This window comes from Coffea arabica, chromosome 10c, assembly GCF_036785885.1.
Source record: "Coffea arabica cultivar ET-39 chromosome 10c, Coffea Arabica ET-39 HiFi, whole genome shotgun sequence".
NCBI lineage: Eukaryota > Viridiplantae > Streptophyta > Magnoliopsida > Gentianales > Rubiaceae > Coffea > Coffea arabica.
In genome coordinates this window covers 18,472,467-18,544,555 of record NC_092329.1, presented here as the reverse complement: position 1 = coordinate 18,544,555, position 72,089 = coordinate 18,472,467, and the positions used below count along the sequence as shown (strand labels likewise).

At 37.0% G+C, this 72,089-nt stretch overlaps 1 long non-coding RNA gene across 1 annotated transcript; it reads left to right on the top strand.

Annotated features, from left to right (window-relative positions):
* Positions 1-16,432: 16,432 nt before the first annotated feature.
* LOC140016110 (uncharacterized) lies at positions 16,433-19,029 on the top strand. Its single transcript, XR_011822450.1, has 3 exons — positions 16,433-16,471; positions 18,267-18,343; positions 19,015-19,029. It is a non-coding gene; the product is annotated as an uncharacterized lncRNA (long non-coding RNA).
* Positions 19,030-72,089: the final 53,060 nt, after the last annotated feature.

Here is a 72,089-nt window from a genome sequence, read left to right as displayed (position 1 = left end):
TCCTGAATGTGTTTGTGAATATTCAGGAATTACTTGAATGTTATAGCTTTACCTCTCGTACCAGCTTTATTGCTACTTGAATTACCTACTTGCATGATTTTCTTGGCCTCACGAGCATCTGCTCACCCCGTTAGACTTGCTTTCTTTAACAGGAGCTGAAATGGAAGGAATTTGGAGAAGCTTACTTGATGGCTCATTTGATTAGAATTTTGAATGTATTTGTTTAGACAAAATTTGGGATTTGTATATTTTGGAAATGTAAGGTATTTTTGGTAGTTTTTGATGTAAGACTTGAACATTTAGTAAGGAATTGACCTTTCTCTATATCTTCGACTTCTAGTATCGACTGGTTATTTTAAGTTTGACTTAAATTTGTACCAAATTCGGGCGAGAGCTAGGCAGGCGTCTCGCGGACACCCTCGGGTTCGCCCTTGGGAGAAATGGGTCATCACAGGGTGGGAGGTACCTCTCATGTCGACTCAAAACCATAATTGGAAAAGTGAAATTCTACGGACTTGATTACCTAATTGGGTGACGGAATGTCATCACAAGGAAGTATTGGATTGAACTTTGGCAAAACAAATAGGAATTAGCTCATGAGAGGTCCTATATCGTACTCAAGGGTATTTTATTTTAAATTGTGAATCACCTTAATATTATAGCTTTCATTCTTGCATAAGTGCTACTGTTATTTGTATTATTTCTATTGCATGTTTTCTTGGCCTCACGAGCATCCGCTCACCCCGTTAGACTTGCTTTCTTTAACAGGAGTTGAAATAGAAGGAATTATGGAGAGGTCAACTTGATGGCCTTTTATTAGAATTTTCAATGTATTTGTTTAGACAACTTTTGAAAACTGTATATTTTGGGATTGTAAGATATTTTGGTAACTTATGATGTAAGACTTGATCGATTATTAAGAAATTGACTTTTCTTTATATTTTCGTCTTTTAGTACTAATTGGTTATTCTTAGATTTGAATTAAATTTGTACTGAGTCCTGGCGAGAGTTTGGCAGGCATCCCGTAGATATCCTTGGGTTCGCCCTTGGGAGAAGTAGAGGTGTCACACACCATCTACTAGTCCATAGAAGACCGTAGGTCGTGTATTCAAGGATTACTTTATTTACGAGGGCTATCAGGTTTATATAGAGGATGAAGCATTGAAACGAGCCACAAGATTTTATCCACCGCGAATAAACCCAAAAATGTCTAGCCAAAACATTAAAGAAAGACGATGTTTGGGAGGCAACCCAAGACTCTTTGTTTTAGTTTTCTCATATTTCTAGAGTTTTTCTTAAGTGTTATTTGCATTTAGTAATTTATTGCTTTTGTTGCAAGAAGCTGGCAGTTAGACGTGCCTACGCCAAGTGGTCATGCCTAAGAAAGAAGGTTTTAATTTGGCAGACGGAAGACTACCTAGTAGTTAGACGTGCTTATGCCAAGTGATCACGCCTAAGGAAGGCAATTCGCACCTGAAGGCAGAAGACTCTCCATTAGTTAAAAATGCCCACACCAGGTGGTCACGCTTAAGGGACTCAATTTTCGAAAATTGCCAGAAAACTCTCTAGTAGTTAGGCGTGCCCACGTCATATGGTCACGCTTAAAGAACTTAATTTTCGAGAGTTGATCAGAAGACTCGAGGGCAGTTAGGCGTGTCCACGTCTAACACGGTGGTTCTAAAAAAAAAAAATTCTCTCTCTCTTCTCTCTTTCTTTCTTTCCTTTTCTTTTTCCTTTTCCTTTTCTTTTTCCATTTTCTTTTTCTCTTTCCCTTTCTTTCTTATTTCTTTCTCTCTTTTCTTTTTCTCTCCCTTTCCTTTTTATTCCTTTCTTTTCTTTTCTAGCCGCAAGACCGCAACCAAAGGACCTCAAATTCCATCGCCACCGTTGCGCTATTTATCATGGGTCGTCAGTTCCTGATTATCGCTGTTCATCGCGCGTAATTCTTTCCCATCCATCGTGAGCCACCCGACATCCTTAGCTGTCGATCATAGCCTTCATCTTTATCAGTTTTGTCATCAAGCTCTACATGTCTTTTGCCTCTCACCTACAGTTGTGCCACAACCCCCCTTTGATGATCAGGGAAGTTTCGTTGTCCCTTTTTGCTTTGTATTTTATTCTTTATTGGTTACATTGGGAACAATATAAGATTTAGGTATGGAGGGAAGAGTAAATTGGTATTTTATTGAAAAAGTACAACTGTAGGCCTTTTGTTGGAATTTTTTTTTTTTGACTTTGTCGAATTTTATCCAATTTTTGCCTATCTTTGTGCATATTTGTTAGTTAGATGTCTCAAATTTTTCTATTGATAAGATTTTACACTCTAAAGTATTAACTATGACATGGTTAAATTTAAGGATATCTCTTTGGTGAATATTTGAGATTTTGCGACTTTTGCACTTTTTGGTTAACTTCTCTAAATATTATAAATATTTGTCTAGCATTTTTTTTGTGCAAATTGGTTCAGCTATTAATCTTAACTCTCCATATTTAAGAAATGAAACTGGTTTGTGTGATTTTTAATTGTAATTTAGTACTTATTTATGAATAGTATCCGGCTATACTCTGCTAATATCGTTCCTAATAACCGGAGGTTTTCACCACAAGTGTCGATTTTCGCGTCAAAAAATGACGATAACTATGAGTTTGTGGCCCTTTAGCGATAAAAGCTGAGTAACCGAGCTCCTTCATTTGGCCAATGTCGGAGTTCACGTCAAAACACTTAAATGGCCAAATACTAAATATTTCCCATGAAGAAAAAAAAACAATCAAATGTGAGGATATTTTAGAAAAAAAAATGTGCTAATAGTGAAAAATATGAAAGTGTTTTGAATGAAATGTTAGCCTGCTGATCGATGAATTTTAATGTTGAGATTCTGCTTAATAGTCGAACCATTTGCTTATGGATGTTGGTTGAATATTTTACATTCTTAAATTAGTTAGTCATAAATTGAAAGAGTCCTTGATCTTGAAAACTAACTGGAGAGATATTTCTTGCAAATTGCCACTAATACTTAACATGTGTTTTAATTGTATCTTGGCAATAGAAGATTAAATCAATAGTTATTGTTTGATTTTGATTACTTGATTTGCTGTTCTCATCCTTGAGGACAAGCATGGTTTAGGTGTAGGGGAAATTGATAGGTTGCATTTTTGTCACTAATTCTATGATTATTTTTCTCTTTTATTTTACCAAATATTGTATTAATTGATAGATTTTACTTATATTTGGTATATTTGGTACTAATTGTTGGAAGGTGGAGCAAAAAGTGATAAAAAGGTGATTTTTCAAGAGTTTCCCAATTCAAAGTAAAGTCTACATGGATTATTAGCGGATGATTAGGAAGAAGCTTATTTGGTTTCAAAAAGATAAAAATTAGGAAAAGGATAGGATAGGCGGCCCGTGTGATTAATACTCGAAAGAGTCAACAATTACCATGACTAGAAACTTGGTTTTCGTTTGACTAGTAGTAGTTTTCTTAAACAATTCCTTAGTTTTCGAAATTAGTGGCGGCAGACTAGCAGTTAATAAGTCACTTAGGTTTTCCTTTCTTTTAGGGGGCAGAACCGTGACTCTTGGGAGAGGACGGCCGCTTCGCCCCTCAATTCGCCTTGCTTTCTTTTGTTTTAGAGGAAAAATCAGTTGCAGCCGGATTCCATGGAGGCTGGCAGAATTTCTTCTAGGATGAGCCACTAATCTTCTTTCTAGTCAAGGGAAGAACTGAAGATTTGGTTCGGCAATTACTATGAGATCGAATTTATTATAACTACTTCTTCCATTTATTGGTATTTATATGTTTTATGCTTTTAATTGTTGTAGCCTTTGTGTATGATTGAATATTGCGCAATATTTAATTATTCACGTAGGTTATTTTGCTAGTTAGAGGTAGTTGGATCCGTAATTATTCAATTATCTCTGTCCCGGTAGCAACTGGCATAATTGGGTTTATGTCAGGAAAACATACGATCTAATTTAAACAAACCCTCATAGCGTGTTTGTTAGTTAGGAATAGGCTTTTCTAAATCTTAATGCAATCTATAAATTAAATTCTACGGTAGTACCTACGGTTGTTTTCGGGTTAGAGAAATAGTTAACGGTCGTACCTTAATTATTGAAAAATTAAGGAAAGACTGGTTGTTTATCGCGTGTATGATAGCTATAACCAATCTATTAATAAATATTGGAATTATTTGTGAATCGATGATCAGTGCATAAACCATTTTTGAAGTGTACCCTTGGTTAGAGTTTTCCCATTTATTTCTGTGAATTTAATTATTTTTCGCATTTGATTTATTTAGTTCATTAGCATTTAATCCTAAAACCCCACATTTATCTTGACTTGAATGGAAACAAATTTCTCTCCAATCCCTAAGGAGATGACCCTGCTTACTACTGTCTACTAGATAGTGAATTTAGTCAGATAATTAATTCTGGTATATCGGATTAAGCAAACTTTTGGAGAAACGAGTGAATCAAGTAACCCATTGCATACCTAGGATCCCTGTTCTAGTACTAGAATTGATTATTGACTGTTTTAGGTGGTAGTTAGGTTTTATTATTATTATTGTACAGGTTCGGCATCTATTAATTGTTGGCGCCGTTGCCAGGAACTGGTGCCTGATTAATTTATTTCTTTTTTAGTTCATTTTGTTTTCATTTTTTTATTTATCTTTTTTCTCTTATTTTTTTTATATATAGTTTTCGACTGCTAACATTCCGTATTTTGGTGATAAAATGGATTTTAGTCTAATGAAAGAAAATGAGACTTGTGCTTTTTCTGATGATTAGTTTTCAGATTCACTGAGTTTTTTTATAGAAAAAATGATTGCTGCAACCTGTGGAATTTGTTATGCCTTGGATCACTCAACCAGTATGTGTTCTCAATATCAAGATTACCTGAATACCTACATGAATAAGTTCGGAGGTTTTTCACCCCAATTTCAAACATGGTATGACCCTTATTCAAATGGGTATGATCAAGAATGGTGGAACAATTTCAACTTTAATTATACGTCAGAGCCAATCGATTTTCAACATTAATATCAACAGCAACAGCCATCATCCATGTCACGTATGTTTCTTGAAAAAATAATTGAATTAATAGCTACTAACACATATCAATTTCAACAGGAGACCCAAAGGTTGATTAAAGAGATGGGAGGTGGAAGATGGAAGGCGTGAATTAGCATCTACAATGAGCAAATTGATTGCTCGAGTTATGAAGAATTGCCCTCACAGATCAACATCGATTTTTGTGAGGACCCGTAAATCCTCTTAATAATTTTCCTAGGGTTATCCCCTTTAATGGCATGTTTTCTGCATTTTCTGGCTTAGGAATATTTTTTTGGTGGATTTTATGAGTAATTATAGTTTTTAGATGATTTTTCTAATATTGGAGAGTTTTTAGAAAATTAAGAATATATATTGGACGTGGGACCCACTAGTGCGAAAAGTTTGGAAAAATTCGGCCAATTAGGTTAAATTTCGGATACTGTGTAAAATTTATCGGGTGTTAAGAGATAAGTAGAGAGTGAGATTTGATTGATGTGAGAGGGAAAAGAAAGATAAGATTGCATTTAATGAGGTGACACTTGTCACCATTAGAGTGGACATGACTTAAGAAACACTAATCCAATTTTTGACTTTTTTGACCAAAGGATTAAATATCTCAAAAATCATTCAAAAATCACCATTTCTTCTCCTCCTTATGGCCGGCCCTCTCTAGCAAGAAGAAAGAAGAAACTCTTCAAGTTCTAGCTACTACTTGGTGCAAATCACCCAAAAACATTTGCTTACATCCATTTCTACTCCATAAAATCTTTCCTTTTAGTGATAGTGAGTGGTCTAGTGAAGTTGTTTTGAAGAGCTAAGGTGTCCACAATCCCTATCTCTCGTGTTACTTGGTAAGTGATACTAGAACACCCTACTACACCTAATGATGTTTATGTTATGCTTAGAAGTGGCTTGAGTGATGGAATATGTGATTTATTTTTTGATTTGAAGTGATTTGGTGAAATTTTCCATTTTATGATGAATTTTCTGGTTTAATATGAATGGGATGTTGTGGCCTTGTATGATGAATGGTAATGGTTTAAAATGACTCTAGTAGGTGTGAATTGTTGATAAATGCAATCAATTTTGGATTTGGATGGAAAATGGAAAGTTAGGGTTCATAAACCCCTAATTCTGTCTGATTTTGGATCATAGGGTTAGAGGCCGAATTGGACTTTGCTTAAAACATGAAAGTTGTAGGTATTGATGAGTTTGAAGTGCCTGCAAAATTTCAGGTCATTTGGATTAGTGTAGAGTGAGATATGCCGATTTTACTGTTGCTATTCTGGGTTGATCAGAATGCGAAAACTGCACTGGTAATTGGCCATTTTGACTGGAATTGCTTTGGATTTAGGTGTTGGTCCCTTCTGATGAAATGTAGCTGGATGTCTTAGTTACCATATGCCTTTGGAATTTCGGCATTTGGACCTGTATAGACTGAGTTATAGTAATTACAGCATTATGTGAATTGTAAACCTGTTTTTGGTGGTTCCGGTTTAGTATTTGGCATTTTTGACCTAGTTGGGCTAGGAACTGGATTGAGTGACCTTTTACATTGTTGTAGCCCTAGTTCTTAGCTTCGAAACGGTGGGTCTTGGAACCCCATCCGATAACCGTAGAGAATTTGGTGCCATTACCGCATAATAAGGGCAAAACAGTTTTTCTATTCGGGGCCAAGACTAATGCTATTTCTGATTTCTGGTTTGCTATCATGCTTATTTATGCATATGAAACTCTATTGGGGTTGTGTTCAGCATTGTTTTGTGACTCGTTATCGAGTCTCATTGTATTTGTTTGCTTGTTCTAGGAGGAAACGGTGGTGCACAACGTTCGTTTAACGACGGTGCATGAAACATCATTTTCTCACTTGGTGAGTGTACTACTCACTTAATTGTTACTATGTGGCTTTGCTAAATGTATATGTGATGCCTTGAAGGCTTACAAGGATATTGGAATTGATTAAGGTGAGGGTGTACTTGACCGCCCTCACCCCTTTTGATAGTATCACTGATTGGCTACCGTTTTACTGCATTACTGAACTTGATATATTGGTTGGTGAATTCCATTTCATGGAAACTGCTTTGGTGTCGTTTGGACGAATGTCCAATGGCCTTACTGTATTACTGAGCTCAACCCCGTTTGGTAGTCAATTGGATCGAGCCGGCGAGGGCTTGGTCGTGAAAATTGTCATGCCACGGGGACTGTACTGAGGAACCTTGTAGTAACGAGACTCTTGGTTCCGGTATACTCGAGTATTACCAAAACTACTAAAATGAAGTGCGGGCCCGGTTGGGGTATGTTAGGTGGAAGGATTGGAAGTAAAAGGTGGTCTACGGTTTGGTACTTTTAACATTGACGGAGAGTCAATGAGGTTGGATCAAGATTGCAAGCGTGGAAATGGGCTCTTGAGAGCCGACCGTATCCTTTTACCGTTTTGCTTCATTGCTTATTTGGGTACTTTAAGTGATCGGTTATGCTATATGCTATTGGTTGTTATTGTGTTAGTTGCTCACTGGGCTTTAGCTCATTCCGTGTCATTTGTTTTCCTAACAGGAAAATGAACACTTTTGGAAAAGGTTGTGATAGTTGGATGCAAGTTGAGCTCATGTATATGTATTTTGAATAGCTCCTTGAGGGTGAAAACCCTAATGCTTTGTTTCCACCAATGTTTGGTGTGTAAATGGCTACTTGTATATGCATGAACTAAACGGATATTTTGGTAGGCCGTTTGGCTTGTAAATGTTGATTTCCATTGTATATTTATGTATGGTTATTGTTTGGATGAATTTCGGAGTGACACGCTTTTCAAACGGAAAAGAAAAAAATTGGCGAGGATGAACAGTGCTGAATCCGGATTCTGACGTGATTTTACTGTTCATCTTCGGTTTCGATTTTCGGTTATTTTTATTTCGTGATTTTGACTTGTTTGCGCGCAATGGTATGTTCCGGAACGTAATAGAACGACGTAAACTGTACCGTTAGTCCTGGCGAGAGCTGGGCAGGCAGTCCGCTAACCCCTTTGGTTCGCCTTAGGGGAAGGTGGGGCTGTCACAGGTGGTATCAGAGCCACTTCGCGTGGTCTCTGCGCGGAGTGAGACTGGACCAAGTGGTGTTGTGGTCCTAATTTCATGAATATGTTTAAGTGCTCGTTTGAGCGTAAGTTATGAACCGGGCATGTGATAAGTGTACGAATCATTATCATGGGACTCGAGGAAGCTAGGTATGTATGTTGGGTAGGAATCTTTAATAAGGATGGTTTACTCTTGGGACCGGCCGGCTCGAGTTGTGAATTATCTTAGATGGGATTCTTGCGCCCGGATACGAAAGATATGAGGGCCTAGGTTAGAAAGGATTTGGTGAACTAGAAAGGCGATTCTATGGAACTTCGTGTGGTTTGTTCGGGTGTGGTTAAGCGTGATCGACCTTGATTAAGATATAAATATTTGGACGAAGCCCTAGAAAAGGGAAAAGCTTTTCGTGAGTTCTTTTGTACTTGTGACCTAGGTGTCTATAGTACTTTTGGAAGACCCTTTTGTTTCATGGAATGACTTCGTATGTACTTGACTGACTGTTCCATATAATTGCTTAACCTGGTTATGTGATCTATGTATACGTGTTATGTGTTTAAATGCTCTTCGCGGTAATTGTTTGAGTTACTTATTCCTGTTTCCTTGTTCCTGTCTGGTGCTACGGAAGGAAGGGTTAGGTGCCCTTTAACAGTGTATTTATTTGGTGACCTAGATTGACTTAGATTGATGGAAGGCACTCGGAGTGGTCGAGGCCGTGGACGCAGAACTAGACAACCTACACCGGTTAGGGGTACGGGGGAAACCTCTACTGGACCCAATCTGGAACCGCAAGTAAACCCTAATGTGCAAATAGCTGCTGCTATGCAGCAAATGACAGACTTGCTAGCACAAGTAGTGCAGCAACAAGCCCAGAACCCAAACCTTAACCCTGGAAACCCCGCAAACCCTGGCCATCATATCGAGAGCGAAGATAGAGCTCTCGAACGTTTTCAAAAGTTCGCTCCGCCAAAGTTTGTTGGGGGACCCGACCCGGACGTTGCCGAGAGGTGGCTTGAAAAGATGGTTGACATATTTGCAACCCTACACTACTCTGACGAACGGCAGGTGACTTTTGCCGTGTTCCAACTTGAGGGGGCAGCCCGTTCCTAGTGGAACGTAATTAGACAGAAATGGGAAAGGGAGCAGACACCCAGGACTTGGATGAATTTCATCAGAGAGTTCAATGCAAAGTTTTTCCCTCCTCTAGTTCAGGAGAGGAAGGAAGACGAGTTCATTCGACTCCGCCAAGGAGCTCAAACTGTGGCGGAATATGAGAGCCAATTCACCCGTCTATCCAAATTTGCGCCCGAACTCATCATGACCGAGCAACGAAGAATACGGCGATTTGTCCAGGGTCTGAATGTAGAAATCCAGAAGGACTTCGCGGCAGCCCAAATCAACGCCTTCGGCGAAGCAGTGGAGAAGGCACAACGAGTAGAGAATGCTAGGCTCCAGGTGAAAAACTTCCAGGCGAAAAAGAGAGGATTTCCTGGAAGTAGTTCGGGGCAAGGGGATGAAAGTACCCCTCCCAAGTTTGGACGAGGAACGGGAGGAGTAAGGATGCCGGGAGTGTCACAAGAGAGCCCGTCAAGAGAAGGCTCGATTTCTGTAGCACGCGGACCCTGCGGGTATTGCGGAAAATTAAACCACTCGGAGGACAATTGCTGGAGGAAAGGAGGAAAATGCTTGCTCTGTGGGAGTGCCGAACATCAAATTGCTAACTGTCCAGCTCGCCTGCGCGAGCGGCAAGGGACTCTGCCACCAACTACGACTAACCCTGCCCAACCGAAGGGGGACAAGGATGGATCGAAAGTGTCCTCTCGGGTGTACTCCTTAAAACAACATCAAGTCTTTGACCCCTTAGAGGACGTGGAAGGTAATAATTTACTGAACCTGGCCAGTGAAGGGGTACCGATCTGTTAGCTACGTATAGTGCTCAATTTAATCCCAGAGTAATCAATGATAAGGAATTTCGAGGACGAAATTCTTTTAAGGGGAGAGAGTGTGAGGACCCGTAAATCCTCTTAATAATTTTCCTAGGGTTATCCCCTTTAATGGCATGTTTTCTGCATTTTCTGGCTTAGGAATATTTTTTTGGTGATTTTATGAGTAATTATAGTTTTTAGATGATTTTTCTAATATTGGAGAGTTTTTAGAAAATTAAGAATATATATTGGACGTGGGACCCACTAGTGCGAAAAGTTTGGAAAAACTCGGCCAATTAGGTTAAATTTCGGATACGGTGTAAAATTTATCGGGTGTTAAGAGATAAGTAGAGAGTGAGATTTGATTGATGTGAGAGGGAAAGGAAAGATAAGATTGCATTTAATGAGGTGACACTTGTCACCATTAGAGTGGACATGACTTAAGAAACACTATTCCAATTTTTGACTTTTTTGACCAAAGGATTAAATATCTCAAAAATCATTCAAAAATCACCATTTCTTCTCCTCCTTATGGCCGGCCCTCTCTAGAAAGAAGAAAGAAGAAACTCTTCAAGTTCTAGCTACTACTTGGTGCAACTCACCCAAAAACATTTGCTTACATCCATTTCTACTCCATAAAATCTTTCCTTTTAGTGATAGTGAGTGGTCTAGTGAAGTTGTTTTGAAGAGCTAAGGTGTCCACAATCCCTATCTCTCTTGTTACTTGGTAAGTGATGCTAGAACACCCTACTACACCTAATGATGTTTATGTTATGCTTAGAAGTGGCTTGAGTGATGGAATATGTGATTTATTTTTTGATTTGAAGTGATTTGGTGAAGTTTTCCATTTTATGATGAATTTTCTGGTTTAATATGAATGGGATGTTGTGGCCTTGTATGATGAATGGTAATGGTTTAAAATGACTCTAGTAGGTGTGAATTGTTGATAAATGCAATCAATTTTGGATTTGGATGGAAAATGGAAAGTTAGGGTTCATAAACCCCTAATTCTGTCCGGTTTTGGATCATAGGGTTAGAGGCCGAATTGGACTTTGCTCAAAACATGAAAGTTGTAGGTATTGATGAGTTTGAAGTGCCTACAAAATTTCAGGTCATTTGGATTAGTTTAGAGTGAGATATGCCGATTTTACTGTTGCTATTCTGGGTTGATCAGAATGCGAAAACTGCACTTGTAATTGGCCATTTTGACTGGAATTGCTTTGGATTTAGGTGTTGGTGTCTTCTGATGAAATGTAGCTGGACGTCTTAGTTACCATATGCCTTTGGAATTTCGGCATTTGGACCTGTATAGACTGAGTTATAGTAATTACAGCATTATGTGAATTGTAAACCTGTTTTTGGTGGTTCCGGTTTAGTATTTGGCATTTTTGACCTAGTTGCGCTAGGAACTGGATTGATTGACCTTTTACATTGTTGTAGCCCTGGTTCTTAGCTTCGAAACGGTGGGTCTTGGAACCCCATCCGATAACCGTAGAGAATTTGGTGCCATTACCGCATAATAAGGGCAAAACAGTTTTTCTATTCGGGGCCAAGACTAATGCTATTTCTAATTTCTGGTTTGCTATCATGCTTATTTATGCATATGAAACTCTATTGGGGTTGAGTTCAGCATTGTTTTGTGACTCGTTATCGAGTCTCATTGTATTTGTTTGCTTGTTCTAGGAGGAAACGGTGGTGCACAACGTTCGTTTAACGACGGTGCATGAAACATCATTTTCTCACTTGGTGAGTGTACTACTCACTTAATTGTTACTATGTGGCTTTGCTAAATGTATATGTGATGCCTTGAAGGCTTACTTGGATATTGGAATTGATTAAGGTGAGGGTGTACTTGACCGCCCTCACCCCTTTTGATAGTATCACTGATTGGCTACCGTTTTACTGCATTACTGAACTTGATATATTGGTTGGTGAATTCCATTTCATGGAAACTGCTTTGGTGTCGTTTGGACGAATGTCCAACGGCCTTACTGTATTACTGAGCTCAACCCCGTTTGGTAGTCAATTGGATCGAGCCAGCGAGGGCTTGGTCGTGAAAATTGTCATGCCACGGGGACTGTACTGAGGAACCTTGTAGTAACGAGACTCTTGGTTCCGGTATACTCGAGTATTACCAAAACTACTAAAATGAAGTGCGGGCCCGGTTGGGGTATGTTAGGTGGAAGGATTGGAAGTAAAAGGTGGTCTACGGTTTGGTACTTTTAACATTGACGGAGAGTCAATGAGGTTGGATCAAGATTGCAAGCGTGGAAATGGGCTCTTGAGAGCCGACCGTATCCTTTTACCGTTTTGCTTCATTGCTTATTTGGGTACTTTAAGTGATCGGTTATGCTATATGCTATTGGTTGTTATTGTGTTAGTTGCTCACTGGGTTTTAGCTCATTCCGTGTCATTTGTTTTCCTTACAGGAAAATGAACACTTTTGGAAAAGGTTGTGATAGTTGGATGCAAGTTGAGCTCATGTATATGTATTTTGAATAGCTCCTTGAGGGTGAAAACCCTAAGTGCTTTGTTTCCACCAATGTTTGGTGTGTAAATGGCTACTTGTATATGCATGAACTAAACGGATATTTTGGTAGGCCGTTTGGCTTGTAAATGTTGATTTCCATTGTATATTTATGTATGGTTATTGTTTGGATGAATTTCGGAGTGACACGCTTTTCAAACGGAAAAGAAAAAAATTGGCGAGGATGAACAGTGCTGAATCCGGATTCTGACGTGATTTTACTGTTCATCTTCGGCTTCGATTTTCGGTTATTTTTATTTCGTGATTTTGACTTGTTTGCGCGCAATGGTATGTTCCGGAACGTAATAGAACGACGTAAACTGTACCGTTAGTCCTGGCGAGAGCTGGGCAGGCAGTCCGCTAACCCCTTTGGTTCGCCTTAGGGGAAGGTGGGGCTGTCACAGGTGGTATCAGAGCCACTTCGCGTGGTCTCTGCGCGGAGTGAGACTGGACCAAGTGGTGTTGTGGTCCTAATTTCATGAATATGTTTAAGTGCTCGTTTGAGCGTAAGTTATGAACCGGGCATGTGATAAGTGTACGAATCATTATCATGGGACTCGAGGAAGCTAGGTATGTATGTTGGGTAGGAATCTTTAATAAGGATGGTTTACTCTTGGGACCGGCCGGCTCGAGTTGTGAATTATCTTAGATGGGATTCTTGCGCCCGGATACGAAAGATATGAGGGCCTAGGTTAGAAAGGATTTGGTGAACTAGAAAGGCGATTCTATGGAACTTCGTGTGGTTTGTTCGGGTGTGGTTAAGCGTGATCGACCTTGATTAAGATATAAATATTTGGACGAAACCCTAGAAAAGGGAAAAGCTTTTCGTGAGTTCTTTTGTACTTGTGACCTAGGTGTCTATAGTACTTTTGGAAGACCCTTTTGTTTCATGGAATGACTTCGTATGTACTTGACTGACTGTTCCGTATAATTGCTTAACCTGGTTATGTGATCTATGTATACGTGTTATGTGTTTAAATGCTCTTCGCGGTAATTGTTTGAGTTACTTATTCCTGTTTCCTTGTTCCTGTCTGGTGCTACGGAAGGAAGGGTTAGGTGCCCTTTAACAGTGTATTTATTTGGTGACCTAGATTGACTTAGATTGATGGAAGGCACTCGGAGTGATCGAGGCCGTGGACGCAGAACTAGACAACCTACACCGGTTAGGGGTACGGGGGAAACCTCTACTGGACCCAATCTGGAACCGCAAGTAAACCCTAATGTGCAAATAGCTGCTGCTATGCAGCAAATGACAGACTTGCTAGCACAAGTAGTGCAGCAACAAGCCCAGAACCCAAACCTTAACCCTGGAAACCCCGGAAACCCTGGCCATCATATCGAGAGCGAAGATAGAGCTCTCGAACGTTTTCAAAAGTTCGCTCCGCCAAAGTTTGTTGGGGGACCCGACCCGGACGTTGCCGAGAGGTGGCTTGAAAAGATGGTTGACATATTTGCAACCCTACACTACTCTGACGAACGGCAGGTGACTTTTGCCGTGTTCCAACTTGAGGGGGCAGCCCGTTCCTAGTGGAACGTAATTAGACAGAAATGGGAAAGGGAGCAGACACCCAGGACTTGGATGAATTTCATCAGAGAGTTCAATGCAAAGTTTTTCCCTCCTCTAGTTCAGGAGAGGAAGGAAGACGAGTTCATTCGACTCCGCCAAGGAGCTCAAACTGTGGCGGAATATGAGAGCCAATTCACCCGTCTATCCAAATTTGCGCCCGAACTCATCATGACCGAGCAACGAAGAATACGGCGATTTGTCCAGGGTCTGAATGTAGAAATCCAGAAGGACTTCGCGGCAGCCCAAATCAACGCCTTCGGCGAAGCAGTGGAGAAGGCACAACGAGTAGAGAATGCTAGGCTCCAGGTGAAAAACTTCCAGGCGAAAAAGAGAGGATTTCCTGGAAGTAGTTCGGGGCAAGGGGATGAAAGTACCCCTCCCAAGTTTGGACGAGGAACGGGAGGAGTAAGGATGCCGGGAGTGTCACAAGAGAGCCCATCAAGAGAAGGCTCGGTTTCTGTAGCACGCGGACCCTGCGGGTATTGCGGAAAATTAAACCACTCGGAGGACAATTGCTGGAGGAAAGGAGGAAAATGCTTGCTCTGTGGGAGTGCCGAACATCAAATTGCTAACTGTCCAGCTCGCCTGCGCGAGTGGCAAGGGACTCTGCCACCAACTACGACTAACCCTGCCCAACCGAAGGGGGACAAGGATGGATCGAAAGTGTCCTCTCGGGTGTACTCCTTAAAACAACATCAAGTCTTTGACCCCTTAGAGGACGTGGAAGGTAATAATTTACTGAACCTGGCCAGTGAAGGGGTACCGATCTGTTAGCTACGTATAGTGCTCAATTTAATCCCAGAGTAATCAATGATAAGGAATTTCGAGGACGAAATTCTTTTAAGGGGGAGAGAGTGTGAGGACCCGTAAATCCTCTTAATAATTTTCCTAGGGTTATCCCCTTTAATGGCATGTTTTCTGCATTTTCTGGTTTAGGAATATTTTTTTGGTGATTTTATGAGTAATTATAGTTTTTAGATGATTTTTCTAATATTGGAGAGTTTTTAGAAAATTAAGAATATATATTGGACGTGGGACCCACTAGTGAGAAAAGTTTGGAAAAATTCGGCCAATTAGGTTAAATTTCGGATACTGTGTAAAATTTATCGGGTGTTAAGAGATAAGTAGAGAGTGAGATTTGATTGATGTGAGAGGGAAAAGAAAGATAAGATTGCATTTAATGAGGTGACACTTGTCACCATTAGAGTGGACATGACTTAAGAAACACTATTCCAATTTTTGACTTTTTTGACCAAAGGATTAAATATCTCAAAAATCATTCAAAAATCACCATTTCTTCTCCTCCTTATGGCCGGCCCTCTCTAGCAAGAAGAAAGAAGAAACTCTTCAAGTTCTAGCTACTACTTGGTGCAAATCACCCAAAAACATTTGCTTACATCCATTTCTACTCCATAAAATCTTTCCTTTTAGTGATAGTGAGTGGTCTAGTGAAGTTGTTTTGAAGAGCTAAGGTGTCCACAATCCCTGTGAGGACTCTCAAAAACTATTATTTTATGCCTAATTTATGGCTTAATAAATTATTTAATTGGATTTTATTTCCAAGGAATATTTTCTAGTCTTATTAGATCTAAATACATGGTAATATAACTTCGTTATATTTTTAAAATGATTCGTTTCGAAAATTAATTTCCTAGAGCGCGTTTAGTAAAAATAGTGAATAGTACTTGGAGATTTTATCCGCGTAGTAGCACGATAAGCTTGGAATATTGGAGACCTGTACTATGGTCCTAAAATAGGTGATCTTATGAATAAATATCCAAGTGATAGTTAGTAGTGCAATTGTTACAAGAATTTTTCGAAAGTTTCGCGTTATAGCGGTAAAATTGACGGTACGCGTTTTCACACGCGCGACTTCATTTGAGGGACTTTAGACCCTTATTTCGGGACAATTAAGAGTGAAGAATATTTACATGAATATATATGCATTAGAGGTTTAGTGCACTAGTGAACCAAACGCGCGAGAAAATCGAGCCGTAATCACACCAAACGGCCCCTAATGAGAGTTGACTTTTGGGTGATTTTGCACCACACATTGCACCTTCTCTTGGAAGCTAACTTAGATCAAACACACTCTCTCTTCTCTCTCCTCATGGCCGGCCAAAACACTCCCTCTCTCTAACTCCTTGTTCTAAAATTTCTGCACAACTAATCTCACCCAAAACCACCCGAAATCACCTCCAAATTTAACCAAACTTGCACCACACCTAGCTTGACACTTGAGGAGCATTTTGAGATGCAAAAGAAAGCTAAAACTCACGGTTTTTCTGGGGGCAAAAAGGACCGAAATTCTGCTTGAACATCAACCCCAAAGTAAGTGATGATCTACCCTTGAAAACTTGAAGATTGGAAGCTATCTTGCCTTGTTAAGTTCATGCATGCATTTGGTTAGCTTTTGTATGGTGTAAAAATGTGATTGTGGGCTCTTGGAATTCCCACACTTGGGTTGTTGTTGCTGATGTGATGATTGATGGTGATTATATTGTTGGTTTAGTGATTATAATGATGCATTAGTGGTGGGTAATTAATAGGAACTTCATTGGGTGTAAGAAGCTAAAATTTCCAATTTTGCCCCTGCCATGTTCGGCCATTTCCAGGCCAATTTTTAATGGTTTAATTGCTTGAATTGGATGTTTGTAGGATGTATTAGATGTGTGAAAAATTTCATTGAAAAATAATGAGGTTTGAATGGGCAAATGAATTTTGTTTTAGAAACCAGCAAATCTGGAAAACTGATTCGCGTATGCTCTGACCAGCAGTAGTATTTTGGCTATAACTCTGTCCTCCGATGTCGAAATCAGGTGCCGTCGGTGGCGTTTGAAACTAGACATTCCTAGCTTTAATTTGGTATATAATGCACGTTCTGATTCTTTGTGAGCAAGCCGAACCAAATGTTTTAATTTCGCTGTCCTGTTACTCTGTTCTTCTGGAATGAAGTGTTCAGGCAGCAACTTGATGCCCGAATTTGAACCAGATGGGTGCCGAATTTGGAAACGATTTCTTCTGTGATATTTTAAATCTATGAATGCATTTTCCAACGGCGTAAGCCATGCTCGATTTCGAGCTATAATGACTGAGTTGTGACTGAAGCAAGTGGACTGCTCTGTTTTGGAAAACCCTAATCTTTGGACTGGTTTGGAACCAAATCTTGGAGTGAACTTGTTAGTTGATGTTTTTGATATTAAACACTTACCAAAGATATCATGGATATATCTTAGACCCTTATTTCACAAATGAACCATGGTTGGATAACTTTCTTGGTTAAACGATTGGAAATTTGGAAAATGAAAGTCAAAGGCAGATTGCCTTAGGATTTTTCTTGAACTTTGGTTGACTAATTAACTACCTTGCCGAAGGTATTTTTCCCCGAAATTCGATAGAGAGATACTTTCCATATAGTATTGAAATAGTGCCAATTTTGGTGCCAATTCAAGTTCGTTTCGATACCTAGTTAAAATTCTAAAGTTGGGGGTTCAAATCTGGAAAATTCTCATCCAGTCTTGAATTTGCTCAACTTTGAGCTATCGTATCTTGGTACTCGAAACTCCGATTCTTGATCCGCTTGTTTTGTTATAAACTTCACTTGCAACACTAATTGAGCTGCAAATTTCAGAGGCCGGTTTGCAACGTGTGAATCGTGCCGAATTTTCAAAGTTGGCCGAAATCCAACTTAATTCTGCCATGAAAACCGACCCTGCGTCTTCAATCTCATTTTTGACCACTTTTCACTTCGATTCATGGAAACGTGTCTTCTAGGAACTTATAGTACTCTCTAAGAGGTTTTCAACGGTATAAAGTTTTCCAATTCTCGACTTATACCGAGCGAGTTATGATTTTTCAAAGATTCATCATAAAACTGGAAAATTTTCCAATTTCAAAGAAATAGAGTTTTTCAAAAACTCTTTATTCTTTTGATGTTCTTAAACGTTTTGCTTACGATTTTCATGATAAAAACTCAAATAATATTGTACCTAATAAAAGGCAAGTTGAACCTCGATTTACGTGTAATTGAGGTTCCTTTTTGCAAAATAATTCTTAGATTGTACTAGTGTACAATCTTTCTTGATAAGTGGGTTAATTGTATGATTATTCGCTATTAAATTGCCAGGCGCGCAAGGAGACCTTCAAGAGGATCTCACCGCGGACACTTGAACTTCCGGAAAATAATTCTTATTGAATTGCTCGGTGAGTGTCAAGTGTGTGAATTTTGATACTTGCTTATTTGTGGGATTTGTTGAAAGTTTTAAAAATAAGGGCGGGTGCGTACTTTATCGCACTCATTCTAATTTCAAATGAATGAATGAAATGTATTGAATGAATGAATGAAATGCAATGTTATGTCATGAATGCTTATGTCGTTGGAGTGAACCTCCTCGACTTTCAAATGAATGGGGGACGCCCAAACTCATAGGCCGTCCTTAGACTCGAGCCAGCAATGGGCTTGGTCGGGGATTTGGACGAGCCATGAGATACACATAAGCTCGACCTATTAAGAGGTCTTTCTTGGCATACTCGTTGAGTATCGCCCAAATATGGTCATTGTGGGCCCTTGGGGTGTACGGTGGACGGAGGAAAGTAAGTGGTGATCTACGGAAATGGAAATAGCGACCCGGTTGACAGGAGGGTCAATGCGGGAAGGTATACGAATGACAACGGCAGATCGAGTGGAACTTAGCTCCTGAGAGCTACTATATCCTTGAATTGTTTCTGATTACCTTTCATGTTTGATTGATTGATTATTGAAAAGACATGGCTTTATTTATTAAATTTGGGATTGTTATTTGACTAAGTGCTTGCATGTGTGTTCTTGGCCTCACGAGCGTTAGCTCACCCTATAGTTTTGTTTTCCTTAACAGGACCGACTCTTGGAGAAATATGGAGGAACCATCCGTTGTAATTTTGTTAAGACTTCTGTTATAAATTTTGACTAGGCCCTGGTTTGGGTTGTATTTTTGGAAATTGTAAACTTGAAAAGTTTGGGCCCTGATGTGTACTTTGAATTTAAGTCGTTTCATGATTACCCGATGTACTGGTTATACATTAAGTGACTTATTAAGCTTGAACGCTTCCGTATTATTGTATTCATGTTGCTCTCATCGAAGTGTTTAGTTCGGTTTGAATTTGGATGGAATTGCTTGAGTCATGGCGTGAGCTAGGCAGGCGTCCGCGGATACCCTTTGGTCCGCCTTAGGGAGATGTGGGGCGTCACAATCCCTATCTCTCTTGTTACTTGGTAAGTGATGCTAGAACACCCTACTACACCTAATGATGTTTATGTTATGCTTAGAAGTGGCTTGAGTGATGGAATATGTGATTTATTTTTTGATTTGAAGTGATTTGGTGAAGTTTTCCATTTTATGATGAATTTTCTGGTTTAATATGAATGGGATGTTGTGGCCTTGTATGATGAATGGTAATGGTTTAAAATGACTCTAGTAGGTGTGAATTGTTGATAAATGCAATCAATTTTGGATTTGGATGGAAAATGGAAAGTTAGGGTTCATAAACCCCTAATTCTGTCCGGTTTTGGATCATAGGGTTAGAGGCCGAATTGGACTTTGCTCAAAAGATGAAAGTTGTAGGTATTGATGAGTTTGAAGTGCCTACAAAATTTCAGGTCATTTGGATTAGTGTAGAGTGAGATATACCGATTTTACTCTTTCTGTTCTGGGTTGATCAGAATGCGAAAACTGCACTTGTAATTGGCCATTTTGACTGGAATTGCTTTGGATTTAGGTGTTGGTGTCTTCTGATGAAATTTAGCTGGATGTCTTAGCTACCATATGCCTTTGGAATTTTGGCATTTGGACCTGTATAGACTGAGTTATAGTAATTACAGCATTATGTGAATTGTAAACTTGTTTTTGGTGGTTCCGGTTTAGTATTTGGCATTTTTGACCAAGTTGGGCTAGGAACTGGATTGAGTGACCTTCTACATTGTTGTAGCCCTGGTTCTTAGCTTCGAAATGGTGGGTCTTGGAACCCCATCTGATAACCGTAGAGAATTTGGTGCCATTACCGCATAATAAGGGCAAAACAGTTTTTCTATTCGGGGCCAAGACTAATGCTATTTCTAATTTCTGGTTTGCTATCATGCTTATTTATGCATATGAAACTCTATTGGGGTTGTGTTCAGCATTGTTTTGTGACTCGTTATCGAGTCTCATTGTATTTGTTTGCTTGTTCTAGGAGGAAACGGTGGTGCACGACGTTCGTTTAACGACGGTGCATGAAACATCATTTTCTCACTTGGTGAGTATACTACTCACTTATTGTTACTATGTGGCTTTGCTAAATGTATATGTGATGCCTTGAAGGCTTACTTGGATATTGGAATTGATTAAGGTGAGGGTATACTTGACCGCCCTCACCCCTTTTGATAGTATCACTGATTGGCTACCGTTTTACTGCATTACTGAACTTGATATATTGGTTGGTGAATTCCATTTCATGGAAACTGCTTTGGTGTCGTTTGGACGAATGTCCAACGGCCTTACTGTATTACTGAGCTCAACCCCATTTGGTAGTCAATTGGATCGAGCCGGCGAGGGCTTGGTCGTGAAAATTGTCATGCCACGGGGACTGTACTGAGGAACCTTGTAGTAACGAGACTCTTGGTTCCGGTATACTCGAGTATTACCAAAACTACTGAAATGAAGTGCGGGCCCGGTTGGGGTATGTTAGGTGGAAGGATTGGAAGTAAAGGGTGGTGTACGGTTTGGTACTTTTAACATTGACGGAGAGTCAATGAGGTTGGATCAAGATTGCAAGCGTGGAAATGGGCTCTTGAGAGTCGACCGCATCCTTTTACCGTTTTGCTTCATTGCTTATTTGGGTACTTTAAGTGATCGGTTATGCTATATGCTATTGGTTGTTATTGTGTTAGTTGCTCACTGGACTTTAGCTCATTCCGTGTCATTTGTTTTCCTTACAGGAAAATGAACACTTTTGGAAAAGGTTGTGATAGTTGGATGCAAGTTGAGCTCATGTATATGTATTTTGAATAGCTCCTTGAGGGTGAAAACCCTAAGTGCTTTGTTTCCACCAATGTTTGGTGTGTAAATGGCTACTTGTATATGCATGAACTAAACGGATATTTTGGTAGGCCGTTTGGCTTGTAAATGTTGATTTCCATTGTATATTTATGTATGGTTATTGTTTGGATGAATTTCGGAGTGACACGCTTTTCAAACGGAAAAGGAAAAAAATTGGCGAGGATGAACAGTGCTGAATCCGGATTCTGACGTGATTTTACTGTTCATCTTCGGCTTCGATTTTCGGTTATTTTTATTTCGTGATTTTGACTTGTTTGCGCGCAATGGTATGTTCCGGAACGTAATAGAACGACGTAAACTGTACCGTTAGTCCTGGCGAGAGTTGGGCAGGCAGTCCGCTAACCCCTTTGGTTCGCCTTAGGGGAAGGTGGGGCTGTCACAATTTTAAAGAACATGAGGGTATACTTATCCTGACAAGTGACATGGAATTGCAAGAGTCTCAAGAAGAAAGATCTAAAGATGCAGTTGAAAAGAAAATTGAAGTACAACTATGGAACCCCAATATCAAATTGTTCAAGTGGATGAATCCTGTGAACAATCTCCAAATACAGTGACAACTCCTCTCTTCCTTAATCAATATTCTCCTGATTCTTATTCTTTAATTCCTGTTAGTGAGATTAATTTTATTATACCAGACGATTTTGAGTTTCATGATTGGAATAATTAAGAGTTGCGATGGCAAAATATCTCGAATCAATAAGTGCTCATGATGGAGGAGTGAGGGAAGAATTAAAGTCGTTACTTGTTTATTTGGCGCCATCTACTAGTCCATGGAAGATCGTAACTCGTGTACTCAAGAATTATTTTATTTACGAGAGCTATCAGGATTATATAGAGGATGAAACATTGAAACGAGCCACAAAATTTTATCCGCCGTAAATAAACATGAAAATGTGTAGCCAAAAACATTAAAGAAAAACGCTGCTTGGTAGGCAACCCAAGACCCTTTGTTTTAGTTTTCTCATGTTTCTGAAGTTTTTGTTAAGTGTTATTTGCGTTTAATAATTTATTGCTTTTGTTGCAGGAATCTGGCAATTAGACGTGCCCATGCCAAGTGGTCACGCCTAACAAAGGAGGTTTTAATTTGGCAGACAGAAGACCACCTAGTAGTTAGACATGCCCACGCCAAGTGGTCACGCCGAAGGAAGGCAATTCGCGTCTGAGGGCAGAGACTCTCCATTAGTTAAGCATGCCCACACCAGGTGGTCACGTTTAAGGAACTCAATTTTCAAAAATTGGTCAGAAAACTCTCTGGTAGTTAGGCGTGCCCACGTCATGTGGTCACGCTTAAACAACATAATTTTCGAGAGTTGGTCAGAAGACTCAAGGGTAGTTAGGCTTGCCCACGTCTAACACAGTGCTTCTAAAAATAAAAAAAAAAATTTCTTTCTCTCTCTTCTCTCTTTCTTTCTTTCTTTCTTTCCTTTTCTTTTTCCTTTTCCTTTTCTTTTTCCATTTTCTTTCTTTCTTTCTCTTTCTTTCTTATTTCTTTTTCTCTTTTCTTCTTCTCTTCCTTTCCTTTTTATTCCTTTCTTTTCTTTTCCAGCCGCAAGACCGCAACCAAAGAACCTCAAATTCCATTGCCACCATTGCGCTGTTCATCGTGGGTCGTTAGTTCCTGATTATCGCTGCTTATCACGCGTAATTCTTTCACATCCATCATGAGCCACCCGACATCCTTAGCTGTCGACCATAGCCTTCATCTTTATCAGTTTTACCATCAAGCTCTACATGTCTTTTGTCTCTTACCTACAACTGTGCCACAACCCCCCTTTGATGATCAGGGAAGTTTCGTTGTCCCTTTTTGCTTTGTTTTTTGTTTTTTATTGGTTACATTAGGGATAATGTAAGATTTAAGTGTGAGGACAATAGTATATTGGTATTTTATTGAAAAAGTGCAACTGTAGTCATTTTTGTTGAAATTTTTTTGATTGACTTTGTCAAATTTTATCCAATTTTTGCCTATCTTTGTGCATATTTGTTAGTTAGATGTCTCAAATTTTTCTATTGCTAAGATTTTACATTCTAATGTGTTAAGTATGACATGGTTAAATTTAAGGGTATCTCTTTGGTGAATATTTGAGATTTTGTAACTTTTGCACTTTTTGGTTAACTTCTCTAAATATTGTAAATATTTGTCAAGCATTTTTTTTGTGTAAATTGGTTCAGCTATTAATCTTAGCTCTCCATGTTTAAGAAATGAAGCTAGTTTGTGTGATTTTTAATTGTAATTTAGTACTTATTTATGAATAGTATCCGGCTATATTCCACTAATATCGTTGTCTAGTAATTGGAGGTCTTCACCACAAGTATCGATTTTTGCATCAAAAAACGACTATAACTATGAGTATGTGGTCCTTTAGCGATAAAAGCTGAGTAACCGGGCTCTTTCATTTTGCCAATGTCGGAGTTCGCGTCAAAACGCTTAAATGGCTAAAGACTAAACATTCCCGCTGAAGCAAAAAAATCAATCATGTGTGGAGATATTTTAGAAAAAAAAAAGTGTGCTAATAGTGAAAAATATGAAAGTGTTTTGAATGAATTGTTAGCCTGCTGATCGATGAATTTTAATGTTGAGATTTTGCTTAATAGTCGAACCATTTGCTTATGGATGCTGGTTGAATATTTTACACTCTTAAATTAGTTAATCATAAATTGAAAAAATCCTTGATCTTGAAATCTAGATTTGAGCAATAGCTATTGTTTGATTTTGATTGTTTGATTTGTTGTTCTCATGCTTGAGGACAAGCATAGTTTAGGTGTCGGAGAAATTGATAGGTTGCATTTTGTCACTAATTCTATGATTATTTTTCTCTTTTATTTTACCAAATATTGTATTAATTGATAGATTCTACTTATATTTGGTATTTGATACTAATTGTAGGAAGATGGAGCAAAAAGTGATAAAAAAAAGTGATTTTTCAAGAGTTTCCCAATTCAAAGTGGAGTCTACATGGATTATTGGCGGAAGATTAGGAGGAAGCCTATTTGGTTTCAAAAAGCTAAAAATTAGGAAAAGGATAGGATGGCCGGCCCGTGTGATTAATACTCAAAGGAGTCAACAATTACCATGACTGGAAACTTGGTTTTCATTTGACTAGTAGTAGTTTCCTTAAACAATTCCTTAGTTTTCGAAATTAGTGGCGGCAGACTTGTAGTTAATAAGTCACTTAGGTTTTCCTTTCTTTTAGGGGGGAGAACCGTGACTCCTGGGAGATGACGGCCGCTTGGCCCCTCAATTCGCCTTACTTTCATTAGTTTTAGAAGAAAAATCAATTGCAGCCAAATTCCATGGAGGCTAGCAAAATTTCTTCTAAGATGAGCCACTAATCTTTTTTTCTAGTCAAGGGGACAACTGAAGATTTGATTTGGCAATTACCGTAAAATCGAATTTATTTTAACTGGTTCCTCCATTTATTGGTATTTATATGTTTTTTACTTTTAATTGTTATAACCTTTGTGTTTGATTGAATAGTGCGCAATATTTAATTATTCACGTAGGCTACTTTGTTAGTTAGGGTAGTTGGATCCGTAATTATTCAATTGTCTCTGTCACGGTAGCAATAGGCGTAATTGGATTTATGTCAGGAAAACATACGATCTAATTTAAACAAACTCTCGTAGCATGTTTGTTAGTTAGGATTGGGCTTTTCTAAATCTTAATGCAATTTGGAAATTAAATCCTACGGTCATATCTAGGGTTGTTTCCAAGTTAGAAAAATAGTTAACGATCGTACTTTAACTATCGAAAAATTAAGGAAAGGCTGGTTGTTTATCACGTGTATAATAACTATAACCAATCTATTAATAAATGTTGGAATTATTTGTGAATCGATGATCAGTGTATGAACCATATTTGAAGTATACCCTTGGCTAGAGTTTTCCCATTTATTTCTGTGAATTAATTATTTTTCGCATTTGATTTATTTAGTTCATTAGCATTTAATCCTAAAACCCCCCATTTATCTTGACTCGAAAGGAAACAAATTTCTCTCCAGTCTCTGAGGAGACAACCCTGCTTGCCATTGTCTACTAGGTAGTGAATTTAGTCAGATAATTAATTCTGATACATCGGATTAAGCAAACTCTTCAGGAACTGCGCGAATCAAGTAATCCATTGCATACCTAGGGTCCCTGCTCCAATACTAGAATTGATTATTAACTGCTTTAAATCGTAGTTAGGTTTTATTATTATTATTGTACAGGTTCGGCACCTGTCAATTAATCAAAATATAATCAACTTTGATTGATCGCAAATAAAATAGAAGTCTCTCGGACCATCGTTTAAAGTTTTTACCACCAAAAGGTTGCAATTTTGACATATCAAGAACTCCAACATTAGCCACGACAATAATAAAACAAAGTACGGAAATCACTTTCAAGATTGTTGGAAAGAAGTACTTTGATTATCGAAATAAAAGTGCAAAGATATGGGATATTTGGTAACTATGATGAAAGGCGAGACGTAGGATACCCTACTACCCTCGAAAGTGATTTCGCCTCTCATAGGAATATGTCATGTAAATGGGTCACTAGGCAGTCACCCTCCAGGATACAATGGCTAACTTCGGTCATGTGCACTAGCAAGTTAAGGTTTTGAGTTCAATGGATTACTCAGTACCAAAGATTAAGAAGGAAAAAAGAAAAATGAGGTTCACTACTAAGGATGGCAACGGGGCGGAGTTGGTCCCCCGCCCCCCGCTCCCCTCGTCCCTCCCACTAGGGCACCCGCAGGGCTAAGAAAAATTTATTATATAATTTTATTATAGTTAAATTTTAGCAAATAATCAAGTACTAAAATATCAACACATCACCAAATTATTATTCATTATAATTTCACCATTGAAACTCATAAAAATAATCAAACAAAAGTTATTTGAATACAATTCAACATGATGGAATAAATACAACTAAAGTAGTCAAGTTTTCACTTTTGGCACAAATACAATCACTAATTCATTATTGTACTTGTGTTTTTTTTTTGAGAAAAAAGTGTTATTGTATTAAGTGTAATTAAGAATTTAGTATAAATATATTAAAAAATTTAGTATAACTAATTAATAATTTCTATTAGTAGACATATATAATTATTAATATAATTGATAATATCAATTATATTACATATACCAATAAACATTATATAAGATATGTAACTAATAATATCATTATCATAAGTTTGTAACTAATTAAATTAAATATTAAATATAATTACATACATATATATTTATATATATATTTTAGCGGGTGGTGGAGTAGGGGTATAACCCCCGCCCCCACCTCGTTTTTAAACCGGGGGAAAAGTTCCCCCCCTCCTGCCCCGCCCCCAATTGCCATCCTTATTTGCTACTCAATTGAGACTCCAAGTTCACTATTTATAGGAGCTTTAGAATATGGATACATGTACCATCATTAACACATACATGAACTTAGAAGTTCCATGAATGAACCAATAAATTCCAAGAGGTACATGAATCTAGAAATAAATGAATAGATATGAATCTTTAAATATATGTATATGCAAATACATGAAAACCTATAGGAAATATGAAAAGACATCTCTCTAAAGTTGAGGCAAAATTCCAATAGACAAGCCCCGCACGACTCAGCCTATCCAATCTAATCTAATCAAGCCTCTTTCGGAAAGGAAATCATAAGTACTAGTATTCATTCTCCAACAAGTATTTTAACCTGTGCATTAGCATAGATTCCTTTTGTATTAGTATTAGTTATGATTTATACAAGTGTGAACAATTTTTAAAAATAAAATAATATTCTTACATATTCATGAATATTTATTTTAGCAAATTAATGTATCTAAGTATTCAGGTACCATATAAATCTTTGAATCAATTATTAAAATTTTATATGATTAAAAACCTAAAACTATATGTTTATATTCAACTAAGCACCAAAGATGCAAAAACATATTTTCTCCATGGATGAATATTAAGTTTCTAGCAACTTTAACGAAGTGACAATTAAAATAACACTAAATAAAGTTAATACATATAGATAAAATAAAATAAATTAATATATAATAAAAATAAAGTTTGTTAGAAGAGAGAGGAAAACTGTAACAAAATATAATTCAAATTTATTAAAAAAGATTAAGTTACTGAAAGAGAGAGAGAACTTAAAAAAGAATTAGTTAGAAAAGAGTTCGATATGAATGTGGATAAAACCCAAGTATCCAAATAACTAATCAATTGTCTTCAATTAAACATATCACCTAGAGAGAAAATAGGTAATTAAATTAAGATCTTTCATACATATATAAATTAAACATATATATGTATGTATGTGTGTGCATACCAAAACCTCATGATTTCTGAGAAATTCCTGATAAATTCTCTGCTCAACCAATGAACTTCCAAAATCTTCAAAAAGGAACCAACCTTGCAAACCTAAATGACAATTCTCAATTACTTCAGGATTATTCGATCCAAGTACAATTACTAATTAATGACAATTATGTAATCGAAACTACAACCCTATTTGATAACCCTACTAAAAAGGGGCTTAGAGGAGCCAACAATTCCCAACTTGTTATCAGAATCAAACTTTCAAATATACAAAACCAATTCTCAGATACCTTCTTTATAACCAAGTATCTGACCAAGCATATCATACTAGGAACATCTTTTCTCAATCATTTAGCCCCTTTCCAAATCATCTGTAAAGAATAATATCTTTTATACTAACTAATTCTTTTTTGCAGAGACATGGCAGCAGAAGAAAGTAGTTCATCAGAAACACAAAATTGTTTCTTTGATGGATACTCTAATTGGGTACAAACCTCTCTCGAAGAAATATCCAACAATCAAACTAATAGAGGACAAACATCATCAAATTGGATCCCTGATGAATCAACTTCAAATTCAAACCAATTTCAAGCAATTGATAGAAACTCGACAATAAACTAGATTTAGGAAACTGAAGAGGATGAAAATCCATTTTTAATTCTTGACGATCCTACTACTCAATCCTTTCATATCAAACTCAGAGATGATACTTTTTCACGCCTCTAGATAGAATATCACTATCTTGAAATGAGTGTAAACAATGTTGAGGATAAATAATCACTATCTTGAGTACACACACACACACATACATACCTATGCATACATATACATATATCTGTACACACACACACACATACATACATACATATATATACATATACATATATATATATATGTATATGTATGTAAGTGTGTGTACATACACACACACATGAGAGAGAGAGAGAGACCATCCCTCATTAGCTAAACAATCTACCTCTTGGTTGCATTCTAGATAAATATGGCCAAACTTGCAGCTTCTCTGCATGGTTAAGTGGTTGATTTCTTGAATTAGCCAATTAATGGCCCAATGGATTTGAAAAATGCCTTGAAATCGCTCATATTTTTTAAAGAAAAAATCATTTCATTCAAATAAATTTGCACTAATGGCAGAAAATACATCAAGATCTGAAATTAATAGATATAACAGATCCAAAAAAAACAATACAAATAAAGATAAAATTGATGCTCTTATATATCTTCCATTTGAATGAATCGCTATAACCCAATATATCAATGCATGTTTGCTAACAATAAGATCTATTTAAAATTGGTTCATGTTCAAAGAGAAATTTAGATCTAACAATAATGAAAAAATTGTAAATCTGAGAAACTAGATTTTAGATTTACAAAATCTTAAATTTCACAAAAATAAAAACCTAAAAAACTCTCACAAGAAAAAATCTAGAAGACAATAAAATTCTCACTTGAATAATTTAGGAGAGAAGAAACTCTCATAAGGAGATTTTAGGAGAGAAGAATCTCGGGTTAAATACCAAAAACCCCCCCTGTGGTTTAACTAATGTTCACTTTACCTTCCTATGGTTTGGAAACCTACAATTTAACTCCCCGTCGTTTCAACTAAAGTAAAAGTCTGACGGAAAACATCTAAACTAACGTCTGAAAGAAAAATGTCAAAATTACCCCTCTATAAGTCAAACCCTTGGAAGAATGTTTCGTGCATTTGAGAATGGGTAAAATACCAAAAACCCCCCTGTGGTTTGTCAAATATATACTTTACCTTCCTATGGTTTGGAAACTTATAATTTAATTCCCTGTCGTTTCACCTACAGTGAAAGTCTGAACGGAGTTGGTCCCCCGCCCCCCGCTCCCCTCGTCCCTCCCACTAGGGCACCCGCAGGGCTAAGAAAAATTTATTATATAATTTTATTATAGTTAAATTTTAGCAAATAATCAAGTACTAAAATATCAACACATCACCAAATTATTATTCATTATAATTTCACCATTGAAACTCATAAAAATAATCAAACAAAAGTTATTTGAATACAATTCAACATGATGGAATAAATACAACTAAAGTAGTCAAGTTTTCACTTTTGGCACAAATACAATCACTAATTCATTATTGTACTTGTGTTTTTTTTTTGAGAAAAAAGTGTTATTGTATTAAGTGTAATTAAGAATTTAGTATAAATATATTAAAAAATTTAGTATAACTAATTAATAATTTCTATTAGTAGACATATATAATTATTAATATAATTGATAATATCAATTATATTACATATACCAATAAACATTATATAAGATATGTAACTAATAATATCATTATCATAAGTTTGTAACTAATTAAATTAAATATTAAATATAATTACATACATATATATTTATATATATATTTTAGCGGGTGGTGGAGTAGGGGTATAACCCCCGCCCCCACCTCGTTTTTAAACCGGGGGAAAAGTTCCCCCCCTCCTGCCCCGCCCCCAATTGCCATCCTTATTTGCTACTCAATTGAGACTCCAAGTTCACTATTTATAGGAGCTTTAGAATATGGATACATGTACCATCATTAACACATACATGAACTTAGAAGTTCCATGAATGAACCAATAAATTCCAAGAGGTACATGAATCTAGAAATAAATGAATAGATATGAATCTTTAAATATATGTATATGCAAATACATGAAAACCTATAGGAAATATGAAAAGACATCTCTCTAAAGTTGAGGCAAAATTCCAATAGACAAGCCCCCTCATTATTTCATTAGAATAAAGGAAACAAAAAAATTGAAGTACAACCTCCAAAGCTAGCACGACTCAGCCTATCCAATCTAATCTAATCAAGCCTCTTTCGGAAAGGAAATCATAAGTACTAGTATTCATTCTCCAACAAGTATTTTAACCTGTGCATTAGCATAGATTCCTTTTGTATTAGTATTAGTTATGATTTATACAAGTGTGAACAATTTTTAAAAATAAAATAATATTCTTACATATTCATGAATATTTATTTTAGCAAATTAATGTATCTAAGTATTCAGGTACCATATAAATCTTTGAATCAATTATTAAAATTTTATATGATTAAAAACCTAAAACTATATGTTTATATTCAACTAAGCACCAAAGATGCAAAAACATATTTTCTCCATGGATGAATATTAAGTTTCTAGCAACTTTAACGAAGTGACAATTAAAATAACACTAAATAAAGTTAATACATATAGATAAAATAAAATAAATTAATATATAATAAAAATAAAGTTTGTTAGAAGAGAGAGGAAAACTGTAACAAAATATAATTCAAATTTATTAAAAAAGATTAAGTTACTGAAAGAGAGAGAGAACTTAAAAAAGAATTAGTTAGAAAAGAGTTCGATATGAATGTGGATAAAACCCAAGTATCCAAATAACTAATCAATTGTCTTCAATTAAACATATCACCTAGAGAGAAAATAGGTAATTAAATTAAGATCTTTCATACATATATAAATTAAACATATATATGTATGTATGTGTGTGCATACCAAAACCTCATGATTTCTGAGAAATTCCTGATAAATTCTCTGCTCAACCAATGAACTTCCAAAATCTTCAAAAAGGAACCAACCTTGCAAACCTAAATGACAATTCTCAATTACTTCAGGATTATTCGATCCAAGTACAATTACTAATTAATGACAATTATGTAATCGAAACTACAACCCTATTTGATAACCCTACTAAAAAGGGGCTTAGAGGAGCCAACAATTCCCAACTTGTTATCAGAATCAAACTTTCAAATATACAAAACCAATTCTCAGATACCTTCTTTATAACCAAGTATCTGACCAAGCATATCATACTAGGAACATCTTTTCTCAATCATTTAGCCCCTTTCCAAATCATCTGTAAAGAATAATATCTTTTATACTAACTAATTCTTTTTTGCAGAGACATGGCAGCAGAAGAAAGTAGTTCATCAGAAACACAAAATTGTTTCTTTGATGGATACTCTAATTGGGTACAAACCTCTCTCGAAGAAATATCCAACAATCAAACTAATAGAGGACAAACATCATCAAATTGGATCCCTGATGAATCAACTTCAAATTCAAACCAATTTCAAGCAATTGATAGAAACTCGACAATAAACTAGATTTAGGAAACTGAAGAGGATGAAAATCCATTTTTAATTCTTGACGATCCTACTACTCAATCCTTTCATATCAAACTCAGAGATGATACTTTTTCACGCCTCTAGATAGAATATCACTATCTTGAAATGAGTGTAAACAATGTTGAGGATAAATAATCACTATCTTGAGTACACACACACACACATACATACCTATGCATACATATACATATATCTGTACACACACACACACATACATACATACATATATATACATATACATATATATATATATGTATATGTATGTAAGTGTGTGTACATACACACACACATGAGAGAGAGAGAGAGACCATCCCTCATTAGCTAAACAATCTACCTCTTGGTTGCATTCTAGATAAATATGGCCAAACTTGCAGCTTCTCTGCATGGTTAAGTGGTTGATTTCTTGAATTAGCCAATTAATGGCCCAATGGATTTGAAAAATGCCTTGAAATCGCTCATATTTTTTAAAGAAAAAATCATTTCATTCAAATAAATTTGCACTAATGGCAGAAAATACATCAAGATCTGAAATTAATAGATATAACAGATCCAAAAAAAACAATACAAATAAAGATAAAATTGATGCTCTTATATATCTTCCATTTGAATGAATCGCTATAACCCAATATATCAATGCATGTTTGCTAACAATAAGATCTATTTAAAATTGGTTCATGTTCAAAGAGAAATTTAGATCTAACAATAATGAAAAAATTGTAAATCTGAGAAACTAGATTTTAGATTTACAAAATCTTAAATTTCACAAAAATAAAAACCTAAAAAACTCTCACAAGAAAAAATCTAGAAGACAATAAAATTCTCACTTGAATAATTTAGGAGAGAAGAAACTCTCATAAGGAGATTTTAGGAGAGAAGAATCTCGGGTTAAATACCAAAAACCCCCCCTGTGGTTTAACTAATGTTCACTTTACCTTCCTATGGTTTGGAAACCTACAATTTAACTCCCCGTCGTTTCAACTAAAGTAAAAGTCTGACGGAAAACATCTAAACTAACGTCTGAAAGAAAAATGTCAAAATTACCCCTCTATAAGTCAAACCCTTGGAAGAATGTTTCGTGCATTTGAGAATGGGTAAAATACCAAAAACCCCCCTGTGGTTTGTCAAATATATACTTTACCTTCCTATGGTTTGGAAACTTATAATTTAATTCCCTGTCGTTTCACCTACAGTGAAAGTCTGAAAGAAATACCATTATTGTAGATGTTTTTTGTTAGACTTTCACTTTAGTTGAAATGACAGGGAATTAAATTGTAGGTTTTCAAACCATAGGGAGGTAAAGTGAACATTAGTCAAACCACAGGGGGGTTTTTGGTATTTAACCCAAGAATCTCTTATTAGGAAATTCTAGGAGAGAATTTATTTAAATAAGAGAAACTAAAAACTATGAAGTGTACTTCCTCCCATGGGGAAAGACAAGATTTGGTCTCCCTCCCACAGGAGAGATGAAGAAAATCTTGATGGAAGTCCAGCTCAATGAGAATATCAATCAAACTGTGACGAATAGAAAGGTGAATCCCATCTAATAAAATTGACGCCTCGCTTGCAAGTTAGTCCGGAAGCCATAAAAGTATAAAAGGCTGCAATTAAGCAACCTCTTATTGAAGGTTTTGAGGAATTCAGTTACCAGGACACCAAGAAAGATTTCAAAGAGATGAAAAAGAATAGGTGGTTAATAAATTACGCTTGCTGGCAAAGCTACATTTTGATGGAAAAGTTAAACCAATGAGTTTAAGAATGTCAATTGTGGATAAAAGCTGATTTTACTAAACCCCACGTAAAAATTGGGAGTGTGAGAACCCGAAAAATTTTCTTAATTTCTAGGCATTATTTTTTTTCTTTCTTTGCACACGTTTTCTATATTTTCGTTATTATAGTTATTTTGGTGATATTTTTATAAGTAAATATAGTTTTTAAAACATTTTGCTAGTATAAGTAAACTCATGAGATATTTGAAGTGTATGGTGGACGTGGGACCCGCTAGTGCGATAAGTGCGATTAATTCGACCAATTAAGTTTAGTTTTGCATAAAGAGATTAATTTACTAGGTGTTGAGAGATAATTAGAGGTTACTTAGATGGATTAGTATTAGAGAGACGAAGGGATAGCTATAAACCAAAAAGGTGACAAGTGTCACCTTGTGACTAAAGGTTGGACTTTGACTAATTTCTTTCACCTTTACTAAACTTGAATTTTGACCAATTTCATCTTCATTTTTCCTTCTCTTGGCCGACCAACATAGAGAGAAAAGAGAGAAAATCCCTCAACTTTTGCCTTCTATTCTCTTGCTTAATCTCTTGATCCAACCATTTAAACTTCAAATCACTCCATAAAAACCCCTAGTTAAGTAGTATTGAGGTAGTTAGTGGAGTTGTTTTGGAAGAAAGAGACCTAAGCTACTATCTTTTGGGAGGTATCAAGGTATGGTGTGTAAAGATTCATTGTTTGTTTTCAATAATGGCTAATCCATGACTTGTGGTGGCTAGTTATGTGATTCTATGGAAGATTTTATGGATTAGAGTGAAGTTAGCTAAATTTCTGATTTTTGTGAGAATTTTTCTGTTTTCCTATGATGGATATGGTTGGCTTGAATTGATGGCTCTAAATGGTGTTAAATAGACCTCTTGTACGTTAATTGCGGTTATTTGCGGAAAATTCCAGCTTTGATGTGTAAATTTCAGCTTTAGGGTTTTAATTTGACCATGATTGGGGGTAGTTTTGGAGCTACCAATCGGTTGTATCTTAAGGGTGTTTCATAGACTATGATTTGTATGTGCAATGGTGATTGTTTGTTATGAAATTTGGTGGTTAATTGTAGCATGGTGAAGTACGGAAATCTAGGGGAAGTGCTGCCGAAATTTTCGCAGGGCCCTTGAGCAGTCTTGGGGAATCTACTATATCTTGATGTAAGAAAATCCAATTGAGTTCTGTTTGTAGCGTTTTAAACTAGATTCATAGGGCTATAAGCCGTGTAAATTTCAGACCCTGTTTCTGTCTGTGCAATTTATGGTGATTTTTCAAAGTTGACTGAAATATTGTACCTGTTCTGTCTTTCACTGGATAAAGCAGCAACTTGAGGCTTGAATTTGACTAACTTGCGCTCTGAATCTTACGATGATGTTTTCTGGAAAGTTATAGCCCTTTGACTGTATTTTCCAACGGTATAACTTTTATTAATTTTGGACTTACAAAACTTGAGATATGATTTTTCATATAGGGTTGCGCGAAATCGGAAAATCCTATTTTCCTAGTATTGATCTTACTTTCATTCTCTACTTCAAATTTGGAGTTGGTCAATCATTGTAGGTAGGGTTTTGAGGTTGTTCATGCCTTTAGAACTAATTGTTATCTTTTCACTCCAAAGCCACCTCTTCGCTTTACATTAATGGTTCATTTGGATAGGCACCTGACTTGTAATCGAGTTTTGCTTGCGAATTCCATTTATTAGGTCTTGGAGTCTAGTCTTAAGTGTTTGCCCTTGATTGTTCTAGGAGGTGCCGGCAAGTAAAGCCACACTTGGGAAGGAAACTTTTGAAATTATCCTTGTTTGATCTGGTAAGTGTACCACTCCCTTGCATTGTTGCTTAATTGGTTCATCTATACTTGAAATTTGTGACATGGATAACTATGAACTTTGTTATTTTGAATGAGGCGAGGGTGTACTTTATCACACTCGTTCTCTGGCCTATATTGTATAAACTGAAACCTATTACTTGTATTTGTTATGAACTTGAACCTGTTACTTGCGCTTGTTATAATGTCATTTGGAAGTGTGTCCAACGACCTTCTCGTTAAACCTGAACTCAACCTCATGAGGAGTTAATTAAATCGAGCCAGCTAGGACTTGGTCGAGGTATTTGACAATCCATGAGTGCCTGTTCCTAGGGAATCTTTGAGTATTGAGACTCTTGATTCCGGTATACTCGAGTATTACCACTTTCATTCTTGTTTGGCGTTCGGTCCGGTATGGGGTATGATTGGTGAACGGGATTTGGCGTTAAAGTGGTGTTCTACTGGACTGGTTTCTGTATTTGAAAGTTGACGGAGGGTCAACGTAGTCAGATCAAGTATTGCAACGGGGATTTGGCTCCTGAGAGCCACTTGTATCCTTTCTATCTAAGTTATTTTGCTCATCTTCTTATTTGGAACACCTATGTGATTAATTGAGCATGAAGTTCCTTGGTTCTTAACTGTTATTATTTTGGGTACCTCATTGAGCGTAAGTTCACCCCTTTCCCGTTATCTTTGTTTTCCTTACAGGGAACAAACTTTGAACTCATGGTTTTGGAAGAAAAGGGTCGACCTAATGTATATGAGGTTTTGTTAAGCTCTTTCGCAACCGAAACCCTAATTGTATTTTGAATAGTAGGAATACTTTGGCTTGTACTTTAGTTAATTTGTCAAGACTCCAATGTAAATATATGTAACTAAGTATTTAACCTTGTTTCTTAATTGTATTTGTTTGAGATGTTATGTATTTATAGCTCTGGTGAACGTTTTTGTCACTGTTGGGAGGATCGGACGAGCGTGGTGTTTGAACGAGGGAAGAAAGAAAATTTTCTGGCGGGAACTGTTCATAAAATCCGGCCGAGTATCTGGTCGGATTAGCAGGGATTTTTGAAAAAATTGTGGATCAGCTACTGCCTCCAATCCGGCCAGGAATCCGGCCAGAAACCGGCCGAATTGTGACGTGGCGGTTACTGTTCATTTTCGTTTCGATTTTGTTTTCCGTTTTCCTTTTGTTGCAGTATTTAATTAAAGCATCATTGTACCTTAAGGTTTAGAAATCATGTTTTCAATGTAATAGTCTCCAATGGTTTGTTTCTTGGGTTTCTATCGTGCGTACTCTAGGGTTTATGTGATTTGACTCCGTAGTCCTGGCGAGAGTTGGGCAGGCGGTCCGCCAAACCCTTTGGTTCGCCTTAGGGGGAGGTGGGGCTATCACAGGAAATCATTCTTCTAGATAGCATAGTCCTATTAGATTCTCGCAACCTTTCGAAATCTGAAGATAAAGTAAAATCACCATGAAAATTAAGCATTGATACAGCATTACCACAACCTTCAAACAAAAAGATTTCCTTCTCCTTGATAAAATATGTAAATTGAGAGAATTTTGATTGATCAAAGTATTGACTCCATAGTTATCCATATCAGTCCAAACATCAATAACTTTGTAAAAAAATCGGCTGAAGATGGGGAAAGGAATTCCTCAGAGATGGATTAACTAATGAGTTTTTTTTTTTCCTTTTAACCTTCCACCACTCCCCAAATCCTTCTCACCCCCAACTATTAAGTCCAGAATTTGAACTTTGAATCTAACATTGGGGAGAACATAGATTAACTAATGAGTCCACCATACATGTTGACAGGGAATTTTGGACTATATATGCTTGATATAATTACAAAGTTGTTTGTGAAGTTGAGATACCAAACAAGAGAGAAGTGAAAATTACAATTAACAGTGCCATAAGATTCTCAAACACACAAGCTTGATTGATGGAGTGCTCTATGATTCCATTATGGTACATTGCTAAGGTCTGCATGTTCTATATTGATATATGTCTACTAGGATCAGTGGAGTGCTAAGCAAAAATGCTAAAGATATTAAGCGCAAAGCTTTGTCTTCCAAAAAGCAACTGACACTATCTAGTTTGAGCTATTGTAAGTCCCACAGACAACCAAGAGGGGGGGTGAATTGGTTGATTAAAATCTTAACCAAGTTTATGCACTTTTTCTTTAATGAAAATTTACCTTCCTTTTTAGTAATGATCAACCAAGTAGATTAGAAGACAATAGCAATATTAATCAGAGAAGCAAGTATAGATAAGCAATGAAGATTTTATTAAACAGAAATATAAAATAGAGAAACAAACCAAGTGTCTACCAAGCTTTACCCAAACTTGAAAACCAAACACTAGGAAGAGCAACTTCTCTTTGATGAACGAAGATCAACTAGATGTACAATGGAGGGAGCTCTTCCTCCTTGCCCTAAGCCTCACTTAGTCAAGCTAGGAAGTTTTACAATCACTCAGAAAACCCTCAACAAAGCTACACTAAAGATCCTTTCAACCACAAAAGAAATGCTCAACAGAAATTCACACCACTTTAATACAAATCTGCTTTGGAGACTATTTTCTAGCTAAAATATCTCTTGAGAACTTGTAAACAAAGTGAGCAAAAGTCCCTACTTCGTTCAGACCAGTTTGATTTTAAAGGGAACCAGAAATGGGCTTCATCAATGCTTCCAACGGATAGAAGGCAGCTGAAGAGTCAACTAGCCGTTGGGGCTGTCGGACGTCCGACGAACAAATCATCGTCCGAACCAATCGTCCGAAAAACAGCAAGTTTGACGTTCGGACGTCCGATGAGTGTTTATCGTCCGACAGTACAGCGTCCGAGCTTAGGCCGAGAGTTGGCAAGTTAATTTGGAATTTCTCGGACGTCCGATGCGGTTGATGTGCGTCCGAGATGTGCGTCCGAACCTTCCGGACGTCCGATGACTCTTTGTGAGCGTCCGACATAGCTTCCTTCTTGATGTTCTTACTTCTTTCGGACGTCCGACAGTTTCCTTTCGGCCGTCCGACCTGTTTGTCCTGTTTTTGCTTCTCCTTTTTGACTGTTTTGCATTTCATGACACATTCGAACCTGATTCTAAACACAAACACTCATATTTGAAGAAAGTTAGATAAATCAAAGTGTTCACTTTCTTGGTCTGTATAAACAAACTTTTGTGATCATCAAAACCAAGAATAACATTCTCCCCCTTTTTGATGATGACAAAACAAAAGTTTGAAATTGATGATTGTAATGAAAACTCCCCCTGTCTTAGTAAATCCTAAAATTTAAAAATTTTGAAAAACTCCCCCTCACTTGGCTGCCCATCCGAGTTAAACAATTCCATTCAACAATTAAGCATATCAGCCAATCCAAATTTAAACAATCAATCCAACATATCCTAACATCACTAATCATCAATCACCAATCATCATACATCATACCATCTCCCCCTTTTTGTCATCACAAAAGGGCAACTAATCACATCAACATCAACATCCCCTTTTTGTCATCCACACAGTCACAAATTTACACAAGTTCACAAATCAACATCCTGGTGACAGTATAGAATATACATTCATCAAAACAGTACTTAAAATATACAATCATATTCAATACAAATTCATTACATTCACACAAGCAGAATAGACAATCATTCATCAAAATATTTAGACATCCATCAAAACAGTACTTAAACATCCACCAGATCATACCAAAAGAAACTTAAAATATCCATTACAATACATATTCATTGTTGAATACCACAAACACATAAAAGAGACAAACAGAATGCAAATGTCCTAAATGATGAACTAAGTGGATCCAGGAGTCCTCCGAGAGAGCTGATATTGAGAGAGGTCTTCCTCATCAGTTTCTTCATCATCTTCAGTAGCTTCTTCAATTGGTGCCTTGCCTTTGTCTGATGTGGAAGGGCCATGAGGAGTCACAGGAGTTGATGGATTCGGATCTGGAACTGATGAACCTGGATCAGTGGTTCGAGGTTCTTTGTCATGTGAGACTTCCTCAACCACAGGTGGAGGAAAAAGAAGGTTCTTTTTATCAAGAAAGGCAGCTTGTTGCTCAGAAGACATGGTGAGCATTAGGCCATGTTCTAGAAGAAGAACATGCTGTTTGAGTTCATGAAGAAGCTCAATTACCTCATTACTGGAAGAGGAAGATGCTTTAGTGGTAGACTTCCTAGGGTGAATGGGAGTGAGTGAAATGGGTGAAGAATCATGTACAGTCTTAGATCTTTGTTCACTAGATGATGCCCCCTTATATGCCCACAGATTATCTTTAAAAATAAGATTTTTCCTTTCAAAATATGCTCTGGTAAAAGCATAAGAAGATGCTTCTTTGGGACAAACACCTAGAATTGGAACTTTGTAAAATTCAAAAATCTTTTGAAGAAACTTCCCATAGGATAGTTTTCTTCGAGAGTCAGTAGCATAGCGAAGTAAAAACTTGCACATGACAAAGCCAAAATCAATCCGAATTTTTTCTCGAAAACAGTAAAAAAGATACAGCTCCATTTTGTTTGCATCAGTTCTATGGCCATCAGTGGGCACAAGCAAGTTTGAAATGATAGAAAAGGCAATCAAATTCACAGGAGCCAAATCATTCAACTTAGCATCAGCAGGTGAAGAAAAACTTCTTTTGAAATAAGTTAACATTTTTGTCCCATCAAAATGATTTGCAGCAGTAGGAAGCTCTTCATAAGAAAAGAAATTAGCGACCTTATCTTTGCACAAACGTTCAATGGTAGTCTTTAAAATGGAATTCACAGTATCAGAATCAAAGATTAGGTCTACCCCATTTACCCTAGACATGATCTCAGTTTGGTCAGTTCCTTTCCTAAGGTTAGCAAAAAATTGATGCAGCATATCAGGATAGTAGACATTGGGCATGGAAATGAGATGCGACCATTTCTGGAAATCAAATAGACTTAGAATGGATTCTAAACCTATGGAACGAAATTCAGAGGGGTTTACAGTTCTTTGAGGGATGACACCCTTCTGAGATATCCAGGCGTATTTGTCTTTCGCAGCATCATCAAAGAATGGAGGGAGAGGGACTGATTTAGGAGGTGGTTGAGAAGATGTCCCCTGTCCAGATTCTGGTTGAGAAGTGGGTTGTGGAGTAGGCCGTGACATTTGACCCTTGATAGCTCCTCTTTTGACGCGTTTGGATGTCCGTTTGACAGTAGGAAGATCCTCATCCTCATCCCTGAGTGGATGCTTACGTCCGGCAGTAACTTTTCCTCCCCTTAGATTCACCATTGCGCGAAATGTGTGGAATGAAGTATGCAAATGATGCACACAGCAGTAGGGAAGTGAATCGAACAAAAATTTTGGAACAAAAGACCGTGTACAAGATTTGACAGAGCGGTTATGAGAAGGTAGGGTTTTGAGGAAAATTTGGGAATGTGCGAATTGATAGATGATTTTGTGAAATGATCAGGAAAAGTGACTCGCAATTGATCAGGAATTGTTTTGGTTGAGTCAATTTTGAAATGAGGGTTTCAGAACGATGTGAATTGGAGAGTGAGAGATGAGAGGGTTTTCGTCCGAGAGGAAATAGAATAGGAAAGGTTTGAAGCAAATGAGAAAGAAAGTAGTTTTAAAAAATGAGCCGTTGCATTGTCGGACGGCCGAACGAAGTTGTGCGTCCGACATCTGCGTCCGAACAGGTGCAATCTGGAAAATGGCTGAAGAACATCATCGGACGTCCGTTCATCCTCTTTCGGACGTCCGAAGGCAATGAAAAATTTATGATGATTTTTCGAACATTCCTAATTTTGATCTTAGATGAATGAATTGATCTAATGGCAAAGCTTTTGTAAAAATATCAGCAAATTGATCTTTAGAGCAAACATAATTTACACAAATTTCACCTTTTTGAACAAGATCACGAATAAAGTGGTGCTTTATTTCAATATGCTTTGTCCTAGAATGCTGAATAGGATTTTTGGTCAAATTTATAGCACTAGTATTATCACAGAATACAGGCATGCAGTCATACAACAATCCATAGTCATTCAGGGTATGCTTCATCCATAAAAGTTGAGCACAACATGCACTAGCGGCAATATATTCTGCTTCGGTTGTAGACAATGAGATTGCATTTTGTTTCTTGCTAAACCAAGAGACTAAAGAATTTCCAAGAAAGTGACAAGATCCACTAGTACTCTTTCTATCTACACGACACCCTCCAAAATCAGCATCCGAATAACCATATAGTGCAAACTCACTGGATTTAGCATACCAAAGACCATAGTCTAATGTACCTTTCAAATACCTAAAAATTCTTTTTACAGCATTCAAATGTGATTCTTTTGGACACGATTGAAATCTAGCACACAGGCAAACTGCAAACATAATATCAGGTCTACTTGCAGTTAAATAGAGTAAGCTTCCGATCATACCTCTATAATGCTTTTCATCCACATGATTACCTTCTTCATCTTTGTCAAGCTTTGTAGAAGTGCACATTGGAGTTCCAACTTGCTTTGAGTCCTCCATGCCAAACCTTTTCAGTAATTCCTTGGTATACTTTGCTTGATTGATAAAGATTCCCTCAAGAGTTTGATGTATTTGAAGTCCAAGGAAGAAATTTAATTCTCCCATCATACTCATTTCAAATTCATTTTGCATAGCGGTGGAAAACTCCTTACATAGATACTCATTAGTAGCACCAAAGATAATATCATCAACATATATTTGCACAATGAGAAGGTCATTCAACACATGCTTAGTAAAAAGTGTGGTGTCCACAATACCTCTTTTGAAACCTTTTTCAATCAAGAACCCACTTAATCTTTCATACCAAGCTCTTGGAGCCTGTTTTAAACCATATAAAGCTTTAGAAAGTTTAAACACATGACTTGGAAATTTTGTATTTTCAAAACCTGGGGGTTGATCCACATACACTTCTTGATCAATAAAACCATTTAAAAAGGCACTTTTAACATCCATTTGAAACAATTTGAAACCTTTGAAGCAAGCAAAAGCAAGAAGCATTCTAATAGATTCTAATCTTGCTACGGGAGCAAATGTTTCATCAAAATCTATTCCTTCTTCTTGTGCATATCCTTTAGCAACTAATCTGGCTTTATTTCTTACAACAACACCTTTATCATCCAACTTATTTCTAAAAATCCACTTTGTGCCAATGATAGGTTGATTTTGAGGTCTATCAACAAGTGTCCAAACTTCATTTCTCTCAAATTGATTAAGTTCCTCTTGCATTGCCAAAATCCAGTTTTCATCCTTTAAAGCATCATTGATATTTTTGGGTTCAAAAAGAGAAACTAAAGCAAAATTATCAAACAATTTTCTAGATGAGGAACGAGTGTTTACCTTCTCGGATGGATCACCAATTATAAGCTCTTTTGGATGATTTTGGTTGAATTTCCAAGCCTTGGGAAGATCTTTGAGTGGATCATCATTTTTGTCTTCATCTTCCTCATCTTGATCATTATGAACTTCAGTTTCCATTTCAGTTGCTGCTGGTTTAGAACTTCCTTCATTTCCAATTGATAGCTTTTCCATTCCTTCTCGAACACCTACATCATCATCCTCACAAGAACTTTTGGAATTATCATGATTGGTTTCATCAAAGGTTATATGTATAGCTTCCTCAATCACAAGAGTCCTTCTATTAAAAACTCTATATCCTCTTTTATTCTCACAATATCCCAAAAATATTCCTTCATCAGATTTTTTATCAAACTTACCAAGATGTTCCTTTAGATTCAAAATAAAGCATTTACAACCAAATACTTTGAAATAACCAACCGTAGGTTTCTTATCAAAAATCAGTTCATAAGGGGTTTTCTTTAAAATAGGCCTCAAGAGAATTCTATTCATCACATAACATGCTGTGTTTACCGCTTCAGCCCAAAGATATTTAGGCAACCTACATTCATTCAACATAGTTCTAGCAGCCTCTTGGAGAGTCCTGTTTTTCCTTTCTACAACACCATTTTGCTGTGGAGCCCTTGCAATAGAGAACTCATGTGTTATACCATTATGATCACAAAATTCTGGAAAACCACAATACTTGAATTCAGTCCCATTATCACTCCTAATCCTAACAACTTTTAACCCAAGCAGATTTTGTACTTTAGCAAACAATGAAGTAAAATTCTTGAAGGCATCATCTTTATGAGCAAGAAATATCACCCATGTGTATCTAGAATAATCATCCACAATCACAAAACAGTATTTCTTACCACCCAAGCTAGAGATTTGAGTAGGACCAAATAAGTCAAGATGCAAGAGTTCTAAGGGTTTTGAAGTAGATACACACTTCTTTGTTTTAAAAGAAACTTTTGTTTGCTTTCCAAATTGACATGCATCACATATTTTATCCTTTTCAAAAGTGATTTTTGGCAGGCCTCTAACTAGTTCCTTTTTCGAAATTTCCTTTAGTAAGTCCATGTTAAAATGACAAAGTCTTCTATGCCACAACCAAGGATCTTCATTTGAAGCTTTAAGACATTTTAAGCTAGAAGAATCAACTTTATTAAGGATCACAATATATATGTCGTTAAACCTCTTCCCTTTGAACACAATATTATATTTGGAATCAAGTACAATGCATTCATGCTTTTTAAACAACACATACAAGTCTTTATCACACAATTGACTAACACTAAGCAGATTATATCCTAAGTTATCAACTAAGAGCACATTGTGAACAAAGGTTTCACCATCCTTACCAACATCACCTATTCCAATTGTCTTAGCTTTCACATCATCACCAAATGTCACCTTTCCACTTGATTTTGATTTCAGCTTTATAAACAAAGAAGGATCACCGGTCATATGCCTTGAGCAGCCGCTATCAATGAACCATTTGGACTTGTTTGATCCTTTTTCCTGAAAAGATAAAGTGTTTGGTACCCTTTTTAATTTTTGGGTCCATAAGAGTTAGCATTGTATCTAACTAACCACATGCATCTCATCCCTTTGTTCAAATTCCTTTTCACATAGCAATCTCTACTCAAATGCCCTTTTTGACAACAAAAACTACACATAATGGAAGAGTTTTTAACATGTACTGGTTTAATATATCTTAATCCACCTCTTCTATATGTTGTGAAGCCATGTGCAATTTTGTTGTGTGGAAATGTTCTTTGACAAGCAGTAAGATGAGTAGATGACATGTTCTTTTTGAAGAAATCCTGCTTTCTTGCATTCAAGGTTTCATCCAATTTATCCATTCTTTTCTTCAAATCACCATGTCTTTCCTTCAGCATTTCACAAATATTTGTTTTTCTATCAAGCTCATTTTGAACATTGCATCCGGCTCTTACAAGACTTTCATTGTCAGTCTTTAGTTGTTTATTTTGTTGAAAAAGATTTGTATTTTCTTGAATGAGAAAAGCCATTTTCTGTTTTAACTGCTTGTTTTTATCATACGATTCCTTCAAGGCATCATGCAGTTTCTCAACAAAGGATTCAAGATCATCATCTTCATCATCATCACTTTCAGATAGAGAGTGTGTGGAAGTTACCTCATTATTTCCAATAGCCATGAAGGCCATTTGAGCTGATTCTTCTTCTTCTTCAACTTCCCCTTCGGAGTTGCATTCATTCCAAGTAATCTGAAAGTTGTTGAATCTTGGCTTCCTATCAGCTTTTCCATCTTTCATCTTCTTCATGGGGCATTCGTTTGCATAGTGTCCAATCTGTCCACATTCGAAGCATTTGTCCAACTGTTTCTTGTTGAAATCTTGTTTTCCTTTGTACTTTGCGATAGATGGCTGATTCTGGAATTGATTGCTAGGTCCTCCCCTTCTAAACTTTCTTTTATTCAAAATTCTTTTGAAGCCTCTGGTGATAAGAGCAAGATCATTATCATCACCATCCGAGTCTTCATCATCCAGGTGAGCTGGATCATCTTCACCTTGAGTAGTCTTTAGAGCAATGTTTCTCTTTGCTCTAGTATCCTCTTCCTCCTGCACTTTAGATTTCAGTTTCAACTCATAAGTGGTTAGTGAGTTAATGATAGATTCCATAGGCACAGAACTTAAATCCTTAGCCTCCTCTATTGCAGTCACTTTATTTTCCCATTCTTTGCCCAAAGCATTGAGAATTTTCCTGTTCTTCTCTCCCAAAGTGTACTCTTTGCCCAATGCTTCAAGATCTTTGATCAAGTCAGTGAACCTGCAATACATTTTGTCAATATCCTCAAGAGGTTCAATTTTAAATGATTCATATTTTGTAACCAAGATAGCCTTTTTCTGTTCCTTCACGTTGTCACCACCCTCATGGATTTCTCTTAGTTTATCCCACATTTCTTTGGCCGATTTGCAGCCTTTTACTCTAATTGATTCATTTGAATCTAGGGCACTATAAAGAACATTCATGGCCTTGGCATTCAATGTGAGGTTAGTTCTATCTTGAGCATTCATTTCAGCTCTCATTTTTGGCCGAAGCACCCCTGTATCTGCATCAAGAAAGTTAGCTTCATGCGGTCCTTCACTCACAATAAACCATAGTTCAATATCAATAGATTGTAAAAAGATAATCATCCGTTCTTTCCAGCTAACATAGTTAGATCCACTGAACATGGGAGGTCTAGTCACAGATTGCCCTTCAACAAACATAGCATGACTGGTTGTCATCTTTACTCCAAGCCGTTAGAGCTTAATCTCAAGGAGACCAAGCTCTGATACCAATTGTAAGTCCCACAGACAACCAAGAGGGGGGGTGAATTGGTTGATTAAAATCTTAACCAAGTTTATGCACTTTTTCTTTAATGAAAATTTACCTTCCTTTTTAGTAATGATCAACCAAGTAGATTAGAAGACAATAGCAATATTAATCAGAGAAGCAAGTATAGATAAGCAATGAAGATTTTATTAAACAGAAATATAAAATAGAGAAACAAACCAAGTGTCTACCAAGCTTTACCCAAACTTGAAGACCAAACACTAGGAAGAGCAACTTCTCTTTGATGAACGAAGATCAACTAGATGTACAATGGAGGGAGCTCTTCCTCCTTGCCCTAAGCCTCACTTAGTCAAGCTAGGAAGTTTTACAATCACTCAGAAAACCCTCAACAAAGCTACACTAAAGATCCTTTCAACCACAAAAGAAATGCTCAACAGAAATTCACACCACTTTAATACAAATCTGCTTTGGAGACTATTTTCTAGCTAAAATATCTCTTGAGAACTTGTAAACAAAGTGAGCAAAAGTCCCTACTTCGTTCAGACCAGTTTGATTTTAAAGGGAACCAGAAATGGGCTTCATCAATGCTTCCAACGGATAGAAGGCAGCTGAAGAGTCAACTAGCCGTTGGGGCTGTCGGACGTCCGACGAACAAATCATCGTCCGAACCAATCGTCCGAAAAACAGCAAGTTTGACGTTCGGACGTCCGATGAGTGTTTATCGTCCGACAGTACAGCGTCCGAGCTTAGGCCGAGAGTTGGCAAGTTAATTTGGAATTTCTCGGACGTCCGATGCGGTTGATGTGCGTCCGAGATGTGCGTCCGAACCTTCCGGACGTCCGATGACTCTTTGTGAGCGTCCGACATAGCTTCCTTCTTGATGTTCTTACTTCTTTCGGACGTCCGACAGTTTCCTTTCGGCCGTCCGACCTGTTTGTCCTGTTTTTGCTTCTCCTTTTTGACTGTTTTGCATTTCATGACACATTCGAACCTGATTCTAAACACAAACACTCATATTTGAAGAAAGTTAGATAAATCAAAGTGTTCACTTTCTTGGTCTGTATAAACAAACTTTTGTGATCATCAAAACCAAGAATAACAGGGGTTTAAGGTGGAGAAAAACCCTTCATCCTCACCTTTGAGGTGAGGGTTTGGGTCTCATATAAAAAGAAAGAAACGCAGGAGGGAGGGGATGGATGAGGAGACTGACAGCAGAGAAAAAAAAGGGTTGGCGGCTGATTAAGGAAAAACTGACGGCTAAAAGTTTTGGAGAGCAGGATACAGCTAGGGTATTAGGGAGAGGAGTTGAGAACGGCAAAAGAAATGAACAAAAAGGGAGGTTTAGGCTAGGCAAGAAAAGGGCCAGAAAGAATGAGAAAGATAGGAGATTTCGAGGACATGTCGGCTGTGAAAAAAAGCTAAGTTTTTTAGAGAGGTTGTCGGCTGTGAAAAGGAACCAGAAACCAGAAAGAGTGAGGGAAAGCTTTCGAGAGTGAAAAGAAACCAGAGAAGGAACAAGTTTTGTTCAACAATAGGCGACTGAAATCATCTCCAAAGCCAATAGATTGAAGCCTGAAGTAACGGGTTCTCCATTGCTGGAAATTGCTGCAGCAGAATTTCTGGGTTTCGTTCCAGCAGTCCCCGTGATTTCCTTGAAATACCTCACCTTCGTTTGATTACGCTAGCATCCTCAGGTAAATCTATCATTTCCTTTTGTTAGTCTTATACCATTCCCCTGAAGCTTCAAGCTTAGTAAACCAGAGATTCTAGACTCTTACGTTGTGGATTTAATTGCTAGACATACGCTGTTTTCGTGCGTTTCTTTTCATTATACAGCCTAAAGCTGTTGCCTTTGTTGTTATTTTTCATGACAAATTTGTTAGAGTTCCAAATCTGGTTGGTGTTGTTTATTTCGTTCCCAAGCTGTATTTTAGTAGCAAAGACATCAACTTTGAAAGGAAAAATGATATTTACTTGGTCAATTGATTTGAAAATGTGTCTGAAGTCATCTATTGGATAGGTTATGAAGGTCCCCAGTTGGTGCGTGTTTTCCATTCTGATTTTTATGCTGAAATTCAAAGGTCCTACATTTGCAAAGTTGGAAGATTGTTGGCTGAATTTAAATGGTGTTTAATTGATTTTTGCGCATAAAAAAAATCTGCTGCAACAAGCCTGATGCTCTCGGCATGTTGCAGCAGCAGTGCGAATAGCTTTCCTGTTCTCTTAGGTTGCTGCAGTTTTGGTTTACTCAACTCTTGGCATGTTGTTCTTGGCTGTTTCTGGGGTCGCATCTATTTCTCTCTTGCTTTGGGTTTTGTGTGGTGTGATGGGTATGGGTTCCTTTGTAAAAAAAAGGAGTTTTTTTTTTAAAACCGGATTTGCTGAAGAGGTTCTAGCATTTCAGTTTCCTTTGTTTTTTATCTTGCAATCAGTCGTGGACTAGTTTTAGCTCTTCCTCTTGGATGTTTTGGAACCCTTTTGTTGGGAACCCAGGGACGAGAGTCATTAGTTTTCCTTCACAAACAATTCTCTGCATTGTTTAGTTGCTTTGTTTTTCTGAAATCTGCATTCGAAGTTGAGCTAATGGTCAGCTCTTTTTATTGCACTTTGTGTTCGGAAGTTTGTTGGAACTTATATCTCTCCCTGATCACAAGCTCCCGCATTTGGTGTTGTAATGGGTTAGGATTCATTTGAATAACTTTGCATGAAAATTGTCTCGGATGAACAAAGGAAGTTGCAAAAGTTCATAGCCTTCGTAGCTTTGCATGAAATTCTTCCAACTATTTTGCATTTGTTAAAGGATATCCAGCCATGTTTAATTGTAGAAATTTCAAAGTTGTTGTATGAATCTGCTTTGCTGAAATTGTTGAACCTTGAGCCTAAAGATTGTGTAGCAGAACTTTGGCGAGAGCTTCGTTAGTTTGTGAAGCTTTGTTGTGCAGAATGTTTCTCACGTAACTTTGCATGAACTTGCATGAAAGGTTTTCAGATTTTGCCTCTTTGCCCCCCTAGGCTTCCTTTTATCGTACTATGGCCCAACCATGTTCTTTTTTCTTGCCATTAAGTCCTAAGTTGATTACAATTTGAGCCATTACTTGACATTTTCTTACTCCTGGACCTTTAAAGTTCCTAAAATGTTTCAATTGGCCTTGATTGGTTGGTTAATGGTTGTTATTCGGTCCTTAGTCATTTTGCTATTTTAGAAAATTGATCAATGATTCACTTTCGCTTGGAAATTATGCATTATTTGATCATTTTTTTTAAGCTGCAAGTTGAAGAGGGATTCGATGATTTGGTGAATTCAAATTGAATTATTCACATTTTATCACTAAATTGGTGCATTAATCCCTTGTTTTGATGGTTTAGCCCAAGTTATCTCTTTCTTTGGTGGCTCTAGACCGAGTTGAGTTTTGTTTACATTACTAACATCACAAACGGGGGAGGTATAACTTCTTTTATCTTTTTTATTGTTTCTCCTATGTGATCCAACGTGTTAAGTGAGAATTGCATGTCTACTTTGCTTTCCTAGCTTTTCCTTAATTCCTTTCATTTATTTCATTTACTTTTGCTTTCATTAAGTTATCTTTTATGGGGTATGTGTACACCTCTTGGCTTGTAATAGATAGGGCTTGGAGAGCAATTTTGTCCATTTTCCCCCTTCCCCTTTTGTTTTAGTTAGCAAATGTAATAGGTTCATTGCTGGCTTTTGTTGCTACGTGTTAATTTGCTTTATTATGTAGACACCAAATTTTTGGTGCTTTATTATTTATTTATTTAATATTCATTTTTTATTTGTTCTATTTTTATTTTTATTTTTATTTGTCACAATTAGTTTTATTTACTTTTTAGTTTTAGTTATTTTAGCCATTTTAGCGTAGAATTTCTCAAAGGAAAAAGAAAAGTGTTCAAAAAAAATATGCTTTAGTTGTTTTAGATTTAGTTTCATTATTTAAAATTAAAAATGATGAAAAATTATTATTAAAAAAAAAGAAAAAGAAGAAGAAGAAAAAGGGAAAAGTCAATCAAAGGACAAAGAATAAGACACATAAGTCTATTTTGGGGTTTGAGATCTTGGCCCTTGATATTAGGTTTAGTTTTTGGAGGGGCCTTTAAGAGGCCAAAGAGCCGCAAGCATCAGGAGAGGTCTTCTGAAAAGCAAAAGAAAGAAACCGGAGAGGGAGGTCTGAGAGCAGGAAGGAAAACAGGAAAACGAAAAAAAGGAACAGAGAAGGAAGGGGATTCGGCCAAAACAAAAGAAAACGAAAGAAAAAGCAGAGCAGGGAGGGCAAAGGCTTGGGCAGAACAGAGAAAAACAGAGGGAAAAGAAAGGCAGTAGGAGGCGGCGGGTTAGGCAACGGAAACCAAAAACAGAGTAAAACGAAGAGGGTGGCGACTGACGGGATAGAGGAGGAAAGAAAGCAAAAACGCAAGGGGAAAACAGGGGGGCTGAGAACAAGGAGGAACGGACAACCAGAAAAACAGAGGCGGACGGCTGCGAAGGGAAAAAAGGGGGTGAAAGAGGAAACAGGGGGAAGAGGATTGCAACGTCTGGGTTTGGGGGCGGAGCAAAACAGAAAAAGAAAAGAAACAGAGGGCAAAAACAGGGCAAGGCAGCGGAAGAAATGGGGAAGGAGCTACGGCTAAAACAGAAAGGCCGAGGAAGGCCGAGAGGGGTTTGGGGGCTCGAGGAACAGAGCAAAAAGAAAAACAGAACCAAAGAAAGGCTGAAAAACAGAGGGGAAGAAAAGGGGTCTGAGCGAGGAAGAAAGAAATCTGGAAAAAGAGATTGCCGAACGGAATCCACCAGTTCGCGTCTGCTGCCGCTGCTGTCCACTATCGCCACCAGCCGCCTGCTCGAGAACCGGAGCCACCACCACCAGAACCCACCGTCACCGCCAGCGAAGCTCATTGAGAGGCCATTGTAAGTTAGTTTTCTCCTTTTCAGTTCAGTCTTCATTCAAACGGACAGAAAGTTTTTAGAGTATGTTTGCCGGGGTATGCCGTGAGCATGTTGTCTCAATTTCATGTTGGTTGTTCGAATACACGTGCTTTGTATGTTGATTGGACTGGAATTTATGAGTCTCTGACAAATTTCTGGATCAATTATAGTTTAAATGCATCAAAGAATCAATGAATTTTCTAATACTCCTAATCTGTTCGACGAAATGCCTGAGCTGAAAATTCTTATTGGAGGATGCCTTGTTTACATTTTCGTGTGGAGAAACCGTTTGAGTTGGCCGATTCACGTCCTTACGCTTAAGAAACTTTGCTGAATTGTTGTCTTCCATTTCTCTATTTCTCACGTTTCGGGATTGAATGGACTCGAATTGAATTTGTGTGACTTTCGTGTTGATTATAAAGGGCCAGAATTAAAACAGTTTCTTTTCGGATTTGCTCTGGTTATAAGAACAAAAATGGCGAATTGATGTTTGAGAAGAAGACCGTTGTGGCTCTTCCATTCTGCTTCTTGGTAATCTAACCCCAAAGTTTTAAAACTTCACAATTCGACCTCAAAGCTTTTATCAATCCTTCAGATAAGTCCTCATATGAATTGTTTTTTGAACCCCAAAAATGGAAGAGTTGAATTTATTTCATCCTTTTAGATATTACTCATCTTTAATCTTTTTAAGTAGTCTTTTGGGGTAGACTAATTCTTGTTTTTAGGTCATAATTGTGGCTTAAATAATTTTAGTTGATTTGTTATCTTGTTGGGCCTAAACTTATGTTTGGCTAATGATATTTGGCTGAGTCTGTGTAAGAGGGTTCGATTTATTTTTGGGTTTTGGTTTGGGCCAGAGAATCGTGACCCATCTGTTTGGTTGGCTAATTTTGGGCCAAAATAGTTAAACTAGCCCATCTGTTTTTGCTTGGGTTTTCGGTTGGGTTAGGAAGGGTTCGGCCCAGACGAACAAATAAAATGGCCCCTTCCCTTTTTGTTCTGAATTTCCATTGAGCTGGGAAGCTTTGGCCCAAACAAATAAAAGAAATGGCCCAATGGTTTGGTCCATTAGGAAACAAGAAAACGTTTTTTGCAAATCAGTCCCTGAATTTCTCCTTAGCTGTATTGTGGCCCTGGATATTTTCAACTTCTTTCAATTCGGTCCTTAATTAATTGCAAATAGGTCCCTGAACTTTATTTTTCTTTAATTTTGACCTCCAAACTTTGTTAATTTGTGCAATCAAGTCCTTTCTTCTTTCGACTTCTTGAATGTAGGTTGTCTACATGATTTAATTGATTCAATTTCATGTTTACTTTTGTCTCTTGTGATTTTTTTGATTAAAGTGGTGCCTTGACCCTTTTATTGTTTTGAAGCTAATATTCTCTTCATTTCACAACTCAAGGGAGGTAACCTCTATCTCCTTGATTTTATTTTTCCTACGTGCTCCTACGTGTTATGTGAATATGCATGTCTACTTCGCTTTCCTTGCCTTTCCTTAATTCCTTACTTTTATTTTATTTACTTTTTGCTTTTTATTTAAGTTATTCATTATGGGGTATGTGTACACCTCTTGGCTTGTAATAGATAGGGCTTGGAGAGCATTTGATGAAGACCTATTGAAGACATGTGCCTAGCTAGCAAATGTAATAGGTTTAATAGTTTGATTGCTTGCTTTTTTTGCTATGTGTTAATTTTCTTTATTAGGCTCTTGCATCTAGTCGAGCATGCTAAGTGTTATGTGCTATGTGTTTATGAGTGTTTGGCATGTCTACTTGCTTTCTATAGCCATGGATGAATGTGATGGATGAATATACGTCACCACACTAGTCCAACGCTAGTTGTGGCTCATTCATAGAAAGGGCTAGTCCAATGCTAGACCCAATAGGCCATCCCCCTTTTGTTAGTGCATATTTGCACGTTCACTACATGTCATGCATTTTTCTAGTTTTATCATTTGACATGCTCCTCGAACCCCTTTTCCCCTCATTTTAGGATTTTTGCACCTCATGCTAGTTATAGGGTACATTTGCTTGAAGAGTCCCCTTTCGATAAGGAAAACGAGCGAGTTTGGCTACAAAATAGCCTTAGCACGCTAGTTCTTCCTTCTAATCCAAGGGAAAATTAAAGTCACAAAGTTAGGAGTCCCCGTTCCCGTTTTGATGCATTCCTCTAGGGTTCATGCATTTTTTTTACTATCACATACACTCCTACTTTATATTCTATCTCTTTTTCCACATTCTCACTTCACACTACTTTTGGACGTTTTTCACTTAACTACTCACACTTTATACCATATCACTCGCACACATGCACTTTGTGTTATTTTCACATCATCATTCTTTACTCACCTTACCTTGTAAATACATTTGCACACCTCCGCTTACGTCCTATTATTTTTATTACTTTTTTCACTTCACACAAACTCACATTTTCACATGGCATGCATTCCACTCATTTTACGTCATTTAGGATTGTGTGTGACCTCTCCAAAGGATCATTATTGGGCTTCACAATTAATGTGATTGGCACCACTCAACCTTTGAAGAGAAATTTCCCCCATGTCCCCCTAGGTTTAGGTTTGTGCATTCATATAGTTCATCCAACATGCGATACATACCTTGGGTAGAAAAATTAGGAAAAGTGGGGCTAAGTCACGCAACTAGCTTTGGCTAGGGTAAGGGAGTGCCTTAGGCGTTGCCTTTGCCTTCTCCCTTATCAAATGTGACCCCCGATCCCTTTCTTTGGTTGTGTAGATCTAAAAGCTCTTTAAAAGGGTTTATTTACTTTTTCGTTCAAAAAACAAAAATTATTTTTTTGTGACTTGGTACACCCTAACTCTATACCAAGTGGCGACTCCATTTTTCATACAAAAAAAACCCTTTTGAACTTTATTTGGCCAAACCGTCGCATTTCACAATTTCACGGCCTTTATTTTCACTTTCACACGTTCACATACATATCTCACACACACTACACACACATCAATCAAAAAGTAGGGCGCGACAACTTGGCGACTCCACTGGGGACTTCCTAAGTGGGTCCAAGCATTTGATTTAACCATTCTTTTCCTTTTTTTACCCCTTTTATACATTGCATCTTGGATATTAGGGTTGCATTTTCCCTTTTTAGGACTCTTTGCCTCACTCGCGTCTCAAATTACTCCCTCACGAATGTATGATTGGTTGATTGGATGTATGTTTATTTGTTTATCTCGCGCTTGCATTGCATTTTGGGTGGGGGACATCACCCTAGAGCCTCGTGTTGGTTCTTGATCCCTCCCCTCCAAACGAGCACTAGCATACGTGCATACGCTTTAATTTTTCACCCCTCATTTATTTTTCTTTTAGTGGCTTGTCACGCCACTCCACCCTATTAGGATTTTAGGTGACCCACTTGGACATGTGATCGTGACACGACGTGTGCGTAGCATGATCCGAGGGGTCACTCGATCTTCCGCTTTAAACTTTAGGTTGATAACCTATTAGTTTTTAGTCGAAGGTTGAGGATTCTTTTTAGATTCGCCCAGACGGGTAGCCGTGACACGACGTGTGCGTAGCAACGTCTGGGGAATCGCTCGAGCCACCGACAAGGAACCTTGGGAGTGATGACCCTTGGTTTCCAAGTCTGAAGGCTTGGGGAACTGAGCTTGTCGAGTTTAGATGCATTAGTGAACCCCAACCTCATGCATCCATATTAGAATTGCCTAAGGTAGAGTCGACCTTACCCTAAATTAGGAAACACTATTCACGAGGGGAGGGGTCCCACCCCTCTTTCCTTATCTGTCTTTGTTGCTAATTTGTCCAACGTGTTATGTGATTATGTGTTGAACTAACTTTCCTTATCTCCTGTCTTTTGCATTCACAAACATTAGGAAATAAGAGGTCTGGCACGATCCTCTTTTAGGACCTACTCTTATAGATAGGTTATTGCACGTTTAGAAATTTCGGTATATTTCATTCGTAAATCAATAATGTCATATCATTTTAGGCTTACCCTGCTTGAGTCATGGCGTGAGCTAGGCAGGCGTCCGCGGATACCCTTTGGTCCGCCTTAGGGAGATGTGGGGCGTCACAATCCCTATCTCTCTTGTTACTTGGTAAGTGATGCTAGAACACCCTACTACACCTAATGATGTTTATGTTATGCTTAGAAGTGGCTTGAGTGATGGAATATGTGATTTATTTTTTGATTTGAAGTGATTTGGTGAAGTTTTCCATTTTATGATGAATTTTCTGGTTTAATATGAATGGGATGTTGTGGCCTTGTATGATGAATGGTAATGGTTTAAAATGACTCTAGTAGGTGTGAATTGTTGATAAATGCAATCAATTTTGGATTTGGATGGAAAATGGAAAGTTAGGGTTCATAAACCCCTAATTCTGTCCGGTTTTGGATCATAGGGTTAGAGGCCGAATTGGACTTTGCTCAAAAGATGAAAGTTGTAGGTATTGATGAGTTTGAAGTGCCTACAAAATTTCAGGTCATTTGGATTAGTGTAGAGTGAGATATACCGATTTTACTCTTTCTGTTCTGGGTTGATCAGAATGCGAAAACTGCACTTGTAATTGGCCATTTTGACTGGAATTGCTTTGGATTTAGGTGTTGGTGTCTTCTGATGAAATTTAGCTGGATGTCTTAGCTACCATATGCCTTTGGAATTTTGGCATTTGGACCTGTATAGACTGAGTTATAGTAATTACAGCATTATGTGAATTGTAAACTTGTTTTTGGTGGTTCCGGTTTAGTATTTGGCATTTTTGACCAAGTTGGGCTAGGAACTGGATTGAGTGACCTTCTACATTGTTGTAGCCCTGGTTCTTAGCTTCGAAATGGTGGGTCTTGGAACCCCATCTGATAACCGTAGAGAATTTGGTGCCATTACCGCATAATAAGGGCAAAACAGTTTTTCTATTCGGGGCCAAGACTAATGCTATTTCTAATTTCTGGTTTGCTATCATGCTTATTTATGCATATGAAACTCTATTGGGGTTGTGTTCAGCATTGTTTTGTGACTCGTTATCGAGTCTCATTGTATTTGTTTGCTTGTTCTAGGAGGAAACGGTGGTGCACGACGTTCGTTTAACGACGGTGCATGAAACATCATTTTCTCACTTGGTGAGTATACTACTCACTTATTGTTACTATGTGGCTTTGCTAAATGTATATGTGATGCCTTGAAGGCTTACTTGGATATTGGAATTGATTAAGGTGAGGGTATACTTGACCGCCCTCACCCCTTTTGATAGTATCACTGATTGGCTACCGTTTTACTGCATTACTGAACTTGATATATTGGTTGGTGAATTCCATTTCATGGAAACTGCTTTGGTGTCGTTTGGACGAATGTCCAACGGCCTTACTGTATTACTGAGCTCAACCCCATTTGGTAGTCAATTGGATCGAGCCGGCGAGGGCTTGGTCGTGAAAATTGTCATGCCACGGGGACTGTACTGAGGAACCTTGTAGTAACGAGACTCTTGGTTCCGGTATACTCGAGTATTACCAAAACTACTGAAATGAAGTGCGGGCCCGGTTGGGGTATGTTAGGTGGAAGGATTGGAAGTAAAGGGTGGTGTACGGTTTGGTACTTTTAACATTGACGGAGAGTCAATGAGGTTGGATCAAGATTGCAAGCGTGGAAATGGGCTCTTGAGAGTCGACCGCATCCTTTTACCGTTTTGCTTCATTGCTTATTTGGGTACTTTAAGTGATCGGTTATGCTATATGCTATTGGTTGTTATTGTGTTAGTTGCTCACTGGACTTTAGCTCATTCCGTGTCATTTGTTTTCCTTACAGGAAAATGAACACTTTTGGAAAAGGTTGTGATAGTTGGATGCAAGTTGAGCTCATGTATATGTATTTTGAATAGCTCCTTGAGGGTGAAAACCCTAAGTGCTTTGTTTCCACCAATGTTTGGTGTGTAAATGGCTACTTGTATATGCATGAACTAAACGGATATTTTGGTAGGCCGTTTGGCTTGTAAATGTTGATTTCCATTGTATATTTATGTATGGTTATTGTTTGGATGAATTTCGGAGTGACACGCTTTTCAAACGGAAAAGGAAAAAAATTGGCGAGGATGAACAGTGCTGAATCCGGATTCTGACGTGATTTTACTGTTCATCTTCGGCTTCGATTTTCGGTTATTTTTATTTCGTGATTTTGACTTGTTTGCGCGCAATGGTATGTTCCGGAACGTAATAGAACGACGTAAACTGTACCGTTAGTCCTGGCGAGAGTTGGGCAGGCAGTCCGCTAACCCCTTTGGTTCGCCTTAGGGGAAGGTGGGGCTGTCACAATTTTAAAGAACATGAGGGTATACTTATCCTGACAAGTGACATGGAATTGCAAGAGTCTCAAGAAGAAAGATCTAAAGATGCAGTTGAAAAGAAAATTGAAGTACAACTATGGAACCCCAATATCAAATTGTTCAAGTGGATGAATCCTGTGAACAATCTCCAAATACAGTGACAACTCCTCTCTTCCTTAATCAATATTCTCCTGATTCTTATTCTTTAATTCCTGTTAGTGAGATTAATTTTATTATACCAGACGATTTTGAGTTTCATGATTGGAATAATTAAGAGTTGCGATGGCAAAATATCTCGAATCAATAAGTGCTCATGATGGAGGAGTGAGGGAAGAATTAAAGTCGTTACTTGTTTATTTGGCGCCATCTACTAGTCCATGGAAGATCGTAACTCGTGTACTCAAGAATTATTTTATTTACGAGAGCTATCAGGATTATATAGAGGATGAAACATTGAAACGAGCCACAAAATTTTATCCGCCGTAAATAAACATGAAAATGTGTAGCCAAAAACATTAAAGAAAAACGCTGCTTGGTAGGCAACCCAAGACCCTTTGTTTTAGTTTTCTCATGTTTCTGAAGTTTTTGTTAAGTGTTATTTGCGTTTAATAATTTATTGCTTTTGTTGCAGGAATCTGGCAATTAGACGTGCCCATGCCAAGTGGTCACGCCTAACAAAGGAGGTTTTAATTTGGCAGACAGAAGACCACCTAGTAGTTAGACATGCCCACGCCAAGTGGTCACGCCGAAGGAAGGCAATTCGCGTCTGAGGGCAGAGACTCTCCATTAGTTAAGCATGCCCACACCAGGTGGTCACGTTTAAGGAACTCAATTTTCAAAAATTGGTCAGAAAACTCTCTGGTAGTTAGGCGTGCCCACGTCATGTGGTCACGCTTAAACAACATAATTTTCGAGAGTTGGTCAGAAGACTCAAGGGTAGTTAGGCTTGCCCACGTCTAACACAGTGCTTCTAAAAATAAAAAAAAAAATTTCTTTCTCTCTCTTCTCTCTTTCTTTCTTTCTTTCTTTCCTTTTCTTTTTCCTTTTCCTTTTCTTTTTCCATTTTCTTTCTTTCTTTCTCTTTCTTTCTTATTTCTTTTTCTCTTTTCTTCTTCTCTTCCTTTCCTTTTTATTCCTTTCTTTTCTTTTCCAGCCGCAAGACCGCAACCAAAGAACCTCAAATTCCATTGCCACCATTGCGCTGTTCATCGTGGGTCGTTAGTTCCTGATTATCGCTGCTTATCACGCGTAATTCTTTCACATCCATCATGAGCCACCCGACATCCTTAGCTGTCGACCATAGCCTTCATCTTTATCAGTTTTACCATCAAGCTCTACATGTCTTTTGTCTCTTACCTACAACTGTGCCACAACCCCCCTTTGATGATCAGGGAAGTTTCGTTGTCCCTTTTTGCTTTGTTTTTTGTTTTTTATTGGTTACATTAGGGATAATGTAAGATTTAAGTGTGAGGACAATAGTATATTGGTATTTTATTGAAAAAGTGCAACTGTAGTCATTTTTGTTGAAATTTTTTTGATTGACTTTGTCAAATTTTATCCAATTTTTGCCTATCTTTGTGCATATTTGTTAGTTAGATGTCTCAAATTTTTCTATTGCTAAGATTTTACATTCTAATGTGTTAAGTATGACATGGTTAAATTTAAGGGTATCTCTTTGGTGAATATTTGAGATTTTGTAACTTTTGCACTTTTTGGTTAACTTCTCTAAATATTGTAAATATTTGTCAAGCATTTTTTTTGTGTAAATTGGTTCAGCTATTAATCTTAGCTCTCCATGTTTAAGAAATGAAGCTAGTTTGTGTGATTTTTAATTGTAATTTAGTACTTATTTATGAATAGTATCCGGCTATATTCCACTAATATCGTTGTCTAGTAATTGGAGGTCTTCACCACAAGTATCGATTTTTGCATCAAAAAACGACTATAACTATGAGTATGTGGTCCTTTAGCGATAAAAGCTGAGTAACCGGGCTCTTTCATTTTGCCAATGTCGGAGTTCGCGTCAAAACGCTTAAATGGCTAAAGACTAAACATTCCCGCTGAAGCAAAAAAATCAATCATGTGTGGAGATATTTTAGAAAAAAAAAAGTGTGCTAATAGTGAAAAATATGAAAGTGTTTTGAATGAATTGTTAGCCTGCTGATCGATGAATTTTAATGTTGAGATTTTGCTTAATAGTCGAACCATTTGCTTATGGATGCTGGTTGAATATTTTACACTCTTAAATTAGTTAATCATAAATTGAAAAAATCCTTGATCTTGAAATCTAGATTTGAGCAATAGCTATTGTTTGATTTTGATTGTTTGATTTGTTGTTCTCATGCTTGAGGACAAGCATAGTTTAGGTGTCGGAGAAATTGATAGGTTGCATTTTGTCACTAATTCTATGATTATTTTTCTCTTTTATTTTACCAAATATTGTATTAATTGATAGATTCTACTTATATTTGGTATTTGATACTAATTGTAGGAAGATGGAGCAAAAAGTGATAAAAAAAAGTGATTTTTCAAGAGTTTCCCAATTCAAAGTGGAGTCTACATGGATTATTGGCGGAAGATTAGGAGGAAGCCTATTTGGTTTCAAAAAGCTAAAAATTAGGAAAAGGATAGGATGGCCGGCCCGTGTGATTAATACTCAAAGGAGTCAACAATTACCATGACTGGAAACTTGGTTTTCATTTGACTAGTAGTAGTTTCCTTAAACAATTCCTTAGTTTTCGAAATTAGTGGCGGCAGACTTGTAGTTAATAAGTCACTTAGGTTTTCCTTTCTTTTAGGGGGGAGAACCGTGACTCCTGGGAGATGACGGCCGCTTGGCCCCTCAATTCGCCTTACTTTCATTAGTTTTAGAAGAAAAATCAATTGCAGCCAAATTCCATGGAGGCTAGCAAAATTTCTTCTAAGATGAGCCACTAATCTTTTTTTCTAGTCAAGGGGACAACTGAAGATTTGATTTGGCAATTACCGTAAAATCGAATTTATTTTAACTGGTTCCTCCATTTATTGGTATTTATATGTTTTTTACTTTTAATTGTTATAACCTTTGTGTTTGATTGAATAGTGCGCAATATTTAATTATTCACGTAGGCTACTTTGTTAGTTAGGGTAGTTGGATCCGTAATTATTCAATTGTCTCTGTCACGGTAGCAATAGGCGTAATTGGATTTATGTCAGGAAAACATACGATCTAATTTAAACAAACTCTCGTAGCATGTTTGTTAGTTAGGATTGGGCTTTTCTAAATCTTAATGCAATTTGGAAATTAAATCCTACGGTCATATCTAGGGTTGTTTCCAAGTTAGAAAAATAGTTAACGATCGTACTTTAACTATCGAAAAATTAAGGAAAGGCTGGTTGTTTATCACGTGTATAATAACTATAACCAATCTATTAATAAATGTTGGAATTATTTGTGAATCGATGATCAGTGTATGAACCATATTTGAAGTATACCCTTGGCTAGAGTTTTCCCATTTATTTCTGTGAATTAATTATTTTTCGCATTTGATTTATTTAGTTCATTAGCATTTAATCCTAAAACCCCCCATTTATCTTGACTCGAAAGGAAACAAATTTCTCTCCAGTCTCTGAGGAGACAACCCTGCTTGCCATTGTCTACTAGGTAGTGAATTTAGTCAGATAATTAATTCTGATACATCGGATTAAGCAAACTCTTCAGGAACTGCGCGAATCAAGTAATCCATTGCATACCTAGGGTCCCTGCTCCAATACTAGAATTGATTATTAACTGCTTTAAATCGTAGTTAGGTTTTATTATTATTATTGTACAGGTTCGGCACCTGTCAATTAATCAAAATATAATCAACTTTGATTGATCGCAAATAAAATAGAAGTCTCTCGGACCATCGTTTAAAGTTTTTACCACCAAAAGGTTGCAATTTTGACATATCAAGAACTCCAACATTAGCCACGACAATAATAAAACAAAGTACGGAAATCACTTTCAAGATTGTTGGAAAGAAGTACTTTGATTATCGAAATAAAAGTGCAAAGATATGGGATATTTGGTAACTATGATGAAAGGCGAGACGTAGGATACCCTACTACCCTCGAAAGTGATTTCGCCTCTCATAGGAATATGTCATGTAAATGGGTCACTAGGCAGTCACCCTCCAGGATACAATGGCTAACTTCGGTCATGTGCACTAGCAAGTTAAGGTTTTGAGTTCAATGGATTACTCAGTACCAAAGATTAAGAAGGAAAAAAGAAAAATGAGGTTCACTACTAAGGATGGCAACGGGGCGGAGTTGGTCCCCCGCCCCCCGCTCCCCTCGTCCCTCCCACTAGGGCACCCGCAGGGCTAAGAAAAATTTATTATATAATTTTATTATAGTTAAATTTTAGCAAATAATCAAGTACTAAAATATCAACACATCACCAAATTATTATTCATTATAATTTCACCATTGAAACTCATAAAAATAATCAAACAAAAGTTATTTGAATACAATTCAACATGATGGAATAAATACAACTAAAGTAGTCAAGTTTTCACTTTTGGCACAAATACAATCACTAATTCATTATTGTACTTGTGTTTTTTTTTTGAGAAAAAAGTGTTATTGTATTAAGTGTAATTAAGAATTTAGTATAAATATATTAAAAAATTTAGTATAACTAATTAATAATTTCTATTAGTAGACATATATAATTATTAATATAATTGATAATATCAATTATATTACATATACCAATAAACATTATATAAGATATGTAACTAATAATATCATTATCATAAGTTTGTAACTAATTAAATTAAATATTAAATATAATTACATACATATATATTTATATATATATTTTAGCGGGTGGTGGAGTAGGGGTATAACCCCCGCCCCCACCTCGTTTTTAAACCGGGGGAAAAGTTCCCCCCCTCCTGCCCCGCCCCCAATTGCCATCCTTATTTGCTACTCAATTGAGACTCCAAGTTCACTATTTATAGGAGCTTTAGAATATGGATACATGTACCATCATTAACACATACATGAACTTAGAAGTTCCATGAATGAACCAATAAATTCCAAGAGGTACATGAATCTAGAAATAAATGAATAGATATGAATCTTTAAATATATGTATATGCAAATACATGAAAACCTATAGGAAATATGAAAAGACATCTCTCTAAAGTTGAGGCAAAATTCCAATAGACAAGCCCCCTCATTATTTCATTAGAATAAAGGAAACAAAAAAATTGAAGTACAACCTCCAAAGCTAGCACGACTCAGCCTATCCAATCTAATCTAATCAAGCCTCTTTCGGAAAGGAAATCATAAGTACTAGTATTCATTCTCCAACAAGTATTTTAACCTGTGCATTAGCATAGATTCCTTTTGTATTAGTATTAGTTATGATTTATACAAGTGTGAACAATTTTTAAAAATAAAATAATATTCTTACATATTCATGAATATTTATTTTAGCAAATTAATGTATCTAAGTATTCAGGTACCATATAAATCTTTGAATCAATTATTAAAATTTTATATGATTAAAAACCTAAAACTATATGTTTATATTCAACTAAGCACCAAAGATGCAAAAACATATTTTCTCCATGGATGAATATTAAGTTTCTAGCAACTTTAACGAAGTGACAATTAAAATAACACTAAATAAAGTTAATACATATAGATAAAATAAAATAAATTAATATATAATAAAAATAAAGTTTGTTAGAAGAGAGAGGAAAACTGTAACAAAATATAATTCAAATTTATTAAAAAAGATTAAGTTACTGAAAGAGAGAGAGAACTTAAAAAAGAATTAGTTAGAAAAGAGTTCGATATGAATGTGGATAAAACCCAAGTATCCAAATAACTAATCAATTGTCTTCAATTAAACATATCACCTAGAGAGAAAATAGGTAATTAAATTAAGATCTTTCATACATATATAAATTAAACATATATATGTATGTATGTGTGTGCATACCAAAACCTCATGATTTCTGAGAAATTCCTGATAAATTCTCTGCTCAACCAATGAACTTCCAAAATCTTCAAAAAGGAACCAACCTTGCAAACCTAAATGACAATTCTCAATTACTTCAGGATTATTCGATCCAAGTACAATTACTAATTAATGACAATTATGTAATCGAAACTACAACCCTATTTGATAACCCTACTAAAAAGGGGCTTAGAGGAGCCAACAATTCCCAACTTGTTATCAGAATCAAACTTTCAAATATACAAAACCAATTCTCAGATACCTTCTTTATAACCAAGTATCTGACCAAGCATATCATACTAGGAACATCTTTTCTCAATCATTTAGCCCCTTTCCAAATCATCTGTAAAGAATAATATCTTTTATACTAACTAATTCTTTTTTGCAGAGACATGGCAGCAGAAGAAAGTAGTTCATCAGAAACACAAAATTGTTTCTTTGATGGATACTCTAATTGGGTACAAACCTCTCTCGAAGAAATATCCAACAATCAAACTAATAGAGGACAAACATCATCAAATTGGATCCCTGATGAATCAACTTCAAATTCAAACCAATTTCAAGCAATTGATAGAAACTCGACAATAAACTAGATTTAGGAAACTGAAGAGGATGAAAATCCATTTTTAATTCTTGACGATCCTACTACTCAATCCTTTCATATCAAACTCAGAGATGATACTTTTTCACGCCTCTAGATAGAATATCACTATCTTGAAATGAGTGTAAACAATGTTGAGGATAAATAATCACTATCTTGAGTACACACACACACACATACATACCTATGCATACATATACATATATCTGTACACACACACACACATACATACATACATATATATACATATACATATATATATATATGTATATGTATGTAAGTGTGTGTACATACACACACACATGAGAGAGAGAGAGAGACCATCCCTCATTAGCTAAACAATCTACCTCTTGGTTGCATTCTAGATAAATATGGCCAAACTTGCAGCTTCTCTGCATGGTTAAGTGGTTGATTTCTTGAATTAGCCAATTAATGGCCCAATGGATTTGAAAAATGCCTTGAAATCGCTCATATTTTTTAAAGAAAAAATCATTTCATTCAAATAAATTTGCACTAATGGCAGAAAATACATCAAGATCTGAAATTAATAGATATAACAGATCCAAAAAAAACAATACAAATAAAGATAAAATTGATGCTCTTATATATCTTCCATTTGAATGAATCGCTATAACCCAATATATCAATGCATGTTTGCTAACAATAAGATCTATTTAAAATTGGTTCATGTTCAAAGAGAAATTTAGATCTAACAATAATGAAAAAATTGTAAATCTGAGAAACTAGATTTTAGATTTACAAAATCTTAAATTTCACAAAAATAAAAACCTAAAAAACTCTCACAAGAAAAAATCTAGAAGACAATAAAATTCTCACTTGAATAATTTAGGAGAGAAGAAACTCTCATAAGGAGATTTTAGGAGAGAAGAATCTCGGGTTAAATACCAAAAACCCCCCCTGTGGTTTAACTAATGTTCACTTTACCTTCCTATGGTTTGGAAACCTACAATTTAACTCCCCGTCGTTTCAACTAAAGTAAAAGTCTGACGGAAAACATCTAAACTAACGTCTGAAAGAAAAATGTCAAAATTACCCCTCTATAAGTCAAACCCTTGGAAGAATGTTTCGTGCATTTGAGAATGGGTAAAATACCAAAAACCCCCCTGTGGTTTGTCAAATATATACTTTACCTTCCTATGGTTTGGAAACTTATAATTTAATTCCCTGTCGTTTCACCTACAGTGAAAGTCTGAAAGAAATACCATTATTGTAGATGTTTTTTGTTAGACTTTCACTTTAGTTGAAATGACAGGGAATTAAATTGTAGGTTTTCAAACCATAGGGAGGTAAAGTGAACATTAGTCAAACCACAGGGGGGTTTTTGGTATTTAACCCAAGAATCTCTTATTAGGAAATTCTAGGAGAGAATTTATTTAAATAAGAGAAACTAAAAACTATGAAGTGTACTTCCTCCCATGGGGAAAGACAAGATTTGGTCTCCCTCCCACAGGAGAGATGAAGAAAATCTTGATGGAAGTCCAGCTCAATGAGAATATCAATCAAACTGTGACGAATAGAAAGGTGAATCCCATCTAATAAAATTGACGCCTCGCTTGCAAGTTAGTCCGGAAGCCATAAAAGTATAAAAGGCTGCAATTAAGCAACCTCTTATTGAAGGTTTTGAGGAATTCAGTTACCAGGACACCAAGAAAGATTTCAAAGAGATGAAAAAGAATAGGTGGTTAATAAATTACGCTTGCTGGCAAAGCTACATTTTGATGGAAAAGTTAAACCAATGAGTTTAAGAATGTCAATTGTGGATAAAAGCTGATTTTACTAAACCCCACGTAAAAATTGGGAGTGTGAGAACCCGAAAAATTTTCTTAATTTCTAGGCATTATTTTTTTTCTTTCTTTGCACACGTTTTCTATATTTTCGTTATTATAGTTATTTTGGTGATATTTTTATAAGTAAATATAGTTTTTAAAACATTTTGCTAGTATAAGTAAACTCATGAGATATTTGAAGTGTATGGTGGACGTGGGACCCGCTAGTGCGATAAGTGCGATTAATTCGACCAATTAAGTTTAGTTTTGCATAAAGAGATTAATTTACTAGGTGTTGAGAGATAATTAGAGGTTACTTAGATGGATTAGTATTAGAGAGACGAAGGGATAGCTATAAACCAAAAAGGTGACAAGTGTCACCTTGTGACTAAAGGTTGGACTTTGACTAATTTCTTTCACCTTTACTAAACTTGAATTTTGACCAATTTCATCTTCATTTTTCCTTCTCTTGGCCGACCAACATAGAGAGAAAAGAGAGAAAATCCCTCAACTTTTGCCTTCTATTCTCTTGCTTAATCTCTTGATCCAACCATTTAAACTTCAAATCACTCCATAAAAACCCCTAGTTAAGTAGTATTGAGGTAGTTAGTGGAGTTGTTTTGGAAGAAAGAGACCTAAGCTACTATCTTTTGGGAGGTATCAAGGTATGGTGTGTAAAGATTCATTGTTTGTTTTCAATAATGGCTAATCCATGACTTGTGGTGGCTAGTTATGTGATTCTATGGAAGATTTTATGGATTAGAGTGAAGTTAGCTAAATTTCTGATTTTTGTGAGAATTTTTCTGTTTTCCTATGATGGATATGGTTGGCTTGAATTGATGGCTCTAAATGGTGTTAAATAGACCTCTTGTACGTTAATTGCGGTTATTTGCGGAAAATTCCAGCTTTGATGTGTAAATTTCAGCTTTAGGGTTTTAATTTGACCATGATTGGGGGTAGTTTTGGAGCTACCAATCGGTTGTATCTTAAGGGTGTTTCATAGACTATGATTTGTATGTGCAATGGTGATTGTTTGTTATGAAATTTGGTGGTTAATTGTAGCATGGTGAAGTACGGAAATCTAGGGGAAGTGCTGCCGAAATTTTCGCAGGGCCCTTGAGCAGTCTTGGGGAATCTACTATATCTTGATGTAAGAAAATCCAATTGAGTTCTGTTTGTAGCGTTTTAAACTAGATTCATAGGGCTATAAGCCGTGTAAATTTCAGACCCTGTTTCTGTCTGTGCAATTTATGGTGATTTTTCAAAGTTGACTGAAATATTGTACCTGTTCTGTCTTTCACTGGATAAAGCAGCAACTTGAGGCTTGAATTTGACTAACTTGCGCTCTGAATCTTACGATGATGTTTTCTGGAAAGTTATAGCCCTTTGACTGTATTTTCCAACGGTATAACTTTTATTAATTTTGGACTTACAAAACTTGAGATATGATTTTTCATATAGGGTTGCGCGAAATCGGAAAATCCTATTTTCCTAGTATTGATCTTACTTTCATTCTCTACTTCAAATTTGGAGTTGGTCAATCATTGTAGGTAGGGTTTTGAGGTTGTTCATGCCTTTAGAACTAATTGTTATCTTTTCACTCCAAAGCCACCTCTTCGCTTTACATTAATGGTTCATTTGGATAGGCACCTGACTTGTAATCGAGTTTTGCTTGCGAATTCCATTTATTAGGTCTTGGAGTCTAGTCTTAAGTGTTTGCCCTTGATTGTTCTAGGAGGTGCCGGCAAGTAAAGCCACACTTGGGAAGGAAACTTTTGAAATTATCCTTGTTTGATCTGGTAAGTGTACCACTCCCTTGCATTGTTGCTTAATTGGTTCATCTATACTTGAAATTTGTGACATGGATAACTATGAACTTTGTTATTTTGAATGAGGCGAGGGTGTACTTTATCACACTCGTTCTCTGGCCTATATTGTATAAACTGAAACCTATTACTTGTATTTGTTATGAACTTGAACCTGTTACTTGCGCTTGTTATAATGTCATTTGGAAGTGTGTCCAACGACCTTCTCGTTAAACCTGAACTCAACCTCATGAGGAGTTAATTAAATCGAGCCAGCTAGGACTTGGTCGAGGTATTTGACAATCCATGAGTGCCTGTTCCTAGGGAATCTTTGAGTATTGAGACTCTTGATTCCGGTATACTCGAGTATTACCACTTTCATTCTTGTTTGGCGTTCGGTCCGGTATGGGGTATGATTGGTGAACGGGATTTGGCGTTAAAGTGGTGTTCTACTGGACTGGTTTCTGTATTTGAAAGTTGACGGAGGGTCAACGTAGTCAGATCAAGTATTGCAACGGGGATTTGGCTCCTGAGAGCCACTTGTATCCTTTCTATCTAAGTTATTTTGCTCATCTTCTTATTTGGAACACCTATGTGATTAATTGAGCATGAAGTTCCTTGGTTCTTAACTGTTATTATTTTGGGTACCTCATTGAGCGTAAGTTCACCCCTTTCCCGTTATCTTTGTTTTCCTTACAGGGAACAAACTTTGAACTCATGGTTTTGGAAGAAAAGGGTCGACCTAATGTATATGAGGTTTTGTTAAGCTCTTTCGCAACCGAAACCCTAATTGTATTTTGAATAGTAGGAATACTTTGGCTTGTACTTTAGTTAATTTGTCAAGACTCCAATGTAAATATATGTAACTAAGTATTTAACCTTGTTTCTTAATTGTATTTGTTTGAGATGTTATGTATTTATAGCTCTGGTGAACGTTTTTGTCACTGTTGGGAGGATCGGACGAGCGTGGTGTTTGAACGAGGGAAGAAAGAAAATTTTCTGGCGGGAACTGTTCATAAAATCCGGCCGAGTATCTGGTCGGATTAGCAGGGATTTTTGAAAAAATTGTGGATCAGCTACTGCCTCCAATCCGGCCAGGAATCCGGCCAGAAACCGGCCGAATTGTGACGTGGCGGTTACTGTTCATTTTCGTTTCGATTTTGTTTTCCGTTTTCCTTTTGTTGCAGTATTTAATTAAAGCATCATTGTACCTTAAGGTTTAGAAATCATGTTTTCAATGTAATAGTCTCCAATGGTTTGTTTCTTGGGTTTCTATCGTGCGTACTCTAGGGTTTATGTGATTTGACTCCGTAGTCCTGGCGAGAGTTGGGCAGGCGGTCCGCCAAACCCTTTGGTTCGCCTTAGGGGGAGGTGGGGCTATCACAGGAAATCATTCTTCTAGATAGCATAGTCCTATTAGATTCTCGCAACCTTTCGAAATCTGAAGATAAAGTAAAATCACCATGAAAATTAAGCATTGATACAGCATTACCACAACCTTCAAACAAAAAGATTTCCTTCTCCTTGATAAAATATGTAAATTGAGAGAATTTTGATTGATCAAAGTATTGACTCCATAGTTATCCATATCAGTCCAAACATCAATAACTTTGTAAAAAAATCGGCTGAAGATGGGGAAAGGAATTCCTCAGAGATGGATTAACTAATGAGTTTTTTTTTTTCCTTTTAACCTTCCACCACTCCCCAAATCCTTCTCACCCCCAACTATTAAGTCCAGAATTTGAACTTTGAATCTAACATTGGGGAGAACATAGATTAACTAATGAGTCCACCATACATGTTGACAGGGAATTTTGGACTATATATGCTTGATATAATTACAAAGTTGTTTGTGAAGTTGAGATACCAAACAAGAGAGAAGTGAAAATTACAATTAACAGTGCCATAAGATTCTCAAACACACAAGCTTGATTGATGGAGTGCTCTATGATTCCATTATGGTACATTGCTTGTAAGTCCCACAGACAACCAAGAGGGGGGGTGAATTGGTTGATTAAAATCTTAACCAAGTTTATGCACTTTTTCTTTAATGAAAATTTACCTTCCTTTTTAGTAATGATCAACCAAGTAGATTAGAAGACAATAGCAATATTAATCAGAGAAGCAAGTATAGATAAGCAATGAAGATTTTATTAAACAGAAATATAAAATAGAGAAACAAACCAAGTGTCTACCAAGCTTTACCCAAACTTGAAAACCAAACACTAGGAAGAGCAACTTCTCTTTGATGAACGAAGATCAACTAGATGTACAATGGAGGGAGCTCTTCCTCCTTGCCCTAAGCCTCACTTAGTCAAGCTAGGAAGTTTTACAATCACTCAGAAAACCCTCAACAAAGCTACACTAAAGATCCTTTCAACCACAAAAGAAATGCTCAACAGAAATTCACACCACTTTAATACAAATCTGCTTTGGAGACTATTTTCTAGCTAAAATATCTCTTGAGAACTTGTAAACAAAGTGAGCAAAAGTCCCTACTTCGTTCAGACCAGTTTGATTTTAAAGGGAACCAGAAATGGGCTTCATCAATGCTTCCAACGGATAGAAGGCAGCTGAAGAGTCAACTAGCCGTTGGGGCTGTCGGACGTCCGACGAACAAATCATCGTCCGAACCAATCGTCCGAAAAACAGCAAGTTTGACGTTCGGACGTCCGATGAGTGTTTATCGTCCGACAGTACAGCGTCCGAGCTTAGGCCGAGAGTTGGCAAGTTAATTTGGAATTTCTCGGACGTCCGATGCGGTTGATGTGCGTCCGAGATGTGCGTCCGAACCTTCCGGACGTCCGATGACTCTTTGTGAGCGTCCGACATAGCTTCCTTCTTGATGTTCTTACTTCTTTCGGACGTCCGACAGTTTCCTTTCGGCCGTCCGACCTGTTTGTCCTGTTTTTGCTTCTCCTTTTTGACTGTTTTGCATTTCATGACACATTCGAACCTGATTCTAAACACAAACACTCATATTTGAAGAAAGTTAGATAAATCAAAGTGTTCACTTTCTTGGTCTGTATAAACAAACTTTTGTGATCATCAAAACCAAGAATAACATTCTCCCCCTTTTTGATGATGACAAAACAAAAGTTTGAAATTGATGATTGTAATGAAAACTCCCCCTGTCTTAGTAAATCCTAAAATTTAAAAATTTTGAAAAACTCCCCCTCACTTGGCTGCCCATCCGAGTTAAACAATTCCATTCAACAATTAAGCATATCAGCCAATCCAAATTTAAACAATCAATCCAACATATCCTAACATCACTAATCATCAATCACCAATCATCATACATCATACCATCTCCCCCTTTTTGTCATCACAAAAGGGCAACTAATCACATCAACATCAACATCCCCTTTTTGTCATCCACACAGTCACAAATTTACACAAGTTCACAAATCAACATCCTGGTGACAGTATAGAATATACATTCATCAAAACAGTACTTAAAATATACAATCATATTCAATACAAATTCATTACATTCACACAAGCAGAATAGACAATCATTCATCAAAATATTTAGACATCCATCAAAACAGTACTTAAACATCCACCAGATCATACCAAAAGAAACTTAAAATATCCATTACAATACATATTCATTGTTGAATACCACAAACACATAAAAGAGACAAACAGAATGCAAATGTCCTAAATGATGAACTAAGTGGATCCAGGAGTCCTCCGAGAGAGCTGATATTGAGAGAGGTCTTCCTCATCAGTTTCTTCATCATCTTCAGTAGCTTCTTCAATTGGTGCCTTGCCTTTGTCTGATGTGGAAGGGCCATGAGGAGTCACAGGAGTTGATGGATTCGGATCTGGAACTGATGAACCTGGATCAGTGGTTCGAGGTTCTTTGTCATGTGAGACTTCCTCAACCACAGGTGGAGGAAAAAGAAGGTTCTTTTTATCAAGAAAGGCAGCTTGTTGCTCAGAAGACATGGTGAGCATTAGGCCATGTTCTAGAAGAAGAACATGCTGTTTGAGTTCATGAAGAAGCTCAATTACCTCATTACTGGAAGAGGAAGATGCTTTAGTGGTAGACTTCCTAGGGTGAATGGGAGTGAGTGAAATGGGTGAAGAATCATGTACAGTCTTAGATCTTTGTTCACTAGATGATGCCCCCTTATATGCCCACAGATTATCTTTAAAAATAAGATTTTTCCTTTCAAAATATGCTCTGGTAAAAGCATAAGAAGATGCTTCTTTGGGACAAACACCTAGAATTGGAACTTTGTAAAATTCAAAAATCTTTTGAAGAAACTTCCCATAGGATAGTTTTCTTCGAGAGTCAGTAGCATAGCGAAGTAAAAACTTGCACATGACAAAGCCAAAATCAATCCGAATTTTTTCTCGAAAACAGTAAAAAAGATACAGCTCCATTTTGTTTGCATCAGTTCTATGGCCATCAGTGGGCACAAGCAAGTTTGAAATGATAGAAAAGGCAATCAAATTCACAGGAGCCAAATCATTCAACTTAGCATCAGCAGGTGAAGAAAAACTTCTTTTGAAATAAGTTAACATTTTTGTCCCATCAAAATGATTTGCAGCAGTAGGAAGCTCTTCATAAGAAAAGAAATTAGCGACCTTATCTTTGCACAAACGTTCAATGGTAGTCTTTAAAATGGAATTCACAGTATCAGAATCAAAGATTAGGTCTACCCCATTTACCCTAGACATGATCTCAGTTTGGTCAG